The sequence below is a fragment of the Salmo salar genome, chromosome ssa23 (genome assembly GCF_905237065.1).
Source record: "Salmo salar chromosome ssa23, Ssal_v3.1, whole genome shotgun sequence".
NCBI lineage: Eukaryota > Metazoa > Chordata > Actinopteri > Salmoniformes > Salmonidae > Salmo > Salmo salar.
The window spans coordinates 11,381,850-11,451,419 of NC_059464.1; the positions used below are offsets into that span (position 1 = coordinate 11,381,850).

General features: G+C 42.9%; 4 protein-coding genes and 1 non-coding gene across 9 annotated transcripts in view; 2 read left to right on the top strand and 3 right to left on the bottom strand.

The window, feature by feature from the left end:
• The first annotated feature begins 366 nt into the window (after nt 1–366).
• Nucleotides 367–14,316, top strand: LOC106584052 (fibronectin type III domain-containing protein 7). Its single transcript, XM_014168868.2, has 14 exons — nt 367–530; nt 894–909; nt 1,143–1,400; nt 1,736–1,996; nt 2,689–2,946; nt 3,214–3,468; nt 3,797–4,051; nt 4,401–4,658; nt 4,837–5,094; nt 5,284–5,538; nt 5,844–6,104; nt 6,424–6,453; nt 6,616–6,653; nt 13,779–14,316. The coding sequence occupies exons 1-13, from the start codon at nt 477–479 to the stop codon at nt 6,645–6,647; spliced, it is 2,451 nt and encodes an 816-aa protein (XP_014024343.2). The 5' UTR covers nt 367–476; the 3' UTR covers nt 6,648–6,653; nt 13,779–14,316.
• Nucleotides 14,317–29,760: 15,444 nt separating this feature from the next.
• Nucleotides 29,761–42,039, top strand: LOC106583999 (coiled-coil domain-containing protein 17). The gene is made up of 13 exons (XM_014168729.2): nt 29,761–30,138; nt 30,205–30,339; nt 30,467–30,671; nt 31,566–31,710; nt 33,382–33,489; nt 35,338–35,474; nt 35,722–35,844; nt 36,045–36,253; nt 36,349–36,425; nt 36,593–36,808; nt 39,535–39,757; nt 40,010–40,120; nt 41,741–42,039. Exons 1-13 carry the CDS (start codon nt 29,950–29,952, stop codon nt 41,885–41,887), a joined length of 2,025 nt encoding a protein of 674 aa, XP_014024204.1. The 5' UTR covers nt 29,761–29,949; the 3' UTR covers nt 41,888–42,039.
• A 2,195-nt stretch (nt 42,040–44,234) lies between these two features.
• On the bottom strand, nt 44,235–56,954 carry LOC106584054 (histone-binding protein N1/N2). 4 transcript variants are annotated; one of them, XM_014168869.2, is made up of 15 exons: nt 56,744–56,954; nt 55,252–55,296; nt 54,971–55,084; nt 49,847–49,927; nt 49,359–49,477; nt 48,654–49,001; nt 48,258–48,304; nt 48,076–48,143; nt 47,899–47,972; nt 47,492–47,680; nt 46,879–47,048; nt 45,551–45,649; nt 45,343–45,420; nt 44,769–44,888; nt 44,235–44,429 (listed from the first exon to the last, which is right to left on the bottom strand). In XM_014168869.2, exons 1-15 carry the CDS (start codon nt 56,800–56,802, stop codon nt 44,391–44,393), a joined length of 1,650 nt encoding a protein of 549 aa, XP_014024344.2. In that variant the 5' UTR covers nt 56,803–56,954; the 3' UTR covers nt 44,235–44,390. The 4 variants fall into 4 exon arrangements, with proteins under 4 accessions (XP_014024344.2, XP_045561925.1, XP_014024346.2 ...); XM_045705969.1 differs by having other exon boundaries at nt 56,498–56,931; XM_014168871.2 differs by lacking the exon at nt 48,654–49,001.
• LOC123729965 (small nucleolar RNA SNORA16B/SNORA16A family) lies at nt 47,150–47,285 on the bottom strand. The gene has a single exon (XR_006761660.1). It is a non-coding gene; the product is annotated as a small nucleolar RNA SNORA16B/SNORA16A family (small nucleolar RNA).
• Nucleotides 56,955–64,678: 7,724 nt separating the features above from the next.
• Nucleotides 64,679–69,570, bottom strand: part of LOC106584055 (aldo-keto reductase family 1 member A1-B) — an 11,508-nt gene continuing 6,616 nt past the window's right edge. For both annotated transcript variants that reach the window (XM_014168872.2, XM_014168874.2), the window contains exons 4-9: nt 68,753–68,904; nt 68,300–68,495; nt 66,183–66,382; nt 65,587–65,659; nt 65,325–65,411; nt 64,679–65,014 (exon numbers count right to left, since the gene is read on the bottom strand). In XM_014168872.2, the coding sequence (XP_014024347.1) occupies nt 64,949–65,014; nt 65,325–65,411; nt 65,587–65,659; nt 66,183–66,382; nt 68,300–68,495; nt 68,753–68,904 (774 nt within the window). In that variant the 3' untranslated portion in view covers nt 64,679–64,948. The remainder of the gene's footprint in view (nt 65,015–65,324; nt 65,412–65,586; nt 65,660–66,182; nt 66,383–68,299; nt 68,496–68,752; nt 68,905–69,570) is intronic.

The following is a 69,570-nucleotide window of genomic DNA, read 5'->3' on the forward strand; positions in this document are numbered from 1 at the left end:
AAATATTGAAACAATGTTGCAAATGTCAGAGAGACAGACAGCAAAGTTTATACAAATCTCCGCTGTTGAAAACTAAATGTTAGTCTAAAAGAAATGTGAGATAATGTCACACCCATATGGTCACACCCATATTGATCAGGCCACACCTCGCCACACCCACCAAACGGGAGCAAACCGGAAACGTACCCGTGCACCGTTTTGGGGGAAATGTGTCGTTCAATACAAATGTAGCAAACGTTGGAGCGAACTGAACACACCCCTGCCTGCAGGTAGCTGTTCTGGCCCTGCCAATGATTGGCTGCAGTGGGCGGGGTCACATATAGGTATTTCAGTCAACACAGACCAGAAATGTGTTAAAGAAAAGATGAAACATAGAACGTGAAGCAATTCTCAAATAGCTCCTTTCAACTAGTCGAGAGAAACCCCAGAGTGCAAGAAACAACAGAAAAGGATAACATCAAGAAGAAAAAAACAGAATGGGATTTATTAATTGGATGGTGATTTTTGCCTTGATAGGCAGAGGCTCTCAGGTAAGAAGGAGGACTTTTTTTTTTTTTTTACTGTGAAGCTATATACCTGTGCTATTTGTGTAGGACATAGCATATATTTCAAATACATTACTATTGCAATAACATCAGAAGAACATGAATAGTCTGTTGGAGGAAAAGGAATGAGCTATCTAGAGAGAACACTGCCTTATTGACTGGCATACCTGTCATCAGGTGTAAGATTAACCTTGAGTAGGGAACATTCATTCCAGGAAAGTGATTGTTTGAATTTTATAAAACTTCTCATGGTATGGACATTGTGTAATGTAATTTTTTTTTACATTCCCTTAAATTATTATATATATATTTTTCTGTTTTTACTTCCTTTTCTGTTTTTACTCCCAGAGTTCAGCTTCATCAGGTAAAACATTTATATTTTTGTCACATTACATGCACATTCCTAAACAGTCTATATTTTTCAACTGCAGAAAATGATGGTCGGATGAAAGTGGATTAAAATAATCCTGATTATTACACTGGAATGATCATGTAATATGTAGTACATGTATGCAATAGTAGTGCTATAATATGTTCTAATTTGATCCAGACATTAACCCAGTATTTGACAGTGATTCTGTCTCTCACCTCATATAGAAATCACAGTGTCGATATTCACCGTAACATCTAAGAGTATGACAGTGCAGTGGAGCAGATGCTCAGGAGCCAGTTCCTACAAGATCACAGCAACCTCCAAGAACTCCCTGGATGCCTCAGCATTCGCCCAGTTCGGTGCCAACTCTGTGATGGGCTCCATCAACTCTCTAACCCCCAACAACATGTACATCATCAGGGCTGAGGCCATGGATAACAGCCTGAATGTTTTGAGCCAGGCTGAAGTAGAAGAGACCACCGGTAAATCACTGTCTCCTATGTGACCCTAAGGAGATGATGGTGAAACAATAGGCTATACATTATGTTGTGATCTCGTAACATTCTGTTATTAATCTCCGCTCCAGGGCCAGTTCTGTTTTTCTCTCTCATAAGGGAATATAGAAAATCTGTCCTTAGAGCAATGTTAAGGGACAACCTCTCATAAGAAATATAAAGTATATTATTACAGTTGGCTTATAGTGAAAAATAAAACCAGTTATGATTATTGTGGTGTAACTGGTTACAATCCTTACATTTTCATGCGGGTATCTCCTTAAGTGAGTTTCAACAATTCCCTCTTCTTGTTTTTTCTGTAGCTTCTGAGGTGCCCACCATCAACATGGCAACATCAAAACAGAGTGAGAGCATGACCGTGGAGTTCACTCAGGTGTCCGGTGCCACTTCCTACATCCTGCGTGCCGAGACCGCCGACATGTCCTTCTTCTGCGAAACCGAGGTGTCCTCTTCCCCTGGGACCGTGCTCAACCTTCAGGCCTACACCGACTACACTCTCAGTGTCATGTCCGTCAACAGCGGAGGCAGAAGCCAGCCTTCCCTCCCTGTGGTAGCAAAGACAGGTATTGTCCCTTGTACCTCACATTCACATTCACCGTCTGTTGGGGAAAGAAAAAAACACAAGAGTATGAAAGCCTGGTATAAAGAAATTAGTCATTGACAGGGAAAACAGTAACAACCTTTATCTCCAGTGCCCCCACCATAAGTCACTCGATCTCTTTGCTGACGTAAATGAACCAAAGCCAGGAAGAGGATTGTAGCTACATACCTGACCTTAAAAACCTGATTTCAGATGAGGTATTGCAAATCCGGTACTTTCCTCTATTAGTGAGATGCTCTTGCTGCCCTGAGGAGGGAGGTATCCGCTGTAATTATATCTGACCCCTCTCCATACACAAAGAATAAACCTAACTGGGTTGACAACTGAGAACACTGCGTTGGTTACCCTGGGAATAGGACCTGAGTTAGTCAGCCTATCGGATATCTTCATGTACCAAAACAAGCCACCAGCAGTTTCATCCTATTGTGTTGTGGTTTGACCTTCTTTAGAAGGCAGAGGAGAGGGAGAGAATTTTGATCGTCTCAAATCTCAGTCATATAGTACATTGTAAAGTGATCCCACAGAACAGAAAATACAATTTAGAGCTTTCTGAATGATATCACACAATTAAAAGGCAAATCATGAACAGTCCCAACACAGACAAACAAATACACACCCTACATAACATGTCTCATTGCTGTCTCTCTCCTAAAGTGGTTGCTGCGCCCAAGCTCAGCTCCACCTCTCCCAGCAATGACACCATTGTGGTGGGGTGGGAGCCTGTGGACCACGTTCTCCTGTACACCATCAGCATCATCATGGAGGGCTCAGACAGCAGGGTGAAGCTCAACACCACCGACACCAGCGTGACCTTCTCTGGCCTGGAGGCCGGGACAACCTATTGCATCAAGGGCAACGCCTGGGACCCCGAGAAAAGACAGGGAGACGACTTCACCGTCTGCCAGATCACACGTAAGGAAGAGAGGGGGATTTTTGGTTAGCAAGTACACTCTTCAGTGTTACACTGCACTGTTACATTTTCTTCAGAAAATGGACCTTATCTAGCTTTATTTCAATTTCAGTTAATGAGGCTTTTTCAAGACCTGATAGGGATAGGGTGGAGCAAATGGCAAGCGAGAGCACCAATTTGTGCAGTATATTTGTAAGCACATTTAGGATTCATCTAGGTCTGTACCTAATTGTGTGTGTGCTCATGTTGTTTCTCTCTCCTCCCTCCAGGTCCATGCATCCCTGGGCTCACTGAGTTGGAGGTGAGGATGGTGGGCTCTGAAGCTGGTCTGTCTGTGTCCTGGGCTCCATCTCAGGGGGCAGGGGAGTACCTGGCCTTCAGCTCAGAGGGGCTGAACTGTACCTCTACCACCGGCACCTGCACCCTGGCCCCCGTGGGGTGTGGCCAGAGACACACCGTCACCGTGACAGCCATCAACGAGGGAGGACCCAGCATCCCTTCTTCTCCTGAGGAGTTCATCACCTGTGAGTAGACATATCAATCAGTCAGTCAATCAATCAATCAAACAAACAAATCGATTGTTTGTTTTATGGCAGGTTTATGGCAGGTTTGTGTTTGTCTTCTATCTAGTAATAGAAGACACAAACCTGCTATGTAAAGCACAGCATATTGATACACTTGAGATCATTCTACTATTTCATCAACACATGAGATGCATATGTAAGGTACTAACAACACAGGAATTCATTTAAAGTAACATGAATAACTTGACCTTTAGCCACTATTACAAACATCTAATAACCATATAATGAACATCTAATAACTGCACACCTGCCGAGTGTTTCCCTGCAGTCCCCTGCCCACCTGAGCCTCTGCATGTGGAGGAGACCAAGGCAGGTAATTGCTCTGTGTTGTGGGACGCCATACCCTACACCGACACCTACGTGGCCTTCATCAAGAGGGATGATGGTCAGGAGGAGAGGTGCAACACCAGCTCCACCAGCTGTAACTATCACTGCCAGTGTGGATACACCTACCTGATGACCGTGTTCGCCTTCAGCCTGTCCGGATCCAGCCCACCGGGCCCCGTGCTCAACTACACCACCTGTAAGTAGAAGCTTTAGCTCTACGGTCTAGCGGTGTGCCGATTCGAACCCAGTCATTCACATAACCACACACTCTACCCAGAGACCCAGCACACATAATGTGCCTCTGAAATCACGCCATTTAAAAAAAAAACAGCTCACACAAGTCTCATTCAGCTCATTGAATGGGGATCTTAATAAATATGAATGCTGATAGATGTTCTTCAGATATATCATTGTCAATATGAACTGACGTGGGCTAAGTACTGAAATAAATATATTCCATGTCTCTCTCTCTCTCTCTCTCTCTCTCTCTTTCTTTATCTCTTTCTTACTCTCTCCCCTCTCTCTCTCTCTCTGTCCGTCCCCAGTACCCTGTTGTCCCGAGGATGTGTTCATCTCCCTGGCCTCCCCCGGCACCCTGGAGATCATGTGGTCAGCAGTGCGCGGGGCTGAGGTGTACGAGACGCGGGCGGTGGAAGGGTCAGAGGTCATCCTGTGTAACGACACGGCACCAGTGTGCGCTCTCTCCGACCTCACCTGTAACACGCCCTACAGTGTGGTGGTGATCCCCTGTAATGAGATTAGAGGGTGCAACCACACCTGCAGATCACACACCAAGGAGACGGGTAACACAAACATATTTTTTTTAAATTGCCACATAGACAAAGTGTCTGCTAACTAATCATATCATCAGTTTATTTGGATGAATGGGAAAACATGATGTGTGTCATTACACCCACAGGTAAAAGATCACGGTGACGCTAACCCTCCCCATGCCACTTCCTCTCTCCTTCACTTTCTCAGCTCCCTGTATGCCAGAGATCCTGAATGTGACCCAGATCAACACAACCAGTGTCAATGTCAGCTTTAGTGCTCCCAACAGAGCAGGTACCACCTACAAAGTGAGCGTAGTGGCCCAGGACAACAGAAACACCTGCACTTCCAGAGGAACTTCCTGTGAGATACTTGACCTGCCCTGTGGTGAGGTCTATGAGGTCAGCGCCATAGCCACCACCACCGTGGGCGACAGTTTTCCCAGCTACAGTATTCCACTGGAAACAGGTAGGGAACCATGGAAATTATATGGAGAAAGGGAAAGGTTTTGGTTAATTCGTTTGGACTACTGGTATCACTTGTTACTGGTGATGTTGTGGTGAAACTTTTATGAAGTTGTTCGTCCAGCTATCTGCAGATAGATAAAAAAAAATAAGTATACATTTCTCACAATTGTGCTTTCCATTCGTCCCCTAGCACCCTGTTGCCCGGCAACCCTTAACGTTGAACAGGTGACTCAGGCCATGACCAATGTCACCTGGTCGATGGCGAGAGGCACACACACCTACATGACCTCTCTGACCTCACCGAAAGGCAACGCCCGCTGCCACACCCTGGACACCCACTGCCTGATGGGATGCATCACCTGCGGAACAAACTACACCGTCAGCATGGAGGCCATCAGCCGCACTGGACACATGTCTGAGTGCACCTATCATGGCTTCTCATCCAGTAAGTGACAGATAGATTAATATATCCCAGCTTCTCATCCAATGAGTGAAAGACACAAGCACCTATCATAGCAACAATGGGACCACTGAGTCAGTGGAATGGAAAAATGGAAAACGTTCTAGGTGAAATACTGACTCTAGGTGAATTACTGACTCTAGGTGAATTACACACAATTAATTTCTATAGCATTAAGTTACAGAAGAGTGTCAGTTTGATCATAGCCAAGTACATTTTAACATCCACATACCATTGCACCCTGCACAGTTGCCACTCTAGTGCCATACTGAACTATCTTTCCCTCCCAGGTGCTTGTTGTCCATCGGGCGTGAAGCTGTACAGGATGGCCAACAACACACTGCGTGTATACTGGCGTTCCACTGGCGGTCTCCATAACTACACGGCCAAGATGGTTGGTAGCCAGTCCAACTACACCTGCACCCCTCCCCCCGGGGGCAACACCTGTGAAGTGCCGGAGATCATGTGTGGGGACGTCTACAACGTAGTGGTGGCCCCTCTCACCCAGGACGGAGCCATGGTCCAGTTCTGCCCCCAGAGGATGTACTCAGGTAGGCTACTCAATACCACAATACCACTTGAAAGATCTACATAGATAATCTAAAAGGAAATTACATTTCAGTCAAGTTCATTTTTCTTCGTTTGTATAGCATGGTTTTACAAAGTCATTGGCATATACCAGATTATTATGCTCTCTAGGCTTCTTCCTAGGTTTTTCCTAGCCACCGTGCTTCTACACCTGCATTGCTTGCTGTTTGGGGTTTTAGGCTGGGTTTCTGTACAGCACTTCGTGACATCAGCTGATGTAAGAAGGGCTTTGCAAATAAATTTGATTGATTGATTGATTAACATATTCTTGTCTGATTTCAGTTTCCTGCTCGGGAAGCAATGTTGGAATGGGTATGTTTTTGAGTACTTTTTCATAAATTATCTGTAGCCTAGTATTGGTTTTCACAGACTCAAGCCTATGGTATTTTGTGGGATAAAATGGAGGGGAAATTATGCATCAGTGCAAAATGTATTCACTTCTCTAACATTTCTCAAATATATTCTTTCCCATAGTAATCTATCGAGGAAAGAGAAGTCTGGACTAGCAGATGGTATGTATCATGCAATTTCTTATCAGTTTGAATCAGAGCACCTCTAGTACACAATCCAAACATACACTCATAATACTATAACTTCTGCATTTACCATTATCTCCCAAAGTAGCTCCCGTGTCATCCCAGCTGAACACACTCTAGGAATAAATAGCCTTTGAGTGGCGGATCGAATCACAGCAGAGCACAACAGGAAGCATTAAACTGAATTTATGGGTCAATAAAAAACGTCCTCAGCCTGTCAGAGTGAATAGGGTTTTCAGCCATAGACCTTTATATACAGTATTTATATGTTTAATTGTCACATACACATTTCACTGCATCTATCCAGTGTACCAGGTATGAAGGTAAAACCCAGATGCAGACAGCGTTGAATTAACAACGGGTTAATAATCCAACAGGTGCAGGCAATAGACAGGTCAAGGCTGGCAGGGGTCAGTAAACCAGAGGTGGGGCAACGGTACCGGATGGCAGGCAGGCAAAGGTCAATAATCCAGAGGTGGGGCAAAGGTACAGGTCAGCAGGCAAGCTCAGGGGCAGGCAGAATGGTCAGGCAGGCGGGCTCAGAGTCAGGACAGGCAAGGGTCAAAACCAGGAGGGCGAGAAAAAGATAGACTGGGAAAAGCAGGAGCAGAGAACAAAACGCTGGTTGACTTGACAAACAAGATGAACTGGCAACAGACAAACAGAGAACACAGGTATAAATACACTGGGGATAATGGGGAAGATGGGCGACACCTGGAGGGGGTGGAGACAATCACAAAGACAGGTGCAACAGATCAGGGTGTGACAAGGTGTTATTTTACAGGGACAGCCATAATACCGTTGAAGTAACATAATCGATACAGGGGAAATGAAACTGTCTATGAAATAGATAGTTGATATAAAACACTATTATGAGAATTACAAAAACTGACTCAGATAGCCACCTCCCTACTACAAGTCTCCACCTTACAACAGGAGCAGACTGGAAATCTGGCATTTCGTGCAAATGTTTTGCCCAATGGGCCTGTCTAACTTGTTTTTTGGGGGGGTTAAATTATAATTATCTGGCTAATAACACAGGCCTCAAGGGGGAAAAATGGTCCAGTGTGGGTGCCTCAAGGGAAAAATGGGCTGGTATGTTAGAAATGCCATAGCCAATTTCTGGTCCCAGTCTGCTCCTGCCTTACAATTACTAATGTGTGTAGGATGGGGGCCCTGCAAATATACTCATATCTTTAGGGTGTAAATGTGAGTCCTATGGAGTGCATTGCTGTAACGGTTCTCTCGGGATTAAGAGTAGCAGTTTCCCTCTGCTGGTCATACAGACATTGCAAGGAAGGCAACATTTTCACATTACATTTGAGTTCACAGTGAAATTTTCACTTCACTCTTTAAAAGTCAACTGCCCCTTTGAACAGCTCCGTGAAAACAGCGACATCATGCAAAAAGCTTCAAAATAAAATTCCTCCCTCTACTTGAACACAAGTTCACAAATCGTATATTTTGCTTGTGGGACACACTATTCAACAGCCAGTGAAATAGCAGGGCGCCAAATTCAAAACAACAAAAATCTCATAATTCAAATTTCTCACAGATACAAGTATTTTACACCATTTTAAAGATAATCTTCTCGTTAATCCAACCACATTGTCCGATTTCAAAAAGGCTTTACGGTGAAAGCATAGCATTAGATTATGTTAGGACATCACCATGACAAGAAAAACCACACAGCCATTTTTCAAGCAAGGAGAGGCGTCACAAAAACCAGAAATACAGCTAAAATGAACTCAACAATAAGCCTCAATGGCTCTAAAATAGCATGAGAACTAGAGGGTAGGATTAGAGAAACAGAACGCATCTTAAAGCAGCAATCAGCAGTAGAAAGAACAGCAAAGCGGCTTCCCCGGCCCTGGTTCAGTAAAAAGCTTAGGTATGGGGCTGGAGAAATTGTATCACTCAAATTCATAGACAGAGCTATGGACGCAAGGATTGACCATCAATGATATCAATGTTATAGTTTTAACCATGTTTTGAGGCTATATTTTATTTGTTTACATTTTCTTTGTTTACTAACATTGGAGTAAAAAAAGCTTATATTTTGGGTTCTGATGGGGAAAGACATTTGAACTAAACTTATGAGGCATCAATGGGTACATACAATTCATTTATATGTCCAAAAATGGATGTAGCAGCTGCTGATTAGCCCTTTAACTTCTCTAGGGTAGGGGGCAGTATTTTGACGTCCGGATGAAAGGCGTGCCCAAATTAAACTGCCTGCTACACAGGCTCAGAAGGTAGGATATGCATATTATTAGTAGATTTGGATAGAAAACACTCTGAAGTTTCTAAAACTGTTTGAATGATGTCTGTGAGTATAACAGAACTCATATGGCAGGCCAAAACCTGAGAAGATTCCATACAGGAAGTGCCCTGTCTGACAATTTGTTCTCCTTCTGTGGCATCTCTATCAAAAATACAGCATCTCTGCTGTAACGTGACATTTTCTAAGGCTTCCATTGGCTCTCAGAAGGCGCCAGAAAGTGGAATGACGTCTCTGCAGTCTCTGGGCGAAAAACAGTAGGAGTTTTTGTGAGTGGTCAGGCAGGGAACAATGACACTGGAGATGCGCATCCACGAGACGACTCCATGTGTCAGGGATTTCTTCGTCGTCAGACGATATGGCGAAATCATCGTCGGAAAATGAGGACCAATATGCAGCAGAGTTGAGATAGTTCATTTTGAACATATAATAAACTAAAAAATGAACATACAAAAATAACAAAACGAACTCACGATTACTAGACAGTCCTGTTAGGCTCACTCACGCTAAACAAGAAACAATCTCCCACAAATACACAGACAAACACACCCAACTAATATAGGACTTCCAATCAAAGGCAACACCACACAGCTGCCTTCAATTGGAAGTCCACCCCAATTAACCAAACATAGACATACAACCAGCTAGATCAACATAGAAATACGTAAACAAGGAACAGTGCCCAAAAACCCCGGAATACTTAAATCAAATGCCCTTTTAGAAAAAACACCACCCCGAACCACATAAACCAAATACCCTCTGCCACGTCCTGACCAAACTACAATAACAATTAACCCTTATACTGGCCAGGACGTGACACCATGTTTTTCTTTCAGTCTTTCAATGAATACAACGTCGCCCGGTTGGAATAATATCGCTATTTTACGAGAAAAATTGCATAAAAATTGATTTTAAACAGCGTTTGACATGCTTCGACGTACGGTAATGGAATATATTGACATTTTTTGTCACGAAATGCGCTCGCGCGTCACCTTTCGGATACTGACCTGAACGCACGAACAAAACGAAGCTATTTGAATATAACTATGGATTATTTGGAACCAAAACAACATTTGTTGTTGAAGTAGAAGTCCTGGGAGTGCATTCTGACGAAGAACAGCAAAGGTAATCCAATTTTTCTTATAGTAAATCTGAGTTTGGTGAGGGCCAAACTTGGTGGGTGTCAAATTAGCTAGCCGTAATGGCCGGGCTATCTACTCAGATTATTGCAAAATGTGCTTTCGCCGAAAAGCTATTTTAAAATCTGACACCGCGATTGCATAAAGGAGGTCTGTATCTATAACTCTTAAAAGAATTGTTATTTATTTTGTGAACGTCAATCATGAGAAATTTAGTAAATTCACCGGAAGTTTGCGGTGGGTATGCTAGTTCTGAACATCACATGCTAATGTAAAAATCTGGTTTTTGATATAAATATGAACTTGATTGAACAAAACATGCAGGTACTGTATAACATAATGTTCCACCTTGCCCAGGGAGGTTAACCAGGTAGGCTAGTTGAAAACAAGTTCTCATTTGCAACTGCGACCTGGCCAAGATAAAGCATAGCAGTTCGATATATACAACAACACAGAGTTACACATGGAATAAACAAACATACTACAAGCATACTACAATAATACAGTAGAAAAGTCTATATACAGCATGTGCAAATGAGGTAGGATAAGGGAGGTAAGGCAATAAATAGGGCATGGTGGCGAAGTAATTACAATATAGCAATTAAACACTGGAATGGTAGATGTGCAGAAGATGAATGTGCAAGTAGAGATACTGGGGTGCAAAGGAGCAAGATAAATAAATAAATAAAGTATGGGGATGAGGTAATTGTATGGGCTATTTACAGAAAGGCTATGTAGGGGTGCAGTGATCTGTGAGCTGCTCTGACAGCTGGTGCTTAAAGCTAGTGAGGGACATATGAGTCTCCAGCTTCAGTGATTTTTGCAGTTCGTTCCAGTCATTGGCAGCAGAGAACTGTAATGAAAGGCAGCCAAAGGAAGAATTGGCTTTGGGGGTGACCAGTGAGATATACCTGCTGGAGCGCGTGCTACGGATGGGTGCTGCTATGGTGACCAGTGAGCTGAGATAAGGCGGAGCTTTACCTAGCAGAGACTTGTAGATGACCTGGAGCCAGTGGGTTTGGCGACGAGTATGAAGCGAGGGCCAGCCAACGAGAGCGTACAGGTCGCAGTGTTGGGTAGTATATGGGGCTTTGGTGACAAAACGGATGGCACTGTGATAGCAAACTGGATGCAGTCTGAGTAGTGTTGGAGGCTATTTTGTAAATGACATCGCCGAAGTCGAGGATCGGTAGGATGGTCTGTTTTACGAGGGTATGTTTGGCAGCATGAGTGAAAGATGCTTTGTTGCAAAATAGGAAGGCGATTCTAGATTTCATTTTGGATTGGAGATGTTAATGTGAGTCTGGAAGGAGAGTTTACAGTCCAACCAGACACCTAGGTATTTGTAGTTGTCCACATAATCTAAGTAAGAACTGTCCAGAGTAGTGAGTGATGCTGGACGGGCGGGCAGGTGCGGACAGCGACCGATTGAAGAGCAAGCATTTAGTTTTACTTGCATTTAAGAGCAGTTGGAGGCCACGGAAGGAGAGTTGTATGGCATTGAAGCTCGTCTGGAGGTTAGTTAACACAGTGTCCAAAGAAGGGCCAGAGGTATACAGAATGGTGTCGTCTGCGTAGAGGTGGATCAGAGAATCACCAGCAGCAAGAGCGACATCATTGATGTATACAGAGAAGAGAGTCGGCCCGAGAACTGAACCCTGTGGCACCCCCATAGAGACTGCCAGAGGTCCGGACAACAGGCCCTCCGATTTGAACTCTATCAGAGAAGTAGTTGGTGAACCAGGCGAGGCAATCATTTGAGAAACCAAGGCTATTGAGTCTGCCGATAAGAATGTGGTGATTGACAGAGTCGAAAGCCTTGGCCAGGTCGATGAATACGGCTGCACAGTAATGTCTCTTATCGATGGCGGTTATGATGTCGTTTAGGACCTTGAGCGTGGCTGAGCTGCACCCATGACCAGCGCTGAAACCAGATTACATAGCAAAGAAGGTACGGTGGGATTCGAAATGGTTGGTAATCTGTTTGTTAACTTGGCTTTCGAAGACCTTAGAAAGGCAGGGTAGGATAGATATAAGTCTGTAGCAGTTTGGGTCTAGAGTGTCTCCCCCTTTGAAGAGGGGTATGACCGCGGCATCTTTCCAATATATATAGGAATCTCAGAAGATACGAAAGAGAGATTAAATGTAGGAGTTATGTTAAAGGGTTAAGGTTAAGGTTAGGGGAAGGGTTAGCTAAAAGGTTTAAGGTTACGGAAAGGGTTATCTAACATGCAAAGTAGATAAAAAGTAATAAGTAGTTGAAAAGTGAATTAGCTAAAATACTAAAGTTGTCCATGATAAGATTCAATCTTGTAAAGTTTTGGTTGCTAGACGTTGATTTTAAACAACCACCTTCCACCCCGAGCAACCACCCTTCTTTCGTTTTTGCCTTAAGTAACCATCTGTCTTATGTAACCATAGCAAACGCAACATATCAAACTAATTTGAGTCTCCCGGATGTATGTTTACGTCCAGTCTATGAGACCAGACTGCCATTTAAGCTAGCTACGAATAGGCTGCTATAGCCTACATATTTATTTAGTTTGGTGTTCTATCATTTTCATGGCATTTTAGTGGAAATTAGGCCTAAATATAATTTATTTAGAATTTATCAGAATGAATTTTCCATAAATTATTTTACCATGCAGCTCCGTGTATTCTCGAACTGAAAAAAATGACGCCTCTTCCTCCCGCTATGGCAGCACTACATCCCTGCTTATGACAGTATGTGATAACTGGCTATAGCCTACTAGGCTTACTAGTGATTTAACCCACCACTTGCATTAGCCCAGATCCATAGGCTACATTATATTCACATCAATCGACCAGTTGCATTCATAACCGCGGGAAGTAGGGGTGCTGAGGGTAGGGGTGCTGACCCTCACCCTCCCGGCTAGGGGATGAGCATTGACATTCAAGATAGCTTGGAGTGAAATTTCCTATCTTCAAAAGTCAGCAGACCTATAATAGATAGTGTGAAAGTTATAAAAAAACTAAACAGCACTGAAGCACAGTCACCACTCGCCAGTGACTTAATAAGTTGATTGTGGCCTGGCTGCTCAATGTCCCTGCTCGCTACTACTTGCTAGCTTCATTGACAAACAGTTGGAACTTAGCTAGCTATTAAGTGATTTTAGGCACCGATAAACAGTGTGTAGCTTGTGCTTTATTTATGATAGTTTTACAGCTTGCCGATGATGAAGTTGTAGACATGTTATTGTTCTCATAAATCAGTCCTGAGCACGCAACCAGACTTTCCCAACTCGATAGAATGCTAAGCAGTGCACTGACCAGTTTTTCATGCACGTTTTAACTTCAGAAATACTGCACCAAAGACCTTAGCTCGATGTCAAATTGCGCTACTAAGACCTCTAAAATGTCTAAATTAGTTACAGATTTTTTGATTGATGTTAGGTTAATTCTGACTATTTTAAGGAAGTGGCTATGCTGTTGCTATCGTGACTCAGGAGGGACAAACAGAACCTGCCAGGGTACAATATCCAAACATAACACACCCACATCAAACCACACCACCAAACTCTTGTTTGGCTTCAGTCATGGCCTCCATCATTACTTAATGAGCAATCTTCAAAACCGGGCCAAATCAGGAAGTGCAGTCGCCCTTTTAACATGCATAATTCATTTGATTGTTTAAAATGTTATTCTTCTCTGCTTTCACAGTTCCCAGTCCCGTAGATATCAGGAGGAGCAGAGACAAGCTTCTCATCCTCATTCCCCCAACATGTCTACCAATCCCAAAGAGGAAGTGAACCTCTCTACAAAATATCCCAGCCTAAATTATAGCTTCGTTTAAGACCTGTTTTTGGATGTGCAAAACATCTACAGTTACTGATCTGAACAAATATACTGAATTTAACAACAAATTCAACCTGAATAAGTAGCTTTATTTTTATTTTTATCTAACACTTTTTTTATTAAGTGTTTTCATCATTGTTTTTAATAAGAATGACAGATTAAATGCTTTTATTTGGATATATGTCCGCAAATGCAATAAAAAAGTACCTACTATTACTGCTACTTAAAAGATAAGTAGTTACCAGACTAAATGTGGATTAAATGTATTAAAGTAGATGTGTATTCAGAATTAAGGAGGTGAAATGTTCCACATTTAAATCCATGTATTGATTGTACATAAGTTTACAGAATTGTACATCATGCAAAGTAATTGAAATGATTGTTATTAAAACTGAAACTCAAATGGCAACTATCGATCATTAATTGGAAATGTAAAAAACAAAGATGAACAACATTTAATAAATGAAGTAGAGTAGCCTTTCCTGCAGTCAAATGACCAAATCGTCCTCTAATGGCCTCATGGGTGGAATGTTATTAATATTTTTTATAAGAAAAATTTAAGCCGAAAATCCAGTGTTTCTATGTCAAACAGTTTCGTTATAGTTTAGTCTTCTGTGATGTACAGTGCATTCGGAAAGTATTCAGACCCCTTGACTTTTTCCACATTTTGTTACATTACAGTCTTTTTCTAAAGTGGATTAAATAAAATGTTCCTCATCAATCTACACACAATACTCCATAATGACAAAGCTAAAACAGGTTTTTAGAAATGTTTGCAAATGTATTAAAAATAAAAAAGTATTCAGACCCTTTGCTATGAGACTCGAAATTGAGCTCGGGTGCATCCTCTTTCCATTGATCAGCCTTGAGATGTTTCTACAACTTGATTGGAGTCCATCTGTGGTAAATTAAATTGATTGGACATGATTTGGAAAGGCACACACCTGTCTATATAAGGTCACACAGTTGACAGTGCATGTCAGAGCAAAAACCAAGCCATGAGTTTGAAGAAATTGTCCGTAGAGCTTTGAGACAGAATTGTGTAGAGGCACAGATCTGGGGAAGAGTACCAAAACATTTCTGCAGCATTGAATGTCCCCAAGAACACAGTGTTCCCATAATTCTTAAATGGAAGAAGTTTGGAACCACTCTTCCTAGACCTGGCCGCCCAGCAAAACTGATCAATCGGGGGAGAAGAGCCTTGGTCAGGGAGGTGACCAAAAACCTGATGGTCACTGATTTAGCTCCAGAGTTCCTCTGTGGAGATGGGAGAACCTTTCAGAAGGACAACCATCTCTGTAGCACTCCACCAATCAAGCCTTTATGGTAGAGTGGCCAGATGGAAGCCACTCCTCAGTAAAAGGCACATGACAGCCTGCTTGGAGTTTGCCAAAAGGCACCAAAGGACTCTCAGACCATGAGATTGAACTCTTTGGCCTGAATGCCAAGCGTCACATCTGGAGGAAACCTGGCACCATCCCTACGGTGAAGCATGGTGGTGGCAGCAGCATGCTGTGGGACTGTTTTTCAGCGGCAGGGTCTCGGAAGACTAGTCAGGATTGAGGGAAATATGAACGGAGCAAAGTACAGAGAGATCCTCGATGAAACCCTGCTCCAGAGCGCTCATGACCTCAGACTGGGGCTACGGTTCACCTTCCAACAGGACAACGACCCTAAGCACACAGCCAAGACAACGCAGGAGTGGCTTCGGGACAAGTCTCTGAATGTCCTTGAGTGGCTCAGCCGTAGCTCGGACTTAAACCCGATCTAACATCGCTGGAGAGACCTGAAAATAGCTGTGCAGTGACGCTCCCCATCCAATCTGACAGAGCTTGAGAGGATCTGCAAAGAAGAATGGGAGAAACTCCCCAAATACAGGTGTGCCAAGCTTGTAGCATCATACCCATGAAGACTCGAGGCTGTAATCACCGCCAAAGGTGCTTCAAAAAAGTACTGAGTAAAGGGTCTGAATACTTATGTAAATGTGATATTTCAGTTAAAATTGTTGTATACATTTTCAAAAATTTCTAAAAACCTGTTTTTGCTTTGTTGTTATAGGGGATTGTGTGTAGATTGATGAGGGGAAAAAATGATTTAATCAATTTTAGAATAAGGCTGTAACGTAACAAAATGTGGAAAAAGTGAAGCGGTCTGAATACTTTCCGAATGTACTGTTTATAAAATATAATATTGGGACGCAAACTCAAAATTGAATGCATTCCAACTCTTTTTATTATTTTTTTATTGCGTAACCATGTGAGGTGTATACTTTCGTTTCAAAGTAGATTTGTTTAAGACTACCAAGGAACGCTCTGTGACCCTGATTTAGCCCACTGCAGTAAAAGATTACTCCCAAGTATTCTGCCTCCTGGGTGTATGTTATGGGTGTTGAATTGTGCAAATTAGACAAGAGGAGCAACCCAACAAACACACAACCACGACACAATGTTGCCATAACATTGCCTCAATGTTGTGTGGTGGTTGTACATTATTGCATCTTCCACCTGTCTGACTGTAAGCCCTCTCTGAGTTCTGTCATTTATTCCCAGGATGAACCATAAGAATAAAACTGTTTGGAGGATGTATTTTTTGGGTTGTATAAAACTGTTGCATATTCCTTTCAATAAAACACATTCCTTACATTAATTATTTGTTGTTTGGATATTTGTAATATAATTGGAGAGATTGATAAAAAGAGGTTAGGCTGTTATAGAAAAGTACTTTCCAAACCCAACCCCCATCATGCTTCACTTCCAGCACCACACTCCTTGATGGACTTGCAGACAATCCAATCACCACTCATTTCCCTTACACTCCCAATCAACCGTGGCTGGACTTCCTCTCACACTTCCTTCAATAAATGGACACATTTCTGAAGGTCCTATGGGTACTCAACTTTGAAGCTCTCAAAACCACAACCTGGCTGCAATCAATTCCAATATGTTCTTGCTGTGTTGTTCTTCATACAGCTTGAAATCTATTTAATTACATAATCAAATGCAAATTAGCATTTCGTACAAACATTAATGAAATAACTCCTAAAAAAGAAAGCGTATTCTGAAGTGATAAAACCTTTTTAACAAATGAATAATGTAATGTATTCATCATCTCTAGGGCCAGTAACCGGAGGGTTGTCGGTTCAAATCCCAGGGCTGACGGGGAAATTTGGTGGGAGTGAGCTGGCAACCAGTGGGTTTCTGACATCAAAATCTCAGGTGCCACCTGCTGCCGTTAAGCCCTTGACAAGACACTTAACCCTTAAACTGCTGCTCTGCCGCTGATTTTTTGGCTGCCTCCAGGGCCGTTAATTTACAGTCCTGGAGGGCCGAAAACACTGTTTTTTGTTTCTACCTCGTAGTTAATTACACTCACCTGGTGTCCCAGGTCTGAATTAGTCCCTTATTAGAAGGACAGGATGAAAACCCGAAGTGTGTCGGCCCTCCAGGACTGACATTGAACAGCCCTAGAGCCTCTCGTGTGTGCATGTGTGGTGCCTGGGGAATAGTATACATTTCCAATTCACATTGGACAATAAAGTTGTATTCTACATTGAAGTACGCTGGTCACAGAGGAATAGTCCTTTTGTCTTCCATTCCAGGAGAAACATGTGCTGCCTATTATCTTTTCAGGGAGTAAGTTTTGATTGGCATGGGTGGTTCCTGTTATGAACCTCATAACTAGCCTACAGATATTGTTGCACTCGCTTTGTCTAGGGGTCCTAGGCCTAGTGACATGGTCTGTAACCTAAATGAATGTGTGCTTTTACAGTGAAGTGAAAAAGTATTTGCCCCATTTCTGATTTTCTCTATTTTTGCATATTTTTGATACTGAATGTTATCAGATCTTCAAGCAAAACCTAATATTAGATAAAGGGAACATGAGTTTTCAAATAACAAAAACAATGTACACTTATTTTATTTAGTTAATTAACAATGTGATTAAACTGTTGCCCCTTGCTGAAACAAGCAAGGTGTTGAAGCAAAAGATGAATAGAATGGGCTTCCCAGCTAAATGTTTCTTAGAGCTTGGTAAGAGCGTGGTTGTCCTATGGTTATTTTGCATACAATCTTCCAACAACTTTCTGGGAATGGTGCAGGATAGTTGCTTGGCTTTGGAACATTCTCAGCACATTTAAGGAACTTGACAAAAAAACGTTATTTTAACTTTAACAGAAGATTTCCTACAAGTTAAAACATGGTTACGTTTTATACATTTTTTGGTAATGTTCTAGGAACGTTCTCCGACTGGTTTGACCTTGGATAATGTTCTCCAACAGTTCAGAGAAAGTTAACAAACAACGTTCTGCTGTGGGAATTTCAGTATCTCCGCATAACGTTTTCTTCAGGTTTCCTCATGGTTCTATTTAAAGTCATGTTCTCAGAACACGAAGAAAACTTACCATAAAATCTACAAGAAAACATTAGTAACTTTCAAAGAAAGTTCTAGCAATGTTATTGAAAAACATACATTCCATTCTCAACGTCAACAAAACTCTCTCTGTCCTCTATCTTGTTAAGTGTGCTCAGGTGTGTCGGCCGTGCCCACTAATTGGCCACACCTGATCTTAATGTATTTTGGTGTTTGTATTTTATTCTGGATCCCCATAGACCCTTTTCTGTGTGGCAGAGTTGGTGGCAGAACACTGGGAAGTTCTTCTAGAATGTGTAAGGGCTGTCTTCAGGAATGGACCAAAATGCAGCGGAGTTAGTATTCATCTTTCAATTTAATTAGAAAGAACACTATAACAAACAAACAAACAAAACAAGGAAACTGACAGCCAACAGTCCTGTCAGGTGCAAACACACTAAACAAGAAACAATTACCCACAAACCCCAGTGACAAACAACTCCTACATATGTGACTCCCAATCAGGAACAACGATTCCCAGCTGTTCCTGATCAGGAGTCACAAGACACACACCAGACTGCCACGTCCTGACCCCCAAACTACTACACCAGCTCCATCTGCTGGTCAGGACGTGACAGTACCCCCCCCCCCTCAAGGTGCAGACCCCAGAATGCACCTAACCACAACAACAAAAAACCACCAACAAACAAAATCCCCAACAAAACCCTAAAACAGTAACCCTAAACAATAAGGGAGGGTGGCTGCCGTCAACGACGGCACTGTGCTACACCCTCCCTCCCCAACCCACCTATCCTGGAGGCGGCTCAGGCTCGGGCAGTCTGGCAGCTCGGGGCAGTCTGGCAGCTCGGGGCAGTCGGGGCAGTCTGGCAGCTCGGGGCGCTCGGGGAAGTCTGGCAGCTCGGGGCAGTTCAGGGCAGTCTGGCCAGTTCAGGGCAGTCTGGCCGCTCGGGGCAGTTCAGGGCAGTCTGGCCGCTCGGGGCAGTTCAGGGCAGTCTGGCCGCTCGGGGCAGTTCAGGGCAGTCTGGCCGCTCGGGGCAGTTCAGGGCAGTCTGGCCGCTCGGGGCAGTTCAGGGCAGTCTGGCCGCTCCGGCAGTTCAGGGCAGTCTGGCCGCTCCGGCAGTTCAGGGCAGTCTGGCCACTCCGGCAGTTCAGGGCAGTCTGGCCACTCCGGCAGTTCAGCGCAGTCTGGCCACTCCGGCAGTTCAGCGCAGTCTGGCCACTCCGGCAGTTCAGCGCAGTCTGGCCACTCCGGCAGTTCAGCGCAGTCTGGCCACTCCGGCAGTTCAGCGCAGTCTGGCCACTCCGGCAGTTCAGCGCAGTCTGGCCACTCCGGCAGTTCAGCGCAGTCTGACCTCTCTGGCGACTGTTGACTGGCGGGCAGCTCTGGCGACTGTTGACTGGCGGGCAGCTCTGACGACTGTTGACTGGCGGGCAGCTCTGACGACTGTTGACTGGCGGGCAGCTCTGACGACGACTGTTGACTGGCGGGCAGCTCTGACGACGACTGTTGACTGGCGGGCAGCTCTGACGACGACTGTTGACTGGCGGGCAGCTCTGACGACGACTGTTGACTGGCGGGCAGCTCTGACGACGACTGTTGACTGGCGGGCAGCTCTGACGACGACTGTTGACTGGCGGGCAGCTCTGATGACGACTGTTGACTGGCGGGCAGCTCTGATGACGACTGTTGACTGGCGGGCAGCTCTGATGACGACTGTTGACTGGCGGGCAGCTCTGATGACGACTGTTGACTGGCGGGCAGCTCTGATGACGACTGTTGACTGGCGGGCAGCTCTGATGACTGTTGACTGGCGAGGCTGGGTTGACACACTAGACTCCTGATGCGCGGGGCTGGTATAGGACGTGCCAGCCCGGAGACACGCACCTCCATGCTAGTGCGTCTGGCGGGAAACACCGGACCGAAAGGGCGCACTGGCGGTCTTGAGTGCAGGGTTGGCATCACCCCTTCCGGCTCGATGCTCCCCTTGCCCTGGCACCTGCGGGGCGCTGGTACTGGGCGAACTGGGCTGTGCGTCCGTATAGGCGAGATGGTGCGCACCTCAGCGTAACATGTCGCCCTCCACCTCGTACGCACCTCCCTGTAGTCACGGGTAGCTGGCTTACGGCTCTTCCCTGGCCTGGCCAAGCTACCCGTGTGCCCCCCCCAAAAAAAATCTTGGGGCTGCCTCTTGGGTTTCCTAGCCAACCGTGTTCCAGCGTAACTTTCCCGATGGTTCCTCTGTCCAGCTGCCTCCACTCTCCTGAGTGCCTCCACCTGTTCCCATGGGAGGCGATCCCTTCCGGCCAGGATCTCTTCCCAGGTGTAGACTCCCTTGCCGTCCAGGACGTCCTCCAATGTCCATTCCTCCCTTTTTCTCTCCTGTCGCTGCTCCTTCCTCTTCCGCTGCTTGGTCCTTGTTTGGTGGGTAATTCTGTAAGGGCTGTCTTCAGGAATGGACCAAAATGCAGCAGAGTTAGTATTCATCTTTCAATTTAATTAGAAAGAACAAACAAAACAAACAAACAAACAAACAAACAAACAAACAAACAAACAAACAAACAAACAAACAAACAAACAAACAAACAAACAAACAAACAAAACAAAACAAAACAAAACAAAACAAAACAAGGAAACTGACAGCCAACAGTCCTGTCAGGTGCAAACACACTAAACAAGAAACAATTACCCACAAACCCCAGTGACAAACAACTCCTACATATGTGACTCCCAATCAGGAACAACGATTCCCAGCTGTTCCTGATCAGGAGTCACAAGACACACACCAGACTGCCACGTCCTGACCCCCAAACTACTACACCAGCTCCATCTGCTGGTCAGGACGTGACAGAATGCCAGTAAAAAAAAGCCTAAATGTCCATGTTGCTTTTGAGGGCATTTCACACTACTTTTGGATTATAATTGGATTTTAAGGCTGGTATGAATGTCTTGCTTTATATAATGTTTGTGTGATCATCGCAAATCAACTGCATTATACTTAAAAAACACTTCAACTTCATCCAGTAAAATGGCTCTTTGGCTAGCTTTTGCTACAGCCTATATCAATGATTGTTAGCATTCTAGCTAACAACAGCTGTATCAAGACGAGTTATTTTGCAAAGATCACAACCAAATATAATCTTAGTGACTGTTCAAGCAAGAATCAAAACATCATTGTAAGCGTATGAAAAACCCCAAAAGTTATTTGTTTAGAATGAATAAAAACATCAATCTAGGATATGTTGAATGGGCGCAGCTTTCTTACTGCCGCCACGAGTCGCGCCTATCTATACATGATGTCAGTGTGTCATGTACTGGAAAAGTGTCTACTAGCTGCTGCAAAGGTAGCAGCTACTCTTCCTGGGGTCCAATCACAATGACATACAATAAAACAATACATAACAAAACACATTATTACACAGTACTCTACCATAACATATCTACAATACAAAATCAATAATACAGCAAAATAACAATATTAAAATGTACAGTACCAGTCAAAAGTTTGGACACCTACTCATTCCAGGGTTTCTCTTTACTTGTGCTATTATCTACATTGTAGACATCAAAACTAGGAAATATACTTATACAGTAAAAAGTAAGTTTCTGTCATTCCCTTGGTGTATGTCTGATATACCATGGCTTTCAAACAATCAGCATTCAGGGCTCAAACCACCCAGTTTATAATTGTAAATAAATCCTGTTTGCGCATGTGCATAACTATATATAAATCCAACAGGAGAGTTTGAGTGATGAAAGTTGGACAGAGGATCTCAATCTCTGTGCAAGAAACACTTGGACGAACTTGAAAATACGAATGTTAGGATATTTTCTGGCAATTGTGCTGTTATTATGTACCAAATGTTAAGACTAAAAACCGTTATAAATGGCCTATTTGCGAGACTGACTTATTTCAATAGGCATAGGCTACTGACTAAAATCTGGGTTCATATTTGCTATGGGTTGCTGAGCTACCTACAGGTAGCCTATAGCCCCTGATAGGGCAACATGCCAACATCTAATTTCAGAGAAAAGTCAATGAAACTGACATTAAATGTGGAGAATGATACATTTGCGATAGACCTGTGACCATGATCATAATTGATAACTTCCAATTGAATTAACTAAACATGGCCATTAATAATTGCATAATAACACAATGCTACAACAACAAAGTGAGTTATAGGCTATTTATTAAATCTGTTTGCCAACTCCAGGTAGGCTACACATGTAAGGCTTGACGCTGGTAGATGAGAAGCAGGTATGGGGAGAATATTTAATGAGCAACGGACATGGAACAGGACACGACAGCGTCTGGACAGGGGAAAAAAATAACGACATCAATGCTAAGAACAAACGGGAACAAATGGGGAAGCAGACAGTTATAGACGGGCAATCAACAAAGGGAAGGAGTCCAGGTGAGTCCAATGAACGCTGCTGTGCGTAATGATGGTGACAGGTGTGCATAATGAAGGACAGCCTGGCGCCCTCGAGTGCCAGAGAGGGAGAGCGGGAGCAGGCGGGACAGTACCCCTCCCCCCCCTAGGGGCACCACCCGGCGTCCCAACTGAGCGAGCCTGACGGGCCCGGCCGAGGCATGGGCGCTGGACAAGCCGGCTGGGGCGTAGAAGCTCATCGAACCGGCAGAGGCGTGGGAGCCTGGCAAGATGGCTCAGGCATGGGGACCTGACAATTCGGCTGACGCGTGAAAGCCTGACAATCCCGCTGAGGCGTGAGAACCCAACAAACCGGCTGAGGCGTGAGAGCCTGATAGGCCAGCTGAAGCATGAGGTGGGGTGGGTGCCTGCCGAGCCCACTGAGGCAAGAAGACCTCTAGAGGGTCTGGCACCCCAATGGTGGAACAAGCTCCCTCACGACGCCAGGACAGCGGAGTCAATCACCACCTTCCTGAGACACCTGAAACTAGGATAGGATAAAGTAATCCTTCTAACCCCCCCCTTAAAAGATTTAGATGCACTATTGTAAAGTGGTTGTTCCACTGGATATCATAAGGTGAATGCACCATTTTGTAAGTCGCTCTGGATAAGAGCGTCTGCTAAATGACTTAAATGTAATGTAAATGTAGAGCCAGCTAAGGCGTGGAAGCCCAACGAGCTAGCTGGGGCACCCCCGGTTCCCTCGGCAACGGCACCTTGAACCGACGTCACCAACCAAAATAAAAACGTATTTAGTGGTGTCAGCATTCTGTAAGGATCGATGCTGGTAGACGAGAAGCAGGTACAGGGAGAACATTTAATGAGCAACGGACATAGGACAGGACAGCGTCTGGACAGGGGAGAAAATAACAACAAACTGGTTACTACTCTTTCCCAGAAATGAGAATATGCATATTGTTAGTAGATTTGGATAGAAAACACTCTGAAGTTTCTAAAACTGTTTGAATGGTGTCTGTGAGTATAACAGAACTCATATGGCAGGCAAAAACCTGAGAAAATTCCAAGCAGGAAGTGGCCTGTCTGCGATTTTGTAGTTCTCCCTTTGCTTCTCTATCGAAACTACAGTGCCCGTGGGGTTATGTAGCACTTTCTAAGGCTTCCTTTGGCTCTCTAAAGCGTTCAGAAAGTGGATTGACGTGTCTCCTGTCTCCGGACAGAGTACAGGAGCACAGTTTGTCAGTGGACTGCCTGGTGGCTAAGAGATTGGAGATGTGCATTCACGAGACCTCGCCATTTTTTCTCTTCCTTTTTGAATGAATACAGCATTCTCTGGTTGGAATATTATCGCTATTTTACGAGAAAAATACCATAAAAAATGATTTTAAACAGCGTTTGACATGCTTCTAAGTACGGTAAAGGAACATATTGAAAATGTTTGTCTCGAAATGCGCTTGCACGTTACCCTTTGGATAGCGACCTGAACGCACGAACAAAACGGGGGTATTTGCACATAACTATGGATTATTTGGAACAAAAACAACATTTGTGGTGGAAGTAGCAGTCCTGGGAGTGCATTCTGACGAAGAACAGCAAAGGTAATCCAATTTTTCTAATTGTAATTCTGAGTTTAGGTTGCCCCGAACTTGGCGGGTGTCAAATTAGCTAGCCGTGATGGCTGAGCTATGTACTCAGAATATTGCAAAATGTGCTTTCGCCGAAAAGCTATTTTAAAATCTGACATAGCGATTGCATAAAGGAGTTCTGTATCTATAATTCTTAAAATAATTGTTATGTATTTTGTCAACGTTTATCATGAGTAATTTAGTAAATTCACCGGAAGTTTTGGGAATACAATTTCTGAACATCACACGCCAAAGTAAAAAGCTGTTTTTTGATATAAATATGAACTTGATTGAACAAAACATGCATGTATTGTATAACATAATGTCCTAGGAGTGTCATCTGATGAAGATCATCAAAGGTTAGTGCTGCATTTAGCTGTGTTTTGGGTTTTTGTGACATATATGCTTGCTTGAAAAATGGCTGTGTGATTATTTGTGTCTATGTACTCTCCTAACATAATCTAATGTTTTTCTTTCGCTGTAAAGCCTTTTTGAAATCGGACAATGAGGTTAGATTAACGAGAGTCTTATCTTTCAAATGGTGTAAAATAGTTGTATGTTTGAAATATTGAAATTATTGCATTTTTGAGGTATTTGTATTTCGCACCACGCAATCCCACTGGCTGTTGAATAGAGTGGGACGCTAACGTCCCACCTAGCCCATAGAAGTTAAGTATCAAAAGTAAATGTAATTTCTAAAATATACTTAATTATCCAAGGTAAAAGTAAAAGTATAAATCATATAAAATTCCTTATATGAATCAAATAAACTGAAAATGTATTTGTCACATGCACCAAATAAAACAGGTGCAGACCATACCATGAAATGTTTACTTATGAACCCTTAACCAACAATGCAGTTTTAAGAAAAAATAATAATAAATGATTTACTAAATAAACTAAAGTAACTAAAATAAATAAAAATACACAGAGCTGGGCTTTATGTAAGAGTGGCCAGAAAAAAGCCATTGCTTAAAGAAAAATATAAGCAAACACGTTTGGTGTTTGCCAAAAGGCATGTGGGAGACGCTCCAAACATGTGGAAGAAGGTACTCTGGTCAGATGAGACTAAAATTGAGCTTTTTGGCCATCAAGGAAAACACTATGTCTGGCGCAAACCCAACACCTCACATCACCCTGAGAACACCATCCAGCATCATGCTGTGGGGATGTTTTTCCATCGGCAGGGACTAGGAAACTGGTCAGAATTTAAGGAATGATGGATGGAGCTAAATACAGGGAAATTCTTGTGGGAAACCTGTTTCAGTCTTCCAGAGATTTGAGACTGGGATGGAGGTTCACCTTCCAGCAGGACAATGACCCTAAGCATACTGCTAATGCAACACTCGAGTGGTTTAAAGGGAAACATTTAAATGTCTTGGAATGGCCTAGTCAAAGCCCAGACCTCAATCCAATTGAGAATCTATGGTATGACTTAAAGATTGCTGTACACCAGCGGAACCTATCCAACTTGAAGGAGCTGGAGCAGTTTTGCCTTAAAGAATGGGCAAAAATCCCAGTAGCTAGATGTGCCATGCTTATAGAGACATACTCCAAGAGACTTGCAGCTGTAATTGTTGCAAAAGGTGGCTCTACAAAGTATTGACTTTCGGTGGTGAATAGTTATGCACACTCAAGTTTTAAATTTTTTTTTGTCTTATGTTGTTTGTTTCACAATAAAAATTATTTTGCATCTTCAAAGTGGTAGGCATGTTGTGTAAATCAAATGATACAAACCCCCAAAAATGACATTTTAATTACAGTTTGTAAGGCAACAAAATAGGAAAAATGCCAAGGGGGGGAGGTAAATACTTTCGCAAGCCACTGTCAATGAATGGGTGGATTTGGTTATGCTAATCCACGGGGGTCTATGGCCCGTGACATGAACATGTAAAAGCAGTGAGGGAGGGTCGCCATTCTTAAATCAAACAGTAATCTGTGCCACTCAGTCATGTTGTCAACAAGGCAGCATGGTGCATCATCCAGAAACATATCTCTTTTCCATAAAATGGTTTTGAATTTCCAAACTAGTTTTCATTGGGAAGGCAGATTAAGTGTTTATCAAAAGCAATCACTTTTGCATGTGAAAACAACACAGAATCCTACTCACTACTCCATGTGCAACTTCTTCAGGATTGGTGGGTCCCCTGCGGGACGGTTGAGCTAACATAGGCTAATGCGATTAGCATGAGGTTGTAAGTAACAAGAAAATTTCCCAGGACATATGATATTGACAGAAAGCTTAAATTCTTGTTAATCTAACTGCACTGTCCAATTTACAGTAACTACTACAGTGAAAGAATACCATGCTATTGTTTGAGGCGAGTGCAGTTTTGAACATGAAAAGTTATTAATAAACAAATTAGGCACATTTGGGCAGTCTTGACACAACATTTTGAACAGAAATGCAATGGTTCATTGGATCAGTCTAAGACTTTGCACATACACTACTTCAATCTAGTGGCCAAAATCTAAAATGGACCTGGGCTGGAATAATACATTATGGCCTTTCTCTTGCATTTCAAAGAAGATGGTACAAAAAAAGCATGACTCGAACACCATCAAGTGTGCCAATGACACAACAGTGGTAGGCCTGATCACCGACAATGACAAGACAGCCTATAGGGAGGAGGTCAGAGACCTGGCTGTGTGGTGCCAAGACAACAACCTCTCCCCCAACGTGATCAAGACCAAGGAGATGATTGTGGACTTCAGGAAAAAGAGGACCGAGCACGCCCCCATTCCCATCGACACAGCTGCAGTGGAGCAGATTGAGAGCTTCAAGTTCCTTGGTGTCCACAAACTAATATGGTCCAAGCATACCAAGACAGTCGTGAAGAGGGCACGACAAAATCTATTCCCCCTCAGGAGACTGAAAAGATTTGGCTTGGTTCCTCAGATCCTCAAAAGGTTCTACAGCTGCACCATCGAGAGCACCCTGACTGGTTGCATCACTGCCTGGTATGGCAACTGCTCGGCCGCCGACCACAAGACACTACAGAGGGTAGTGCGTACTGCCCAGTACTTCACTGGGGTCAAGCTTCCTGCCATCCAGGACCTCTACACCAGGCGGTGTCAGAAAAAGGCCCTAAAAATTGTCAAAGACCCTAGCCACCCCAGTCATAGACTGTTCTCTCTGTTACCACACGGCAAGCGGTACCGGAGGGCCAAGTCTAGGTCCAAGAGGCTTCTTAACAGCTTCTACCACCAAGCCATAAGACTCCTGAACATCTAATCAAATGGCTACCCAGACTATTTGCATTGCCCCCCCTCCTCTTTTGCACCGCTGCAACTCTCTGTTATCTATGCATAGTCACAGTCACTTTAATAACTCTACCTACATGTACATATTACCTCAACTAACCAGTGCACCCGCATCATTGACTCTGTACCGGTAACCACCTGTGCATAGTCTCGCTATTGCTATTTTACTGCTGCTCTTGAATTACTTGTTACTTTTATTTCTTATTCTCACTCATATTTTTTTTAAACCCCGTTGGTTAGGGGCTCGTAAGTAAGCATTTCACTGTAAAGTCTACACCTGTTGTATTCGGCGCATGTGACTAATAAAATTTGATTTTGATTTGACATTCCTTATATTAAGCAAACCAGACGCCACAATTTTCTTGTTTTTAATTTACGGATAGCCAGGCCAGATCAGTGGCAGAATGGATGACCAGGGATTTTCTCTTGATAAGTGTGTGAATTTGACCATTTTCCTGTCCTGCTAAGCATTTGAAATGTAACCAGTTTTTTTGGTGTCAGGGAAAATGTATGGAGTAAAAAGTTGTCAAATACAAATTACAGATACACAAAAAAACTACTTAAGTAGTACTTCAAAGTATTTTTACTTAAGTACTTTACATCACTGCGCCCAGGAGGCAGCCCTGTTCCAAAACTAATGCAATCAACATTCACCCTGTGCAAAACTGTCTGTGTTTTCTAGTTGAAGAGGAACAGGTTTAGCCAGAACGGTGTTCACCTAAAGCCTCTTCTCAAGGGCCTGCCCCTGCTGTTGTCCTTGAGAAACCCTTTAGAGCCTGAATTAGAAGAGGTCACAGAGACCGAGAGCACCAGTAGCAGCCAGACATCAGATGACGACGCAGACACCTAACGTGGCTTTACACCCCTCCTCACGTCACGGTGCCTTGCTCAACTGCACTCTTCTTGCTCATTCACAAGAGACTGGTCATACAGACACTGGTGTGACAGAGGGTTCAGAGGTGACACCTTCCTGAGGGCTTTTCTTTCTTTCTGCTTTTTCTTTTCTTTCTTTCGATACGTTTTTGTCTTTTCCCAGGAGCTAAAATGTCAATTGAACACAAAACACATCAGAATTGTTATTTTGTTTTGGCAAATCAACAACGACGATTTTACTGTCAAATTACTTCATCAATCAATAGTTTATTTCGAAAAGTGGCTTTGACACCTGCTCTTGCTGAAACAATTTGTAGCATTTGTGTTGAGGAAACTATCATTGTGAGCAGTTGATATTGATTTTGCTTCCAGTCCCCTAAATAACCCTTCTATAAGGATTTAGGTTTGTTTTGGTTAATTTTTAAAGTCGACAAATGTTAATGCCTCTGTCTTATTTGAACAGTGTAAGGCATGCATTTGCTTATCATTATATTTCTCGTAAGCGGTAGAAAAACTGTAATTTGCAGTAATGGACCAGCATTTTATTTTAATACCATACTGATTTGAATGTAGCCAGTTAGGGCATAAACAATAAAACAAAGTTCAGAAGTAATGTCAGTTCCATGGTTAAGTCACACTTAATGTTGGTTCTCATCGTAGCTGTTGTCTTTTTAATTTTCAGACATGCAAAATTAAAGTTCTTTGGTTGCTATACTGTAAACTTAGTCCCCCAAATCCTCTTACTGCTTGTATTAAGATACAACTTGTTTGCTTTCTTAAATGAGGTACTGCTGTTGTAAAATGTATGCATTTACAGTACAAGATTTTGAAATTGAAACACTTTTCCTGGCTGGTATAATGTTCAGACCACAAACGTAATGCTCTTTGTTTTTTGTTCGAATTTAGTACCGTTGTGTAAAACGTTAATTTATTTTGTTTACATATTGTTCTTGCAGCCTTTATTCAAGGTGGATTGTAAAAAATATAAAATGTGAGTTTTGAAAGATTTCAGATTATTTTGATAACGTTATTTACAGATTTGGCGTCATGTACTGTACGAGAAAGAAACTACTGCATCTTGGAAAAAGAAAATCGCAATAAATATTTTGCATCAGATTGCCAAACAGTTGTCTGCTTCTCTGTATAAAATAATCAATCATACAGAAGTGATATGTTTAGTACTAGACTTATCCAGTGACACCTGTAAAAGCAATTTGCGTAGTCAAAGATTATAGAGTCGATTTGAGAATTCCATGTTGTGGCCCTCCGTCCTCCACAACACAGTCGTCGACATGGTGACAGTAACCAACAAACAGGGAAATCACCAGAAGCATATCCAGTCCTGTCACACACATGAGAAAAGTAACCGCATACCTATGTTTACTTGGGGGCGGTAAATAGTCTAATGATTATCGTTTAGCTCATTTAGGAGTACATTTAATTTTTCACTCTTGGGACATGTGGTGTTTGCCTTTTGTTGTTACCCTGCGAACTTGACTAAAACGGACGCAGTGATGGAGCCATTGGGAGAGTTCCGTTGTCGGGAGTGTAGTATGGCATTCCGCACCCTTGGACTTCTGGAGAAACATAAAGCATTATTCTGTATCGGGAGCAGCATTGGAGACCCTATGGTGCTGAGACAAGAGCAGCCTGAGCGAAAGGGACTCTATCCAAAGCCGGCACGCACCCCTGATCTTATAAGGGTAAGTGTGTTAGCTGTTATAGTGGCTCTTGTAGTGCGTCTGTCTAACATTGATTGTTCCTGGTAGCTGAGAGAGCAGCGGGGTATGCACCTGCAGAATATGCAGGGGAGGACCAATGACACAGAACGGAGAGCTGGGAAAGAAGATAACCTACGGGGCAGTGTGTCAGAGAGCCTAGCCTTGAGGAACCTTACTAATGAGGTGCCTACCAACACTTAATCTGAACCATCTAGACATGCAATATAACCTATTGCCACCTTTGTAGTCCCTTTAATATGACATAATATAAATTAACAGACTCAGACAAATGTCCTGCTTGAAATTATAGTTTCACAAGCTGAGGATGTCGATTGAGGGGAGTATGCCCAACCTGCCGAAATGGCCCACTGAGACCGAGGGTCTGGAGGACCAGGTCCAGGTGTTGGGGAGAAAGTGTGCCCACAGGGAGAGGATGAGAGAGATGGCAGAGCAGCACGAACAGCAGCTGGCAGAGATACAAACCCACAACCACCTCCTGGAGCAACAGAGAGAGGGTAAGGGGCCATAGAGATCCTCCAACACAAAGCGATATGGAGGAATGAATCTCTTACAGTTTTTCATGTAGAAAGGTTCAATTGGCTAATGTAATCAGTTACATGTAATCTGATTACAGATACAATAAAAAAACTAGATTACTGCCTCCCGAGTGGTGTAGCCAGTCTAAGGCACTGCATCGCAGTGCTAGAGGCGTCCCTACAGACCTAGGTATGATCCAACTGGCTGTGATTGGGAGTCTCATAGGGCGGCGCACAATTGTCTGGGTTAAGGGAGGGTTTGGCCGGGGGGCTTTACTTGGCTTATCACGGTCTAGTGACTCCTTGTGCTGGGCCAAGCGCCTGCAGGCTGACCTCGGTCGTCAGGTGAACGGTGTTCCACACATTGGTGCAGCTGGCTTCTGGGTTAAGCGGGTGGGTGTTAAAAAGCACAGTTTGGCCGGTCATGTTTCGGAGGTCGCATGACACGACCTTTGCCTCTCGAGCCCGTTGGGGAGTTGCAGTGATGAGACAAGATCGAAATTGGGGAGACAAAAGGGGTAAAAAAATAAAATAAAAAAGAGATTAATTCTTGTATCACTTTTTTATTCAGAAAGGATATTTGCAACAACAAAAAAATACATGATGATACTTTTCTGTTTTCTCAATGACAATCAAGTTAAATTCATTCCACCTGAGAGAGTCTGACCACAAGTCAGAGACCACTATCATGACACACCAAACGTGCTTGATGGTTAATTTTTGTGTTTTTCTTAAGGGGAAAGTAATCCAAAAGTAACAAAGTTTTCAGATTAAGTAACTGAGTTTGGGTAATCCCAAAATTAAGTTACTGATTAGAAATCTGGACAGGTAACTAGTAACTGTAATGGATTACATTTAGTATGTGTATGTCAGACATTGCATGGCAGCTTGGGGCCCTGGCAGGGCAGGGCAGCACGGCCCACCTGGAGACTTTGCTGCTGGAGCTGAGGGATCGGGAGGAGAGAAACGAAGAGGCTCTACAGCAGCTCAAAGACCACATCACTACCCTGCAGCCTGGGTGAGTCCACTAGACGGCAGCAAATGACCATCTCACACACTCACAGTACATACTGTACAGTTGAAGTCAGAAGTTTACATACACTTTAGCCAAATACATTTTAACTCCGTTTTTCACAATTCCTGTCTTTTAATCCTAGTAAAAATGACTTGTCTTAGGTCAGTTAGGATCACCACTTTATTTTAAGAATTTGAAATGTCAGAATAATAGTAGAGAGAATGATTTATTTCAGCTTTTATTTCTTTCATCACATTCCCAGTGGGTCAGAAGTTTACATACACTCAATTAGTATTTGGTAGCATTGCCTTTAAATTCTTTAACTTGGGTCAAACGTTTTGGGTAGCCTTCCACAATCTTCCCACAATAAATTGGGTGAATTTTTGGCCTCCTTGCTCGCACACGCTTTTTCAGTTCTGCCCACAAATTTTCTATAGGATTGAGGTCAGGGCTTTATGATGGCCACTCCAATACCTTGACTTTGTTGTCCTTAAGTCGTTTTGCCATAACTTTGGAAGTATCCTTGGGGTCATTGTCCATTTGGAAGACCCATTTGCGACCAAGCTTTAACTTCCTGACTGATGTCTTGAGATGTTGCTTCAATAAATGCTCATAATTTTCCATGCTCATGATGCCATCTAGTTTGTGAAGTGCACCAGTCCCTCCTGCAGTAAAGCACCCCCACAACATGATGCTGCCACCCCTGTGCTTCACGGTTGGGATGGTGTTCTTCAGCTTGCAAGCTTTCCCCTTTTTCCTCCAAACATAATGATGGTCATTATGGCCAAACAGTTCTATTTTTGTTTCATCAGACCACAGGACATTTCTCCAAAAAGTACGATCTTTGTCCCCATGTGCAGTTGCAAACCGTAGTCTGGCTTTTTTATGGTGGCTTTGGAGCAGTGGCTTCTTCCTTGCTGAGCGGCCTTTCATGTTATGTCGATATAGAACTCGTTTTACTGTGGATATAGATACTTTTGTACCTGTTTCCTTCAGCATCTTCACAAGGTCCTTTGCTGTTGTTCTGGGATTGATTTGTACTTTTCGCACCAAAGTACGTTCATCTCTAGGAGACAGAACGTGTTTCCTTCCTGAGTGGTATGACGGCTGCGTGGTCCCATGGTGTTTATACTTGCGTACTATTGTTTGTACAGATGAACGTGCTACCTTCAGGCGTTTGGTAATTGCTCCCAAGGATGAACCAGACTTGTGGAGGTCTACAATTTTTTTTCTTGGCTGATTTCTTTTCATTTTCCCATGATGTCAAGCAAAGGGCACTGAGTTTGAAGGTAGGCCTTGAAATACATCCACAGGTACTCTATCAGAAGATTCTAAAGCCATGACATCATTTTCTGGAACTTTCCAAGCTGTTTAAAGGCACAGTAAACTTCTGACCCACTGGAATTGTGATACAGTGAATTATAAGTGAAATAATCTGTCTGTAAATAATAGTTGGAAAAAGTACTTGTGTCATGCACAAAGTAGATGTCCTTACCGACTTGCCAAAATGAGTTTATTAACAAGAAATTTGTGGAGTGGCTGAAAAACGGGTATGTAAACTTCCAACTTCAACTGTAAGTGATGAGTTATAACAAGTTATAAATAGACATGGTTATAAACTAGAAGAAAAAAAAGTAACATACAAACAAAGATGTTCTTCTGTGCTTTTCATAGGGTCAAAGAGGTCACGTTTGACTCACCCAACCCTGACCACAGGAAGGGACATAATGTCAACTTTGACCTAATATCCTCTGTGGATGGACCCCTCTCCACCCAAATAAGGTAAGTCATATTTGTATGTCTTAGTGTAGCTACACCTCATAGAACAAAAAGTACACATTATTATTAGCACCATTGTTGGTGATATTAGAAGCTGTAATCATAGAGCAAGTAAGTAGCTGTCAGGTCATTATTCAAAAAGAAAATGTGCTCTCAATGACTTACCTGGTTAAATATACTGCTCAAAAAAATAAAGGGAACACTTAAACAACACATCCTAGATCTGAATGAAAGAAATAATTGTATTAAATACTTTTTTCTTTACATAGTTGAATGTGCTGACAACAAAATCACACAAAAATAATCAATGGAAATCCAATTTATCAACCCATGGAGGTCTGGATTTGGAGTCACACTCAAAATTAAAGTGGAAAACCACACTACAGGCTGATCCAACTTCAATGTAATGTCCTTAAAACAAGTAAAAATGAGGCTCAGTAGTGTGTGTGGCCTCCACGTGCCTATATGACCTCCCTACAACGCCTGGGCATGCTCCTGATGAGGTGGCGGATGGTCTCCTGAGGGATCTCCTCCCAGACCTTGACTAAAGCATCCGCCAACTCCTGGACAGTCTGTGGTGCAACGTGGCGTTGGTGGATGGAGCGAGACATGATGTCCCAGATGTGCTCAATTGGATTCAGGTCTGGGGAATGGGCTTGCCAGTCCATAGCATCAATGCCTTCCTCTTGCAGGAACTGCTGACACACTCCAGCCACATCAGGTCTAGCATTGTCTTGCATTAGGAGGAACCCAGGGCCAACCGCACCAGCATATGGTCTCACAAGGGGTCTAAGGATCTCATCTCTGTACCTAATGGCAGTCAGGCTACCTCTGGCGAGCACATGGAGGGCTGTGCGGCCCCCCAAAGAATTGCCACCCCACACCATGACTGACCCACCGCCAAACCGGTCATGCTGGAGGATGTTGCAGGCAGCAGAAGGTTCTCCACGGCGTCTCCAGACTGTCACGTCTGTCACGTGCTCAGTGTGAACCTGCTTTCATCTGTGAAGAGCACAGGGCGCCAGTGGCGAATTTGCCAATCTTGGTGTTCTCTGGCAAATGCCAAACGTCCTGCACGGTGTTGGGCTGTAAGCACAACCCCCACCTGTGGATGTCGGGCCCTCATACCACCCTCATGAAGTCTGTTTCTGACCGTTTGAGCAGACACATACACATTTGTGGCCTGCTGGAGGTCATTTTGCAGGGCTCTGGCAGTGCTTCTCCTGCTCCTCCTTGCACAAAGGCGGAGGTAGTGGTCCTGCTGCTGGGTTGTTGCCCTCCTACGCCCTCCTCCATGTCTCCTGATGTACTGGCCTGTCTCCTGGTAGCGCCTCCATGCTCTGGACACTACGCTGACAGACACAGCAAACCTTCTTGCCACAGCTCGCATTGATGTGCCATCCTGGATGAGCTGCACTACCTGAGCCACTTGTGTGGGTTGTACACTCCGTCTCATGCTACCACTAGAGTGAAAGCACCGCCAGCATTCAAAAGTGACCAAAACATCAGCCAGGAAGCATAGGAACTGAGAAGTGGTCTGTGGTCCCCACCTGCAGAACCACTCCTTTATTGGGGGAGTCTTGCTAATTGCCTATAATTTCCACCTGTTGTCTATTCCATTTGCACAACAGCATGTGAAATGTATTGTCAATCAGTGTTGCTTCCTAAGTGGACAGTTTGATTTCACAGAAGTGTGATTGAATTGGAGTTACATTGTGTTGTTTAAGTGTTCCCTTTATTTTTTTGAGCAGTGTAGTTGCTGTAGTGTTAGTAGTAGCAATGTACGTTATTACTATCCTGCAACATATCTGTATCTATGTCTGTGTTTGACTGTGTCTGTTGGTGTGACAGAGCTCTGAGGCTGGACTACATGCAGTCAGGTGGTTCTGATCCGGCTGTCCTGGCCCAGATGCATGACATGCAGGCAGAGGCCCACACTCTGGAGCAACAGGCCCAATCTGGGGCTGACAACAAAGGCAGGAGGAAGAGTGAGTGTCAATCCTGCATGGTCCTTCATTGGGGTATGGAGGATGTCACATTTGGTGCTTTGGTGCCACCTTGAATGATTTGTTTCTATTGTGCATGTTTATGTCTGTGCCTGCACCTATTTGTCTTTCTGTTGTCTTTAAGAGACAAAGAACTGTATACTGTTTGTTTTTTTAAGAAAAAAGTACTGTATCCTCTTAACTTTGATGCCTCTCTAACCACCCCTTCTATCCCACTCTCTCTGCCCAGGGATGAAGCCTCCTCAGCAGGCTGGGAACTCAGAGGTCCTGGCTGTGGAGCAAGAGAACCAGAGACTGGAGGAAGAGATCTTCAGAATCCAGTTGGCCAGAGACAAACACCGTCGGGAAGACGGTGGGTTGTCATCTCCATCTCATCTCTGTGATTAACATGCACATAATTATATACATAGACAAGCAACATTGCTGATAAACAATGGCAGTCAGGAGTAACCACATTCACAGTGACTACTATGGGATGTGTAGAATTAGAATCCATTCCAATGCTTCTAGAATCATTCTAATTCGATGGGATTCTATATTCCTCTGATCCAGTTGCAGTGGGGTCTGAGCTCCATCAGATCCAGAGAGAACACACCCACTACATGGCCAGCATTCAGGCTGAGCTCAAGAGCCTTCACAGGGAAGTAGAGCGAGCCAGAGAGGGCCCTAGGGACAGGAGGCTGCCCCCACCCCCTCCACCTCTGTTCCCTGCCCCGCCAGCCATGCATCCCCTTGCCCAGATATATTCCCCTCCAGCCCTGGTAAAGCTATGATGTTAATATTACTGTTTATATATCTGGTTTTCTCTGACGACATTAGGCCCATATAGTATATCCCCCATATGTTCTTGTTGCAGACCCAGCCCGGGCCCCATTCCTCGCTCAAGGAAAGGCATGTACTCGACTCCCTTGGGCCTGCGCCCTATGACCCTGCGTGAGTCCATTATGACTAGCACATCTATGTTGGCTATTTCAGTTTTCTATATGATTAAAATTAAACATTACCTTCACATACATTATTAGAGACACATTTATGTAACTAACTCAGATGTGCAGGTATGAAGTACCTCTAAACTACTCTAAACCCTTTTTGATTTGCAGGGCTGGTTTTGCTGTCTTTTATGACTTGATGCTTGGGGTAGATGCCACGCTGGGGGTTCTGCGTCCGGTGGCTGGTCTCTACTCTGGAGGCCAGGAGGTGGGGCGGCCTACCCCATTGCCCCCTACACAGTGCCAGCCTGGAGGGGGTCAGCCCTACAGCCAAACTGTGCCCCCTGGGAACTATGCCCTCCTGGCAGTCAAACAGCCTATGCCCAGGTAAGCAATGCACCCGGAGAAGAAAAAGTACCTGTGAAACTCGTCCATAGCATGTTGGCTGGAGTCTATCGGTGACAGCCCACCTTCCCTGAGATAAAAAGGCAATTGTTGCTCACTGAGTGACAGACTTGTCTCGTGCTCTGTTAGCTAAGGTTTCCTTTGAGTTGTGTGTGGTGTTCAGAAGGTTGCATGTTCACTACAACTTGGGGTGGAATGAAAATGCACTCTTTTACATTTGTCTAAGACAAAACTCTGCCTCCCGAGTGGCGCAGAGATCTAAGGCAGTGCATCGCAGTGCTAGAGGCGTCACTACAGACCCGGGTTTGATCCCGGGTCTGTAGCCAGCCGCAACCCGGGAGACCCATGAGGCGGTCTACAATTGGCCCAGCGTCGTCCGGGTTAGGGGAGGGTTTGGTCTGCCGGGATGGCCATGTCCCATCGCGCTCTAGTGACTCCTTGTGGCAAGGCCAGGCACATGCACGCTGACTTTGGACACCAGCTGGATGGTGTTTCCTCCGACACATTGGTGCAGCTGGCTTCTGGGTTAAGTGAGCAGTGTGTCAAGAAGCAGTGCGGCTTGGCAGGGTCATGTTTTAGAATACGCATGGCTCTCGACCTTCACCTTCCTGAGTCCGTACGGGAGTTGGAGCGATGGGAGAAGACTAACTACCAATTAGATATCACGAAATTGGGAAGGAAAAGGGGTAAAATAAATAAATAAATATATATACATATATATAGTGGCAAGATAATTGGTCCTAAAATTAGATCCGATCTTCATCTAAGTCACAACAACGGACAAACACAGTCTGCTTAAACTAATAACACACAAATTATTGTATTTTTCTTGTCTATATTGAATACATCATTTAAACACTCACAGTGTAGGTTGGAAAAAGTATGTGAACCCTTAGGCTAATGACTTCTCCAAAAGCTAATTGGAGTCAGGAGTCAGCTAACCTGGAGTACAATCATTGAGACGAGATTGGAGATGTTGGTTAGAGCTGCCCTGCCCTATAAAAGACACTCACAAAACTTGAGTTTGCTATTCACAAGAAGCATTGCCCGCCTCGAACTTTAGAGATCGAAGACCCAATATTAAGAATTGTGGACTTGCATAAAGCTGGAAAGGGTTACAAAAGTATCTCTAAAAGCCTTGATGTTCATCAGTGACCTCAAGAGAGCGGTTCCCACCAGACATCCCAAGAATATTGCTGAACTGAAACAGTTTTGTAAAGAGGAATGGTCCAAAATTCCTCCTCCTGACCTACAGAAAACATTTGGTTGAGGTTATTGCTGCCAAAGGAGGGTAAACCAGTTACTGAATGAATGTTTCCACTGTGTGTTCAATAAAGACATGAAAACTTATAATTGTTTGTGTGTTATTAGTTTAAGCAGACTGTGTTTGTCTATTGTTGTGACTCAGATGAAGATCAGATAAAATTTGATGACCAAATTTATGCAGAAGTCCAGGTAATTCCAAAGGGTTAACATACTTTTTCTTGCCACTATATGTACACACACTACCGTTCAAAAGTTTGGGGTCATTTAGAAATGTCCTTGTTTTGAAAGAAAAGCAACAACAACAAACAATTGTCCATTAAAATAACATCAAATTGATCAGAAACAGTGTAGACATTGTTAATGTTGTAAATGACTATTTTAGCTGGAAACGGCAGATTTTTTATGGAATATCTACATATTCATATGTCTAGTTTGAGAAACAGATGCCTCAAGTCCTCAACTGGCAGCTTCATTAAATAGTACCTGCAAAACACCAGTCTCAACATCAACAGTGAAGAGGCAACTCTGGGATGCTGGCCTTCAAGGCAGAGTTGCAAAGAAAAAGCCACATCTCAGACTGGCCAATAAAAATACAAGATTAAGATGGGCAAAAGAACACAGACACTGGACAGAGGAACTCTGTCTAGAAGGCCAGCATCCCGGAGTCGCCTCCTCACTGTTGACGTTGAGACTGGTGTTTTGCGGGTACTATTTAACGAAGCTGCCAGTTGAGAACATGTGAGGTGTCGTTTTTTCTCAAACTAGACACTAATGTACTTGTCCTCTTGCTCAGTTGTGCACCGGGGCCTCCCACTCTTTCTATTCTGGTTAGGGCCAGCTTGCGCTGTTCTGTGAAGGGAGTAGTACACAGCGTTGTACCAGATCTTCAGTTTCTTGGCAATTTCTCACATGGAATAGCCTTCATTTCTCAGAACAAGAATAGACTGACGAGTTTCAGAAGACAGGTCTATGTTTCTGCCCATTTTGAGCCTGTAATCGAACCCACAAATGCTGATGCTTCAGATACTCAACTAGTGTAAAGGCCAGTTTTATTTCTTCTTTAAGCAGAAAAACAGTTTTCAGCTGTGCTAACATAATTGCAAAAGGGTTTTCTAATGATCAATTAGCATTTTAAAATGATAAACTTGGATTAGCTAACACAACGTGCCATTGGAACACAGGAGAGATTGTTGCTGATAATGGGCCTCTGTACACCTATGTAGATATTCCATAAAGAAATCATCCGTTTCCAGCTACAATAGTCATTTACAACATTAACTATGTCTACACTGTATTTCTGATCAATTTGATGTTATTTTAAATGGAGAAAAAAAAAAATGCTTTTCTTTCAAAACAAGGACATTTCTAAGTGACCCCAAACTTTTGAACGGTAGTTATATATATATATAATAATAATAAAAGACGAAACACTCTACCTTCAGGATGCAGCCGTCTCCCTCCCTGTCTCTGGTGGTTGAGCTTCAAGCTGCCGGAGCTCTGGACACCTACGGTCAGGAGGTCCAGAGGCTGGTGTCCCGGGGCTGGGCACGGCTGGAGCTCTTCGACCAGCACAACCAGGTCCAGAGCGGATACTGGAGAGTGCCAGTACGTGCCCTCCCAGTCCGACCATCCCTCAGTCCAGTCCAGCTCAACTCAGTCCCCCAGGTGAGGGTAGACACCAGTCTGGCTGACTGCTAGTGGTTAGAATGAAGCTGGATTGCATATCCATTATACATAATGTCTTAAAAATGACAATATCAGTTGAGGATGACATACATATACAATTTTTTCCAACAAATAAAATACTGTTATGTGTTAGGAAGTCATGAGGTGTGAAAGCCACGTGAGATGACATGACACATGATGAAACACACACTAAGGGGTCAGACGTCTAAGTCGTGTGTCTGTGTTCTCTAGGTGGGCAACATGGAGCTGTGTTTACGGGTGGTCAATGCTCGGGACTGGGACGTGCAATCCCTCGCTAAGATTGACCCAAGCAACACCAGCCACTATAAGTACCCCTCCATGGTACATTTCATAATGTTCTCCAAAAATCACCCTTCTCTGACCACATCATTGTACTGTTTCAATATGACTCTGTTTGCCAGTTGTGTGGTAACTTACAGTGCCTTCGGAAAGTATTCAGACCCCCTGACTTTTTACACATTTTGTTAGGTTACAGCCATATTCTAAAATGTCTAAAAATAATTTTTTCCCCCTCTCAATCTACACACAATACCCCATAATGACAAAGCGAAAACAGGTTTGTAAAAATAAAAAAACGGAAATATCACATTTACATAAGTATTCAGACCCTTTACTCAGTACTTTGTTGAAGCACCTTTGGCAGCGATTACAGCCTAGAGTCTTCGTGGGTATCACGCTACAAGCTTGGCACACCTGTATTTGGTGAGTTTCTCCCATTCTTCTCTGCAGATCCTCTCAAGCTCTGTCAGATTGGATGAGGGAGCATTGCTGCACAGCTATTTTCAGGTTTCTCCAGAGATGTTAGATGGGGTTCAAGTCCAGGCTTTGGCTGGGCCACTCAAGGACATTCAGAGACTTGTCCTGTAGCCACTCCTGCGTTGTCTTGGCTGTGTGCTTAGGGTCGCTGTCCTGTTGGAAGGTGAACCGTCGCCCCAGTCTGAGGTCCGGAGCAGGTTTTCGTCAAGGAACTCTCTGTACTTTGCTCTGTTCATCTTTGCCTCGATCCTGACTAGTCTCCCAGTCACTGCTGCCACCACGCTTCACCGTAGGGATGATGCCAGGTTTCCTCCAGAAGTGATCCTCCAGAAGTGACGCTCAGCATTTAGGCCAAAGAGTTCTATCTTGGTTTCATCACACCAGAGAATCTTGTTTCTCATGGTCTGAGAGTCCTTTAGGTGCCAAGCGGGCTGTCATGTGCCTTTTACTGAGGAGTGGCTTCCATCTGGCCACTATACCATACAGGCCTGATTGGTGAAGTGCTGCAGAGATGATTGTCCTTCTGGAAGGTTCTCCCATCTCCACAGAGGGGAGAGTCTTGGTGGTTCCAAACCATTTAAGAATGATGGAGGCCACTGTATTCTTGGGGACCTTCAATGCAGACATTTGTTGGTACCCTTCCCCAGATCGGTGCCTCGACACAATCCTGTCTCGGAGCTCTACAGACAATTCCTTCAACCTCATGGCTTGGTTTTTGCTCTGTCATGCACTGTCAACTGTGTGACCTTATATAGACAGGTGTGTGCCTTTCCAAATCATGTCCAATAAATTGAATTCACCACAGGTGGACTCCAATCAAGATGTAGAAACATCTCAAGGATGATCAATGGAAACAGAATGCACCTGATCTCAATTTCAGGTCTCGTAGCAAAGGGTCTAAATACTTACGTGAATAAGGTTTTTATTTGCAAACATTTCTAAAAACCTGTTTTTGCTGTCATTTTGGGGTATTGTGCGTAGATTGCTGAGGATAATTTTTTGTGTAATACATTTTAGAATAAGGCTGTAACGTAACAAAATGTGGAACAAGTCAAGGGGTCTAAATACTTTCCGAAGGCACTGTATGCCTTAAAAAAAATGCTGTAGATCCTGACCTGGTGTGTTCAGAAAGCTTCAGAGTTTATTATATTGATAGTGGTTATTTTGTGTACTCTGTCATTACAGGTGTCCAATATCCCTGCAACTCTTCAAGGAAATAGACCCGTTTCCATGTCAACATTACAGCCCTCCGCAGCCAATCACTTTCTCTCTCTCCTTCCCTACACTGATCACGAAGACCCTCCCCCCATGGAGGAACCCAATCAGAGGTGATTGATGATTTTAGTGCATGGAAATCAGTAAAATAATCAATGTGATTATTTAGGAGAGAGAGTGGTGTACATGTTACTTCATTTGACCTTTTCCATTGATGGTTGTAAGTTGTCTGGATGTGTTGTTCATTTACAATGTGCAAATAAAGACAAATCCACTACTTTTTTTTCATTGTTTTCAATGATGGTATTTTGACAAAGACCGTTAACATACACTACACAAAAGTATGCGGATTTGGCCATTTCAGCCACACCCGTTGCTGACAGGTGTATAAAATCATGCACACAGCCATGCAATCTCCATAGAAAACATTTGCTTTAGAATGGCCTTACTGAAGAGCTCAATGACTTTCAACGTGGCACCGGCGTAGGATGCCACCTTGCCAAGTCAGTTTGTCAAATTTCTGCCCCAGTCAATTGTAAGTGCTGTTATTGTGAAGTGGAAACGTCTAGGCTGTGAAGTGGTAGACCACACAAGCTCACAGAACAAGACCGCCAAGTGCTGAAGCGCGTAAAAAAAAAATCTGTCCTCGGTTTTAATACTCACTACTGAGTTCCAAAGTGCCTCTGGGAGCAACGTCAGCACAAGAACTGTTCATCGGGAGCTTCATTAAATGGGTTTCCATGGCCGAGCAGCCACACACAAGCCTAAGATCAACATGCACAAAGCCAAGCTTTGGCTGGAGTGGTGTAAAGCTCGCCGCCATTGGTCTCTGGAGTGATGAATCACCATCTGGCAGTCTGACGGACGAAAGTTTGGTGGAGAAGGAATAATGGTCTGGGGCTATTTTTCATGGTTCAGGCAAGGCCCCTTAGTTCCAGTGAAGGGAAATTTTAATGCTGCAGCATACAATGACATTCCTGGTGGACATTCCTGCAGTCAGCATGCCAATTGCACGCTCCCTCAAAACTTGATACAGTGGGGGAAGAAAGTATTTGATCCCCTGCTGATTTTCTACATTTGCCCACTTACAAATAAATGATCAGTCTATCATTTTAATAGTAGGTTTATTTGAACAGTGATACAAAACGTTTATTCTTTCAGTGAAATATGGAACCGTTCCGTATTTTTCTAATGGTTGGCATCTATAAGTCTAAATATTGCTGTTACATTGCACAACCTTCAAAGGTATGTCTTAATTATGTAAAATTCTGGCAAATTAATTACAGTCGTTGTTGGGAAGAAATAGTCTTCACAGTTCGCAACGAGCCAGGCGGCCCAAACTGCTGCATATACCCTGACTCTGCTTGCACAGAACGCAAGAAAGTGACAATTTCCCTAGTTAAAAGAAATTCATATTAACAGGCAATATTAACTAAATATGCAGGTTTAAAAATATATACTTGTGTATTGATTTTAAGAAAGGCATTGATGTTTATGGTTAGGTACACATTGGTGCAACGACAGTTTTCACAAATGCGCTTGTTAAATCACCCGTTTGGCGAAGTAGGCTGTGACTCAATGAGAAATTAACAGGCACCGCATCGATTATATGCAACGCAGGACAAGCTAGATAAACTAGTAATATCAACCATGTGCAGTTAACTAGTGATTATGTTAACATTTATAAAAACCAGATAAGTTTAATGCTAGCTAGCACCTTACCTTGGCTCCTTGCTGCACTCGCATAACAGGTAGTCAGCCTGCCACGCTGTCTCCTCGTGGAGTGCAATGTAATCCAAAAATGACGATTATTGATTGTTATGAAAACTTGAAATTGGCCATGCCGTTTAAAAAAAAATAATAAAATAACAAAATATATATAAAATCGGTCAACCTCTAGTTAATATGAATAATTGGTTAACCTTTTCTTATCTACCTTACTGGAACGCAGACCAATTCTTGTTACCCGTTGACTATCTGGACTGCTACAGCCCCAAGCTAGCTCGTGACAGCCCGGCTATCGGCTCGGCTAATACACACCACCACCTCAATGCAGTCTTTCAACCGGTCTCCTCACAGTACATACAGGAGTGTTTCATTTACAGCAAGTTCTGAATAAAAACTAAATGGATGTGAGTTGAGCTAAAATAAATAAAATCACAAAAGCTCTGACAAAGGCCAATACGTAAGCTAGTGATACTGGCAAGAGCAGTGCACGAGTTTGTCTTGTGCTTTTTTAAATTAAGATCAGCAAGAGCATGACTCTCGCCCCCCTATAGGTAGTGTATCAGACCCTGGGAGAAACAGACTTCAACTGATGGGTCCATCTACACCCCAAATAAGTAGGCATTGGCACCTTTGTCACTTTAAAACTACCCAGACAAATGAGTAACCACTTTGTACCTATACGGGTTCAAATTATACTATAAGCGAAATAAGTGGTATTAATTCCAAAGACAAGTGATTCACATTTGCAAATACTCTAATGAAATTTTATTACAACAAGTATACAAAAACTGACAAACAAATGTGAAAAATTGTCATATTTACAGAAACAAAAGTGTAAATGGGCATAAGGGGCTGCTCTGCTGGCTGGAAGATCAGGAAGAGGAAGCTTACATCACACCGAGGATTCCAAAGAGGCGGACAGCTTGCCGGGCTATACAAATAACGAGGGGAGGGAATAAAAAGTCATCCAATCTGACAGCAGAAGTAGATCAGAATGTTAAAATGCCTGGACTCTGCTTTAATCCACAGATACAAACCTGCCATTCTTATCAGGGGTCCATTAACACGGTAGAGATTAATCAGTTTAATCTTATGCCCCCTGTATGAGTCTTGGTCAAATATGTCATAGCACTCCAGTCTGTGCAAATCTTTCAAAAAAAAAAAGGACACTAGCCAAGGGGGGGGGTCCCTTTCACATGATGCCACCAATACCAACTTCCTCTGCTGCACCTAACCCTTCTGAGAATGAGTTATAAACCTATCAACTCGCCTCCTGTGCCCCTTTCTCCTGGACTCCATTGCTGCCAGAATCGCCGCTGCCATTAACTGTAGTTTCCTGCTTGGTCTTTTTAGCATCAGTGTCCTTTACGGGGCTCTCCTCAGTTTTCCTCTGTTCAGGAATACAAACCAAAGTCACTTCTCAACATGACCTCCCTGACCTCTACTGCAATCTACTCTATTACCACACAAATCACAAAAGCCACCGCTACACAATCACAACTATACACACACAGCCATCGGAATTCAAGCTCGATCAAAACACCTACTAAACATGCATAACGCTCAACCACAAAAGGGGAGCTTGGAATGGAAAGCAAAGTAGTCAAACACCATTAAAAAGAGGAGTGATCCTCGCAACCAAGAGCAAGCAAGAAATTCATGCAACATGAGCATACTAGGAATGGGGGGCATGGACCGATTTGACAAAGGAGGGGTCTAGTACAAGCAGAGCACAGTAATGTACAGCATGATGTATAGACCAGGGTATGAGGAGCCTCGCCACCTGTTGCCCCAGGCTGGGATTGGGTGTAGTAGCACGCAGCGGTGGTGGGGAGGGATCTCACCTTTTTCCTGACCAGGTGGGAAATGTCTGATGCAGATTTGGAGGAGGATGCGCCATCGGCTGCCGATCTGACAGGGATCTAAAACACAGAACAAGGGAATTGGTCATGAGAGCCGCTGCTTACTGAAGTTAATGACATCCAAGTCATTTGTTTGAATTAGCACAAGGTTTCATTCCAGGTGCAAGGAAAATGTACAGACTGTAGTTACCTGACTGGTTCCGAATGCTGATGAACAGGAAGATCCACCATTTTCTGCAAACGCTGATGAGGAAGAGGATGGGAATGCTGGCAAAGTAGAAGCTCCAGCCTGGAAGAGATCAGACATGATCAGTAGAAGAAAGACAGTACATCCACAGATCAATGGCATAAACAAGCTGGCTAAATCCTCATGTCAACTTTCCTTCTCATTAGCAATTGAGAAGTGGACTGAACTTGTTCCTTGCTTGGTGATACACATTTAGTAGACCTGCTATACTAAGTCATTCATTAGAACACGTATCAAAACACTTTACAACAGTAAATTAAGCCTCCTGCTGCGTTCCGGTCAAATTGGACCGATTCACAAGTTCTCTGAAAAATGTAGTTAATTTAATCTGATTGTCATAAGTTTCAATGACTTTGTCCACACAGGGGCATCTGAACACAAAATAGAGTTTGATGATTTTCATTACATTTTGGGTGTTTTATTTAACTTTAGTACACCTGTGGTGTTCCCGGTGTGAAGTGACTGGTCATTAGAAATGAATGGGTGAGACTACAATTAGAGTATAACATTGAGTTCAGGCACATTCCCATTCATCAGATGGACACACTTCCTCTTCCAGACTCCTACATGCATGTGTGTTTGAGCACACAGGCACTCCTCTTCTTGGCTTCCATGGCAACCCCCATGGGAACCTGTCCCCAATAGAATCTTTCCCACACAGGAACCATAACTGTTGGCAATCGCACAAACAATCGCAACATTATTGAAACAATATATAGAACTTTTCTCACAGCTCTGGTATATAAAGCTTTTGAGGCCTTGTTCACAATTCATTCTGTGGCAGCACAATGACCAAACAATATACTGTACGTGAGGCGCTTGATCATGACACTGGTGAGGAGAGAGTCCTTGTCAAACTTTGACACAAAGCAGCCTGTGATAAATAGCAAAGGTTCATCTGAGTATTTGTTACAGTGAAAATAATCCATACACCATGCTTTTTTTTACTCAAAAACAAGTTGTATGAGCTCAGGTCAATGAGGCCTACAGGCTATAAAATAGCAAATAGAAGTTCAAAACTCAATGTTCACAAGAACTTAAGTTGATAAAAATATCTAACAACATTAGGTGATAACATGTATTATTATGGATTTAGAATCAGCTATAATTGGGTGGTCATTTGGACCGGGAACACAGAATTAATCAACATCAAACGAACACAACAGGAGGGTTAAAAGGAACATTTAATGGACAAGTTCCTCCCAGTTTCAGTCTGTTTGGTGACTAATGAACACAACCCTGAGACGAGCCAGTATCCCACAGGGACTCACCAGGGTCTGCTGTATGGCCACAGAGGCTGATCCTGCCATACTCTGGCTCTCCTTGGCATCCTCTACCTTCTCAGCGACGTCAGGCAGCAGCTGCTTCAGCTCCTCCAGCTCGGTCTTCTCTTTGGCGCCGTCTTCACCTTCCGCCTTGTCTATCACCTCCTGGAGCATGGCTAGAAATCAGAAACAAGGTCTGTAAGTGACAGGTCAGAGGTTGACAAGTCATACCTAGTGCAGTAGTGACTGCGCAGGTAGCTTCGAATCAAGTGCAAAAAGTTGTTATTTCCCAAATTGTTGCTGAAAAGCTACAAGAGATCTGAACAGCGGCTGTCGGTAAAACATGTTTTTGGCTCCTTTGTTGACCGACTCCGCTGAGCGAGTATGCTAAATCGGCGTTGATGAGGGCCGGTCAGTTCCTTAGAACCTCAATTGCATACTTGTCACGTCCTCTCCTCCTTAAAGCCCATTGGAGAAGGTCAGAGGGGAGTCCCCTAGACCCCGCTATCCATCCTGTATGGCCAAATTGGTAACATGGCGCTAGCAACGGCTAGGTTGGAGGTTCAAATAATAAAATGCATAGACATGTGGCATGTATTATTATATTTATCCACCTTACCCAGGCGGCTCTCGATGACTTTGACAGAGCTGCTGTAGTGCTGGATGGCCTGGCTGTATTGGCCTGTGATGCAGTAGGTCATGCCCAGCTGGTAGTGGGTCTCGGCCACCAGGCGGCTGTGGGGGGGCAAGTGCTTCAGCTGCAGGGACAGGCAGTCCTGGAAGTCCTCCACAGCTGCAGGGTAGTTACCTAGAAGAGGGAAGGCCACGTGAATATGAAACAAACATCTGTAGTGTGTGGTGCAAGGGTCTAACACCTGAGGGAGGGGGAAGGGCAAGGTGATCAGAAATGGGATGGAGTATAAAGTCAACATAACTACGTGTATGTTCAGTAGGGCAAGCCGTAGCGAAACATTTTGCATTGAGCAAAAATAAATAAGTGCAAGAAACAGCACATGGAGATCATACCAGATTCTGCTCCAACTTCTCCCAGCTTCAGATAGGCCTGAGCAGCCATCAACTGGTCCTCCTTGTTCTCCTTTCTGTTTGTATAAGGAGAGAGGGAAACAGGTGAAAGGTATCCTATTGGAATAATGTATACCAAAACAAAGTTTGTGATGGTAGCTTTCTACAGGGAGCGTTTACCTTTTGTAGATGACCTTGGCGACCTCCAGCATTTCCCAAGCCAGCTGCAGGTTACCCACTTCCTCCTCCTACAAGAGATGGGAAGAAGCAAAAAAAAAAAAAAAAAGTTTGAAGTTTGTGTAATATTTTCATACGAAATAAGTACATTGTGACAAAGGGGCATTGTTTAAAGGACAACTTACCTTGTCTTCAGCAGTGCCTTCCCCGTCATCATCGTCATCGTCGTCATCTAAGAGTGGAGGCCAAGAGAATACAGTAAGCCTAAGCTGCAGCAGTTCTACACTTCAGGAAAACCAATGACCAACTGTACGAAACCAGAGTTTGATAGTTCACTAGGAAAGACAAGTGGAAGAGGAAGAGCTTGTGATTCCAGTAATAATGTGACAGCGGCCCTTCCCAACAGTGCAGCTTAAACTTCCATTAGCAAGAGAAGTGAGATTTCAGTTACAATCCCTTTACAGCCCCACTGCAGGTTCAACAACCATTTGTGTAAGAGCCATTCTTATGGTTCTTTAGTCCCAATCCACTTGGTGCACCCAAACAGATGATTCCTACACAGGACATAAGTTTAACTTCACCCTCTTCCTCCATCTTCTCCTCCACATTCTGCTCTTCAGAAGCCTTCACACCAATCTCCTTCACAGCTTCCTCTTCTTTTCTAGATTCATCTTCAGGAGCAAAAAGAGTCTCCTCCACCCCATCCACAGGAGGCTTAGACTTCTCATCACGCCCGTTCTTGGCAGGAGACTTGGCAGCGTCCTCTTCCTTTGCTTCCGTTTCCATGGTTTCTTTCTTCCCCTCTGCCACTGCCTCAGAGTCACCCTTCCCTTCCTCCTTTGGCTCAGCTTTGCCGTCCTCCCCATTAGTTGTTTTTTTCTCTGCCATTGCATCATAAACCTGCATTCGAAGCTCGTCCCTTGTTTTGTCTACACCAGAGATACATGGGGCATGAAAACTTAAGTTACATTGTTCTCCCCAAAAAGAGTGCATGTCAAAATAAATTCTCAATCTGTGACCATAGCATGAACCAGCCTTTTTCCTCACTGAACAGAGCTGACTGGGATGAATGTGTCATTCCCTCTTCCCCTGTCAGATAAGCCCATTGACAGGGGGCATGCCATTTCTTGATACCATGTTGAAGACACCTACTACTAATGCCAATGAAAAAAATAAACAATTGTTAGTTTTTGCTCCAGCACAAGTCCATTGTCCTAGCTAGCTAGTAGTTAAGTGACATGCAGCCATAAACAGTGATGGTCCGGTTAAGACGGGTTACTACTCACCTTCCAAGTTGTCAGCACTCTCAAACTTTGAGGTGTCCGGCTTCTCTCCCTCTCCTTCCTCCTCAGAGGACTCCTCGGGGACTCCCTCAAGAGCATTACCAAGGACAGTGTTCTCCACCCTGAAACATCCCACAGCCATTTAATTCAAATATTCATAACTCAGAGCTTGGTACTGGCAACAGCAGGCTTGTGAGTTTGAATCCCACATGGGCCACAATAATTATGTTTTTAAATAACCTTTATTTAACTAGGCAAGTCAGTTAAGAACAAATTCTTATTTACAATGACGGCCTACACCAGCCAAACCCCTTGTATACTGAATACACAAGTGACTCATTCGCAACAGTTCTTCCAGTCACTTTGGATAAAAGTCTGCTAAATGACCATACCATTATAAAAGCAATTATTCTAAAATGTAACTGCAAACTAAACACAGGTACAGAATGTGTCAAAGACCCATACAGTAACAGTATCATACTTCCACTTACCTGGCAAGCTCCAGTAGAGACTTCCCACACAGGAAGAAGGCCTCTCCACACTCATCTGCAGTGTCCCCATACCGCGCAGCCCTGAAGGACAAGAGATGTCAGATTAGCAGGACTGGTTGAGGTCAGGTAAAGAATAAATTAAAGTGCTCCTTGTAACATCAGAAATCAATACATGACCCTCATAGCATTACAAATCCACAGTCAATCCAAGCATGGACGTCACCATGACCTGGCTTTCGAGGGCTTTAGGCCCGAATAATTTTGGGTCAGGCCCAAATCTTTAGCGCTGCTGCAATGGTGTAAATAAATTGTAGTGTACTGAATGTGCCACTTAGCTCATAGAGCTCTGGCTACGTGAAACTCCCGAAGTCATCCAACCGTTATAATCAGGGGTGTAGTGCTGCCGGTGCACAGCGGAGCAATGCTCCGCCACATCTCAGAATGGAGCCGTGTCTTGCAAGATCACTTCATGATGAATTAGTATCCTACGTAACAAACCGAATACAATAGCGTGATCGTGTCAGGCTACTGTTCTACCAAAAACACCATGTAATTTATTATGACAATTTAGGATGATTGTGCTGAAATGTTGCATTTCCCCCCCCCATCATGATGTGTCTGATTAACTCCATCTGCTCTAAAAAGTGGATTAGTTCAGCTGGTTAGCCACCCGTACATCATTCAAGAAGATCAAAATGCATATGCCCATTGTTGGAGTCGGGGTAAACTTTGAACATTGAGATATTAAAGACCTGATAGATCAGAAGCATAGAATATAAGGAGTGAAAGAGACTGGGTTTTATGTCAGAAGGTAATGGGTCTCTGTAGAAAGACAGATGGCTTTGGAATGTGTTGGGTGGACAGGAGTAGGTCACAGGATTGCTATAGGGGAAGCGGATGGACATCTGTGGATTAGGCGAAGTAGGGGTTGAGGTCAGATCCCCTGAAAGGAGAAATAATGGTTTATTATCCCGTTACCCTCTTCCTGTCGATTCATAAGATGTAAGGATTGGAGAGGAGGAGTGTCCAAAGTGGGGTGGGTGGGATTATATATATATATATATATACACACACACACACACTTGTGATGGTGAGAACATGTCTTTGTCTGAATTACAGCTGTAACGGCCCTTTGGGAAGAATTAAACTTGGTTAAGTTTCTCTAGTGTCCGTGAGTTATTTACTCTGAAAAATTAGAACCTAACACCATGAAACTGATTGTGATCAAATAGTTGGCATGTATGCAGCATGGACATTTCATCTGTACAACATAAAGAGTTCGACTGACAGTGAAGGCCTGATTTATAATAAGGTAGGCCTAATTTGGTGTTTTAGGATTAGTCACAGTATGTGTAGGCAATCATGCAATTTGGATGATGCATTGTATGTACCCTATATTCTAAAACGATTTTATAGAAGTTGGTACCAACTTTCAGAATGATGGCTTAATAATAATGCTCTGGTAGGCTACCTACTAAAAGAATACCCCTGGTTATAATAAATGTAACGCAACTGCCATGTGTGGTCAACTAATAATTCCAGCACTGCTTTGATTGGGACAGCATCATTGCGCTGCTTTGAGACCAGCGTCAATGTCCGATTTTTTACCCCACTGAATGTTTCAATATTTGGTTATACAGTGGGGCAAAAAAGTATTTAGTCAGCCACCAATTCTGCAAGTTCTCCCACTTAAAAAGATGAGAGGCCTGTAATTTATCATAGGTACACTTCAACTATGACAGACAAAATGAGAAGAAAAAAAATCCAGAAAATCACATTGTAGGATTTTTTATGAATTTATTTGCAAATTATGGTGGAAAATAAGTATTTGGTCAATAACAAAAGTTTCTCAATACTTTGTTATATACCCTTTGTTGGCAAAGACACAGGTCAAACGTTTTCTGTAAGTCTTCACAAGGTTCACACACTGTTGCTGGTATTTTGTCCCATTCCTCCATGCAGATCTCCTCTAGAGCAGTGATGTTTTGGGGCTGTCGCTGGGCAACACGGACTTTCAACTCCCTCCAAAGATTTTCTATGGGGTTGAGATCTGGAGACTGGCTAGGCCACTCCAGGACCTTGAAATGCTTCTTACGAAGCCACTCCTTCGTTGCCCGGGCGGTGTGTTTGGGATCATTGTCATGCTGAAAGACCCAGCCACGTTTCATCTTCAATGCCCTTGCTGATGGAAGGAGGTTTTCACTCAAAATCTCACAATACATGGCCCCATTCATTATTTCCTTTACACGGATCAGTCGTCCTGGTCCATTTGCAGAAAAACAGCCCCAAAGCATGATGTTTCCACCCCCATGCTTCACAGTAGGTATGGTGTTCTTTGGATGCAACTCTGCATTCTTTGTCCTCCAAACACGACGAGTTGAGTTTTTACCAAAAAGTTCTATTTTGGTTTCATCTGACCATATGACATTCTCCCAATCCTCTTCTGGATCATCCAAATGCTCTCTAGCAAACTTCAGACGGGCCTGGACATGTACTGGCTTAAGCAGGGGGACACGTCCGGCACTGCAGGATTTGAGTCCCTGGCGGCGTAGTGTGTTACTGATGGTAGGCTTTGTTACTTTGGTCCCAGCTCTCTGCAGGTCATTCACTAGGTCCCTCCGTGTGCTTCTGGGATTTTTGCTCACCGTTCTTGTGATCATTTTGACCCCACGGGGTGAGATCTTGCATGGAGCCCCAGATCGAGGGAGATTATCAGTGGTCTTGTATGTCTTCCATTTCCTAATAATTGCTCCCACAGTTGATTTCTTCAAACCAAGCTGCTTACCTATTGCAGATTCAGTCTTCCCAGCCTGGTGCAGGTCTACAATTTTGTTTCTGGTGTCCTTTGACAGCTCTTTGGTCTTGGCCATAGTGGAGTTTGGAGTGTGACTGTTTGAGGTTGTGGACAGGTGTCTTTTATACTGATAACAAGTTCAAACAGGTGCCATTAATACAGGTAACGAGTGGAGGACAGAGGAGCCTCTTAAAGAAGAAGTTACAGGTCTGTGAGAGCCAGAAATCTTGCTTGTTTGTAGGTGACCAAATACTTATTTTCCACCATAATTTGCAAATAAATTCATTAAAAATCCTACAATGTGATTTTCTGGATTTTTTTTCTCATTTTGTCTGTCATAGTTCACGTGTACCTATGATGAAAATTACAGGCCTCTCATCTTTTTAAGTGGGAGAACTTGCACAATTGGTGGCTGACTAAATACTTTTTTGCCCCACTGTAATTAGGCTGGAAAACGTTAGATAAATTGAGGTGAGTGCTCATGATCATTATTCTGATGATTCATTATACCCCTCCTGTGTCAGCCTCCATTACTTATGCTGCAGTAGTTTATGTGTCGGGGGGCTAGGGTCAGTCTGTTATATCTGGAGTATTTCTCTGGTCTTATCCAGTGTGAATTTAAGTATGCTCTCTCTAATTCTATCTTTCTTTCGTTCTCTCGGAGGACCTGAGCCCTAGGACCATGCCTCAGGACTACCTGGCACAATGACTCCTTGCTGTCCCCAGTCCACCTGGCCGTGCTGCCGCTCCAGTTTTAACTGTTCTGCCTGCGGCTATGGAACCCTGACCTGTTCACCGGACGTGCTACCTGTCCAAGACCTGCTGTTTTCAACTTTCTAGAGACAACAGGAGCGTTAGCGATACTCTCAATGATCAGCTATGAAAAGCCAACTGACATTTACTCCTGAGGTGCTGACTTGTTGCACCCTCGACAACTACTGTGATTATTATTATTTGACCATGCTGGTCATTTATGAACATTTGAACATCTTGGCCATGTTCTGTTATAATTTCCACCCGGCACAGCCAGAAGAGGACTGGCCACCCCTCATAGCCTGGTTCCTCTAGGTTTCTTCCTAGGTTTTGGCCTTTCTAGGGAGTTTCCTAGCCACCGTGCTTCTACACCTGCCATGCTTGCTGTTTGGGGTTTTAGTCTGGGTTTCTGTACAGCACTTTGAGATATCAGCTGATGTAAGAAGGGCTATATAAATACATTTGATTCTAGCAATTGAAAGCAATGCATATCTTCTCCACACAAACACTAGGTCTATAGCCTACCTGATGAGCTTTCCTGAACTTTGATACATTTCAGTCAGTTAGCCTACTGATGCAAATACACATTTGTACACTTACCATAAGCTATTCAAGTCATTTGATATGTTTGCATTGTTCAAAAATGCCTACATCGTTTCAGTAACAAAATAACTGAAACCACTATTGGCTTCATTGACTTAGAATTAATTCTCATAATTGTGGGCTAGGCTACTTGTTGATTATTTTAACAGTAGGCCTACCTACATAACCTCATATGGGGTTACTGACCACAATCGATTGAATTAATAAGTGTTGATTAATAACTTATTTGGCCTTAATTCAAAACATGGGGAAAAAAACTGTTGCAGAAAGGGGTGCTGGAAGTGCTGGAGATAAATTGAAATACATTTGTAAAATTATATAATTAGGCTACTCCTGTCTATTAATTAAATCATTGAAAATACTACACCAGCATAAGAGACACTAAGGATCAATAGCTTATTTAAAAAAAATTGCTGTAGATTGTGTTTTGTCACATTATGAGCACATAGGCCTAGTCTACAGTCAGGAATCCCGCAATTAGGCAGCCTGCGTGGGAAATATAAAACAGCTGATTGACAACCACAACTCAATGAACAGCAGGCAGCAGCTAGAAGCTGTTTGGCAATATTTCAAAATACAATTGCAGGAAAAATCTGTTTGAACAGGTGAGTGCCACTGGAAAGTTGGTGGACTATAATTTCCTCCTCATACTTTAGGCCTAACATCAGTGTATCCACTCTTTTTATTGGCCCATGCTATTGGCTACATTTAAGGCATGGGTCATTTGTTTTATTGATCTCAGTATGCAAATGTCAGGAAGAGCTTGTCATTTTGATCATTTGTGTGGTATAAAAAAGTATATATTGTAATGTCTGCAGTCATAAAATGACAGATTTCTAAGATAATTTCCTGCAAAGGCCATTTTTTCCTCAGACCCACAAACCCCTCCACCCCTGGTCTTCAGGACTGGGCTACGAATGTTATGAAACTCGGGTGACTGCCCTCGATCCAAGCCATTTGTTCTGAGTACTCACAGCATGCCACAAGCCTCCTGGAACACATGGACTGCAGAAACGACATCTCCCATCACCATGTGCCTGTTCCCAGCGCCGATCAGCTTCTTTGCTTCCGCCATCACATTGACAGAGCTGTGGTACAGACATGACAGCTACAATACATATTTTGTACTTCACTCAAACAAACCTACTGCATGATACATCACTGTGGAGTTGTGACTAAAAAAGGTACAAGAGGAACCCAGTCATAAAATATGTAAAAATTCAAACCAACAAAATCAAAAAGTGCAGTCCCTCACCTGTCTGCTGCCATAGCACTTGATGACCCAGGCTTTTCATCCATGCTGAAACAGTGACAAGTGCAGTCAAATATGGACTCAAGACTACAAAATATTGTCTAGTCAAGTAAGTTTAGGTACATTTACATTAGTGTGAACGCTAAATAGTTTAGCAGAGGTCATGAGGCTAGGGTTAAACATTTCCCGATGCAGGAGGGGTTAAAATGTCCTTCGAGCAACGTAGCCGTATTATTTTACAGTCAACAGACACCCCGCCCCCCGGTAATCTCAGTATGCCAGTGACTATCATTCTACCCTGTTTCGAACGGAAGTGTTGCTTCTAGGAGATAGGAGCCATCCAGGTAACGTTAGTGTTCGTAGAAAGAACAAAAAACACGTTTTGCACGTTGACACTGGCATATCTTGACTTGAGACAATAACGTTGAATTGAACTGGTGAACTGGATAGCTAAAAAAAAAAAAAATTTAAGTGGCGTTCCTTGCTCAGCTATAGAAAACTTTGGAAAATGTTCCTCGTTAGCATTATAGCCATGTCACGCCAGCAAGCACGTACATTTCTTGAGTACCAGGCAGTAGGCGAATTGCTTCATGCTTTGCTAGCTAGTTCACTAGCCAATTAGCAACGCAGCCAATTAGCTAACAATTTCGGGCTAACTAGTTACCTCTAGCTAACTTGGCGAAGAAAATTAACATTAGCTAGCAAGTGCAACAGATCGTCACGTCCAATTCGAGGTAGCTAGCTAATAATAGTTACCGTTAGCTAGAGGATAGTGTAACGCAGTTAACTAGCTAAGGTTAACCACCCACGAATAGCATCAATTGGGCTAACTAAGGGTGTGTTCGTAAATTCAATCTGGAGTGCGCTGTGGGCGTTCGTAAATTCAGAGCATTGTCAGATTGTCAGTTCGTAAAATTCACCGCGTTTCGCTATTGGAGCGCACACTGGACGCTCTAGCCGAGGAATAGGGGTTGATCCGAGCGTTCTGAGCTCAACGGCAGTCAAGCTAACGTTGGCTCACTGACCATCTTACTCACCCTAGCAGAGCTGGTTCCATGTTATCCTGAGTGTTGGCGACTAACTGTGTTTCTGGCAGCAATTTAATTACGCTTTGACGACGTTTACTGACACCGGCTATATTCAACGGGTGTTGAGCGTTCGTAAATTCATCAGTTATTCTGCGCTCTGTCTGGCACAAACGAGACTGTTCCGAAATTGGAGTATAGTTAGAGCGAATTTACATACTCACCTTAATGAGTAGCTGGTTGGGTGTTGGAGCGGAACTTGTTAGCTTGTTATTGCATTGTTTATAGAATGGGGACATGAACAAGTTTCGGCTAACTAGCTAGTACACAACGACTTAAAGACACTGGTGATTTGCTAGATAATGTAAGTAGTTATCAAAACAAGTGAGCTAGCTTCTAGCTAACACACAAGAGGGATAGGCGAGACCTAGACGAACGCACACAAACAAATGTCCTACAAAATGTCTCACCTTCCTGAGCTTGAACCAACTGCTGTTTCCTCCGACATGTTACGTGACTGACTCAGCATACAACGTAGTGTAAACTGTGTAACTAGCTAAATTAACAGATTTCCCAGGAAAATGTCAGGTTCTTTATTTCACTGACACTACTCTTTGTTGGCGCGTTTGCTGACACTGTGCACACTTCCGCTGAACTTTCAACTTGATTAAACGCGGGAGAAAATATTAAAGGGAAAGCAACATTTTTTTTATTTAACCAGGCAAGTTAGTTAAGAACAAATTCTTATTTACAATGACTTCCTATGAACAATGGGTTAACTGCCTTGTTCAGGGGCGTAAAGACAGATTTTTACCTTGTAAACTCGGGCATTCGATCTAGCAACCTTTCGGTTTACTGGCCCAACGCTCTAACCACTAAGCTACCTGCGAATGTAACGTTCTTAAATGATGTGAAAGAATGCTGTTCAAAGGGTCATTTTTTAAAAATATAAATCAATCCATTGCATGTAGAGGACTTTGTTTAAAAAAGGTGAATTTCTTCCTCTGTATGGGACTTTTACAGGGCTAAATGTGAAGGATATGTCATACATTGTAAATTATTATAATCCATCCGCGATCTCATGTTGCACAGACGATGAGCATTAAGGATACGTAAATATTCCTGAGGCCTCTAACCGTTTCCCCTGGAGAGGCATGCAAAAGGTAGAGGGTTGGTGTAGGTTATGGGGTCAGACTTTGTAACAGTATTGCTTCTGTCCCTCTCCTCGCTTGAACCAGGGACCCTCTAAACACATCGAAAAGACACCCTCGAAGCATCGTTACCCATCGCTCCAAAAAAGACGCGGCCCTTGCAGAGTAGGGAAACACCATTTTTTTTTATTATTATTAAAAACTATTTTTTTAACCACAAATCAATACAGGAAGTACATGTGGGAACACAAGTATATATTAATAATATACAATGGACAATTGGGCTAGGGGGTACAATTACACAAGGACCTTAAAACCTCTTACATCTAGACGTGGCGCGAAATACAAACTCCTCGAAAATCCGAAAACTTCAATTTTTCAAACATATGACTATTTTACAGCATTTTAAAGACAAGACTCTCCTTTATCTAACCACACTGTCCGATATCAAAAAGGCTTTACAACGAAAGCAAAACATTAGATTAAGTCAGGAGAGTACCCAGACAGAAATAATCAGACACCCATTTTTCAAGCTAGCATATAATGTCACAAAAAAAAACACAGCTAAATGCAGCACTAACCTTTGATGATCTTCATCAGATGACACTCCTAGGACATTATGTTATACAATACATGCATGTTTTCTTCAATCAAGTTCATATTTATATCAAAAACCAGCTTTTTACACTTCCGGTGAATTTACTAAATTACTCACGATAAACGTTCACAAAAAACATAACAATTATTTTAAGAATTATAGATACAGAACTCCTTTATGCAATCGCGGTGTCCGATTTTAAAATAGCTTTTCGGTGAAAGCACATTTTGCAATATTCTGAGTAGATAGCTCGCCATCACGGGCTAGCTATTTTGACACCCACCAAGTTTGGTACTCACCAAACTCAGATTTACTATAAGAAAAATTGGATTACCTTTGCTGTTCTTCGTCAGAATGCACTCCCAGGACTTCTACTTCAATAACAAATGTTGGTTTGGTTCCAAATAATCCATAGTTATATCCAAATAGCGGCGTTTTGTTCGTGTGTTCAAGACACTATCCGAAGGGTGACGCGCGGACGCGTATCGTGACCAAAAAATTCAAAATATTGCATTACCGTACTTCAAAGCATGTCAAACGCTGTTTAAAATCAATTTTTATGCGATTTTTCTCGTAAAATAGCGATAATATTCTGACCGGGAGTCGTTTTCGTTCAAAGACTGATAATCTAAAATGGACTCTTCACGTGCATGCGCACGCCCGTCTCATTGTTCTCAGATCGACCACTTACCAAATGCGCTACTGTTTTTCAGTCATGGGCTGCAAAGTCATCATTCAACGTTCTGGCGCCTTCTGAGAGCCTATGGGAGCCTTAGGAAGTGTCACGTTACAGCAGAGATCCTTTGTTTTGGATAGAGATGACAAAGAAGGCCAAGAAATGCTCAGACAGGGTACTACCTGTACAGAATCTTCTCAGGTTTTGGCCTGCAATTTGAGTTCTGTTATAGTCACAGACACCATTCAAACAGTTTTAGAAACTTTGGAGTGTTTTCTATCCAAAGCTACTAATTATATGCATATTCTAGTTTCTGGGCAGGAGTAATAACCAGATTAAATCGGGTACGTTTTTTATCCGGACGTGAAAATACTGCCCCCTATCCATAACAAGGGACATACATACACTTATAATTTTAACAGCTTTTTTTTGTTAGTAGAGTATTTAATTGTCTTAAAATATAGTTCAATTTATTTTTGTAAGGTAAGAAAATGTGTTTTTTTTTGTTTGTAAATTTACATTTGTGAATATGAAATTTGGCCAAAAGAATAATGAAATTAATTACATCAAAATGTTTCATTGTATTTCTATCGTAGGTCAAGAATCCAAACAGTACATCTCTCCACAATAGTGTAAGATCTTCATAAATGTGTTCAATTATATATCTAAGACGCAACACTGTTTCTGGGTGGTCATTACAAAAGGAGCAATTTGAGTTGATGTTTTCCTTCAACTTCTTCATATAGTGGTTGGCAGGATAATATTTATGAATAATTTTAAAGGAAACTTCCTTCATTTGGTTAACAAGTAGGTATGTGTGTGGCAACATCCAAACTTTTTTCCAACAGATATTATCAATAAATCCATTCCAATAAGGCATGACATAAGGATAGATTCAACATCCTACTGAAACAAGGTTTGTATCGCTCTGTTGTTGAATGGACCAAAAGAGAAACAAATCTTTCCTACTGATGAGTCAACAGGGTCTATGGAAGGTAAGCTCTGCGGGTCAGGTCTTGACACGTTCCTGAATAATAAAGCAACACTTGAGGGAATGGCATCTAAAACAATTGCAAAATCTTTAGGTGTTACAGGGACCTTGTAAAGTGATAAGAATTCCTTATAACTGAGTAAAAAACCCTCTGCATTTACCAGTTGGCTCACCAATAGGATATTATTTCGGAACCAATATTCTAAAAACAAAGAGGAATTTTTATACAATATATCCCGATTATTCTATATATAATATCTGTGTCGAGAAAAATTATGCTTATAAATTAAGGACCATGACAAGAAAACCTGCCGATGAAACGCAGAAAGTTTTACCGGAACTTTGTCAATATTATAATTGCAAACCAACATGAAGTTAAGGCCACCAAAAGTAGAGAAGACATGATGAGTAATAGAATTCCACATAGAAGTGGGTCTTCTTAGGAATTGTTTTATCCAATTGATCTTAAAAGTAATTTTTAAGGTAGTAAAGTCCAGAAAATTCAGACCACCATTCTCATAAGTGTTCATTACAACAGTTTTCCTAATGTAATGGGTACAGTTTCTCCAAAGAAAGTTGAAAAGCATCTGGTCTATCACCTTGCTTATTTTACTGTCAAGATATAAAGATAGAGCGCCATATGTTAGTCTAGAGATACCTTCGGCCTTGGTTATTAGGACTCTTTGTTTTAAAGATAAGTCCCTCTGTAGCCATTGATTTAGCTTCTTCTGGCTTTTTTTAATAAGAGGATTCAAATTTAGTAAGCCTCTAGACTTCTGATCCTTTGTAATGGTTATGTCTAAATATGTAAGTTCTTCTTTTACTGGAACACCATAATATGAAGGAGTCACACAATCTTTGACAGCCATGAGTTCACATTTATTAATGTTAAGATATAGACCAGACGCTTTGGAAATGGATTCTGAAATTGATCGATATGGGAATTTGGTTAGCATCTTTCAGAAAAAGTGTAGTATCATCAGCAAGCTGGTTTATAATAATTTCTTTACCAGCTATGGAAATACCTTGTACAGGACTATTATTTAAAGAATTTGTAAGAAGTTGGGTGATTAATAAAAACAGGTATGGAGAGATAGGACAACCTTGCCTAATTCCTCTCTTTAACTCAAATCTAGGTGAGGTGCCATATTTCAATTTGATAGAGCTGTTACCATTTGCATAGAGAGTCTTAATAGCGTTACAGAAGAAATCCCCAAAGCCAAGTCTCTCAAGGGAGTGGAAGAGGAACTGATGCTCTATTGTGTCAAATGCTTTATAAAAATCTAAAAATAATATGAAGCTATCCTCAGTTATTAGGTCTGAGTAGTCAAGTATGTCTAATACTAGTCTGACATCGTTAGAAATACACTGCTCAAAAAAATAAAGGGAACACTTAAACAACACAATGTAACTCCAAGTCAATCACACTTATGTGAAATCAAACTGTCCACTTAGGAAGCAACACTGATTGACAATACATTTCACATGCTGTTGTGCAAATGGAATAGACAACAGGTGGAAATTATAGGCAATTAGCAAGACACCCCCAATAAAGGAGTGGTTCTGCAGGTGGGGACCACAAACCACTTCTCAGTTCCTATGCTTCCTGGCTGATGTTTTGGTCACTTTTGAATGCTGGCGGTGCTTTCACTCTAGTGGTAGCATGAGACGGAGTCTACAACCCACACAAGTGGCTCAGGTAGTGCAGCTCATCCAGGATGGCACATCAATGCAAGCTGTGGCAAGAAGGTTTGCTGTGTCTGTCAGTGTAGTGTCCAGAGCATGGAGGCGCTACCAGGAGACAGGCCAGTACATCAGGAGACGTGGAGGAGGCCGTAGGAGGGCAACAACCCAGCAGCAGGACCGCTACCTCCGCCTTTGCGCAAGGAGGAGCAGGAGAAGCACTGCCAGAGCCCTGCAAAACGACCTCCAGCAGGCCACAAATGTGCATGTGTCTGCTCAAACGGTCAGAAACAGACTCCATGAGGGTGGTATGAGGGCCCGACGTCCACAGGTGGGGGTTGTGCTTACAGCCCAACACCGTGCAGGACTTTTGGCATTTGCCAGAGAACACCAAGATTGGCAAATTCGCCACTGGCGCCCTGTGCTCTTCACAGATGAAAGCAGGTTCACACTGAGCACGTGACAGACGTGACAGAGTCTGGAGATGCCGTGGAGAACGTTCTGCTACCTGCAACATCCTCCAGCATGACCGGTTTGGCGGTGGGTCAGTCATGGTGTGGGGTGGCATTTCTTTGGGGGGCCGCACAGCCCTCCATGTGCTCGCCAGAGGTAGCCTGACTGCCATTAGGTACCGAGATGAGATCCTCAGACCCCTTGTGAGACCATATGCTTGTGCGGTTGGCCCTGGGTTCCTCCTAATGCAAGACAATGCTAGACCTCATGTGGCTGGAGTGTGTCAGCAGTTCCTGCAAGAGGAAGGCATTGATGCTATGGACTGGCCCGCCCGTTCCCCAGACCTGAATCCAATTGAGCACATCTGGGACATCATGTCTCGCTCCATCCACCAACATCACGTTGAACCACAGACTGTCCAGGAGTTGGCGGATGCTTTAGTCCAGGTCTGGGAGGAGATCCCTCAGGAGACCATCCGCCACCTCATCAGGAGCATGCCCAGGCGTTGTAGGGAGGTCATACAGGCACGTGGAGGCCACACACACTGCTGAGCCTCATTTTGACTTGTTTAAAGGACATTACATCAAAGTTGGATCAGCCTGTAGTGTGGTTTTCCACTTTCATTTTGAGTGTGACTCCAAATCCAGACCTCCATGGGTTGATCAATTGGATTTCCATTGATTATTTTTGTGTGATTTTGTTGTAAGCACATTCAACTATGTAAAGAAAAAAGTATTTAATAAGATTATTTCTTTCATTCAGATCTAGGATGTGTTGTTTTTTTGAGCAGTATGTCTGTTCCTCATAAAGCCAGACTGTTTCATCAATGATTGCATCCAGGACTTCTTAAATTCTTTTTGCAAGTAGTAAGGCTAATATCTTATAGTCATTATTAAGAAGACACATTGTACGCCAGTTATCGATGAGCAGCACTTCTTTTTTAGGCTTAGGTATCAGTGTTATTAACCCCTGACACATTGTAGGAGGGAGAACATTGTTTTTAATACTCTCTAAAAAGACTTCAAATAGGAAGGGAGCAACTTGTTCAGAAAATAATTTGTAAAATTCTGATGTAATTCCATCAACACCTGGTGATTTGTTCTTTAGACGTTTGATACTCTATAATCTCTTCAACTTTGATGGGTTCATCACACTGTTTAGATTCTATATCACTGATAGGGTGAACATTATTCAGTATTCAAAAAACATCTGTGGATTCCTGACAGTACGTAGAATTTGCTACAGTATTTAACAATACATTTTTGGTCATCTGTAATAACAGCATCAATGTTTTTACATTTTACCATGAATGTTTAACTTATGGATAGTGTTATTTTTAGAGTGAAATTTCTGAAGTCTAAAGAAATAGGATGAATTCTGTTCTCCCTCAATCCATTTTTTCCTAGATCTAATAAAGGCTCCTTCTGCTTTTAATCTATATTTATTATCCAGTTTATTTTATAACTCAATTAGTTCCATCTTCTCCTCCTCCGAGAGGCCGCTTGGGGACCTCTGAGAAAGGGAAGTTATCTTAATGATCACCTTTTCCTCCTCAGCTCTTCAGGTCTTAGCAAGATTACTACCATATTTTCTAAGGTATTTGGACACCTCAAATTTAAAGAGCTCCCAGTTCTTACAATAAGATTTTTCTTCACAAGCCCTTTCCCAAAAGTGTGAAAGCAGATCTTTAACCTCAAACTTAACTATATCATTATTTAATAGTAGGGAAACGCCTACTTCCAAGGTCTTAGAGCGAGTGACGTCACCGATTGAAACGCTATTGGCGCGCACAGCCAAGTACCCCTGACCGCAGCGTGCTCCGGTCAGGGGCATCTCCGCACCGCTAACTAGCTAGCTATTTCACACCGGTTACACTCACCCCCTTCTTTCCGCAGCAACCAGTGATCCGGGTCAACAGCAAAGGGATCAACTTTTTTTATTTTTTTTTTTATTAATACGACTACGCGTGAGAACCATTTTTTAAACTACAAATCGCTTTCTACCGTGATAATTTTCTGTGTGTGAGAACTTCGTCTAGGCGTTGTCTTTTTCTTGTCAAATTCCTGCCAAAAGTTAGGTGAGCGCTAAGCGCTTCCAAATATGGAGTTGCAGGTTTGCCATGTCATGTTCGCACCCATCTCTCCTATGCAAATCTTTATGGCATTAATTTTACTGAAGGCCCTCGATTTACAAATCAAAAGGTGTTTGTGGATAGTGAATTGCATGTGGATAGCGATTTAACATTTGGCATGATATTGATACCATATTGGCGCCCCCTGACAATGTAATTTTACACGGCTGACTACGGATCATTAGATTGTAGGTTCGACTCCTGGCTTTCTCATACATTTTTCACTTTCCAACTGGTCTTTACGTAGATGGGAATAATCAAAATGTACATTTGAACGTGCAACATTTATATAAAAAGCTCCTCACCTAGCACGATTTATAAAATAAACCAAAACAACTCTTCAGAATCCTTCTTTCCATCCAGGTGACCGGGTTTGTGGTGTGCAACATGAAGTCCCCAACAGAATATCTGTCTGTCTAGCTGGGATATCTTCTGTCTGGGTCAAGAGGATAAAACTGCTGCAGCTGTGTACTAGTCTCTACATATACATATGTTGAGTTGGTGGGATGTAGGTACTGGGCTTGGTGAAAGATTGGATAAATACATTACAAAACACAGCTGTAAAATGTTTTATAACACTGCATTTCCATAACATTTCACGTCAGAGCTTTTGTGCAGCCTGAGTAAGAAAGCAGATTAGTTTAGTGTTTACACTATTGTTTAGACTAGTTTTCCCTCCAAGTAAAGATGCATTTTAATTACCAATCAGTCAAAGCAAATAATTCAAGGGCAGTAACAAAACATTTTTATTACGAAGAACACAGATGCTATGTCCTAATACACTCTAGCTCCACCACCCCACCACCATGACAACTGATCTGACAGGAGCTGGACTTTCTACCAACCTTTCCCCTAAAAAAAAAAAAAAAAAAAAACACTTCTCAGGAGGATTATGACAAAAGAAAGCCATTTAATTGGGACACAGCCTAGGATGGGGTTGAGGAAGGGGAGGGGGTTCCCAAGGCACAAGTGGGCAGCAGTTCGGGATTTACTCAGTAGGGGTCAATGAAGGGGTAGTGTGGATGTCCTGCATCCCTGGGGACGGGCTTCCCATCAACCTGCAACAACAATTGGAAAAAAGTCACGAGCTAGCCAGGAGTCGGCCATAGAATCTTCTGATCGGTAGTCGGACGCGTAATCCATTGCCCCACTAGCCCACTGACAACTGCTATGGTAGAATATCAACAGAGACACTACATTTTGGTTGCTTAATTCAACCAACTGATTACATATATAGTATTAGCCCTCTATGAAACATTTAACCATTGTGAGCTGGCTATCACATAACCCATAGAACTTCAATCACATTCTCTGGTCTCACAGCCATTGTACACATATACCAGTAGAGGGAGCTCTAAAGTCACTCACTGTGATGGTTGGTACAATATAGCGCCATCCTTTGTTCAATGCCGTTATACACTTCATCTCTTCTGCTGCAAGGGTAAAGTCAAACACCTGAGGATACACACGCATTTTAGATTACGAGTCCACTCAGTAGTCAAATAATTACATGGGACTTATGAAAACAGTTTTGATGGGTAGAAATAGTAATAGAGCTTTGGTTTCTTGCTGTAGTAGACTGAATTGTGCAGCAATTTACAATTATAGATCGTCAAACAGAACAACCCACCTGGATATTCTCTTTGATCCGAGTCTCTGTCACACTTTTAGGGATCGTCACCACTCCTCGCTGCGTCTGCCATCTAGCAAAGAGAAGATGTACATGGTTTGGTTTGAGACCAAATAGGTTACATGAAAAGCAAGATCTGATCACTAGACCATATGTGTTTATTAATTTATTTTATGAATTATTGTGCTAAAAATCAGGAGGTCTTGATATATCGTACTGATACATTTATCCTGCCTACCTAAAGAGAAATTGGGATATTGAAAAAAAGTCACGATTTAAACAGGAGTCAAATCTAGAAACTTCTGATCTGTAATCAGACACATTGTTATCCATTGGGTCAAGGCAAGGTGTGTGTTTTTGTTTGTTTGTTGTGTATTTATTTTACACCTGTTTCACTGTACAGACGCAAGAGGATGGGTTCATCACCTTTAAGTTGTGGAAAACATGGCATCACTATCCTGCTGATAGGCTCATGGCATAATATCAGTTTATATTCCAAACATAATCAATGTGTTACTGGTGTCTTTATTTCTGGAATTTGATATGACATGGGGATGCTGGGTTATCATTGAGTGCTAGGCTAGAACATTACTCACCTAATGATAATTTGTGCTGGGGACTTGTTGTACTTCTTGGCCAGGGTGCCGATGGCTGGTTCATCCAGGAGGACGGGCTCGTCAGGATGCTTCCATGCCCGATCCGGTGACCCCAGTGGGCTGTACGCTGTCATCACCAGGCCCCTGTCCCGGCAGTGTTGCAGCAACTCCACCTGAGCCAGATACGGATGGCTTTCCACCTGAATAACAGAAACCACAACTGTCAGCGGGCTAGCAATGGATGACTACGGATCAGAATATTCTAGGTTTGACTCCTGTCTAGCTCTTAAACTTTACCAACTGATCTTTAGGTAAGGAGGAATAATGTACACACAGCACATGCCACATGTCAAGACATCCCTATCTAGCAAAATTCAAATCAAACAAAAACAAACTCATGTTCTAATATTTAACTGTCAACAAACAAACACTTGCTGTATTTCTGACAGGGACACGAAGAGACAGTAGGGGGAGGGTTGTATGCAAGGATATTGGAGGAGCGATGGACTGTGAGAAGACTGGTTGTGGTAGTGACAAACATACAAACACCACCCCTTTCACCGGGCTAGTGGCGCAATGGATAACGCGCCTGACTACGGATCAGAACATTCTAGGTTTGAATCTTTGCTCCCGAGTGGCACAGCAGTCTAAGGCACTGCATCGCAGTGCTAGAGGTGTCACTACAGACCCTGGTTGGATCCCGGGCTGTATCACAACCGGCCGTGATCGTGAGTCCCAAAGGTCGGCCACAATTGGCCCAGCGTCATCCGGGTTAGGGGAGGGTTTAGCCAGGTTAGGCCGTCATAGTAAATAAGAATTTGTTCTTAATTGAAATTCTGAACAGACTTGCCTAGTTAAATAAACGTAAAAATAGTTTCTAAACTGATCTTCAGGTAGGTAGCTAGCAGGGTTTCCGTTAGCTGATAACAGCCGGCTTGTAGCCGTTTAATGCTTTTAGCCTTTCATTGATTGGAACACATTTGACCGGTCATGCTTATCAGTCTATGGGTTAATTTGCATAATTCTGTGGAATGTTTATTCGTTATGCATCTTATTTATCTCATGCACAGCATACAGATACAGAGCCTTCAAGCAGAAAATCTGTCAGACATTGTTTTAAGCACAACAATTCTAATTGCAATTGTGTGTTAAAAATAGTTTGGGGCGCGATTAAAAATAGCTAATATTTGTATTGCTCAACTGGTAATTGAGGCATTCTTCCCATTCGCCACTCAAATGCATAGTCAACGGAAGGCAGGCTTCATCAGCGCATCACACCTCTTTGGATGAGCTGGTGGCAGTATGCATTTTTAAAACATATAGCTACTTAAATTGTTTGAAACCTGAACGTTTTACAAAATATTATGAGGCATGTTTTACCTTGCTTCAAAGTAGCCTAGGCAAAATCTTACCATATCCGTGGAGGCAATTTTATATAGACTTCCATATGCCATTGAAACCAGTAGCCTATTTCTCTCATGTTCTTTTGTTTTTAATTTCTATTTCATTGTCCGGTAGCCAGACATTTGGAACGTAAATGGCTATTGCTGTAAAGAGGAGACAATGAAAAGACATGTCTTTTCGTAATAAAAATTCTCAACTTAATTGAGCGAACAACAGTAGGCCTATAGCCCATCTTGACACCAACTGAGAGCATCGGCTACATCCCCGGTGAGTGTGCACTGCGCACACTCACTATCATTGTTGGGTCAGTGCCACTTAAACGTTTTTGGACAATAATTTCCTCCTCCAGTTAACAAAAACGAAAAATTGCTTCCCCAAACTTGAAAGTCGTGCGCCGCCTATGCATACAGTAGGCTACTGATTTTTCTGTTTGTTACTCCTCTTGTTGGCTGAGGAAAAGTAAATATGGACAGTTATACTATCTTCAAAATGTGCAGTAAAGACATCTCATTGCATCCTCGACTTGCATGTTCTGTTAAGATGAATTACCATAATATAAAATGTGATTTCTATCATTCTGAGCATCGTGGGTGGAAACCCTAATTAGGGTCTGGTACATTTCTCAACTGTCCGGTAAATTAAAATGCATTTTCATAACAGAAATCCTGGTAGCTAGGTATAATGTACGCACAGTCAACACATCTTCTCCTTACCTGAAGCACAGTGGGTTTGATGTTGGCTACAGACAGCACGTCGTCTATCTGTCTGCTGTTGAAGTTGGACAGGCCGATAGCCCTGATCATGCCCTTCCCCACCAGCTTCTCCATGGCAGCCCATGTCAGCTTGTAGTCGATGTCGTCATACAGCAGGGTGCCGTCCTCTGACTTAGGGAAAGGAGCGTCACCTTGTCTGTGGGAAAGGTAAGGGGAAGTACGGGCACAATGTTACCACTGAACAGTACAGGATGTCCATACAGTTTGTGTAGTTACCCAACCCCTGTAATGTGAATTGATCATTGTAGAAATTATTAAAGCAAGTTTAATACCCAGATTGAAATTAATTTAAAAAGGAAATTCTGCTAGTGTCTGGCAATCCTATAAATGTTTTGCTGTATCATGTTCAGTGAGGCTAGTGCCTCTCCAGAACCCATGATGGAGGCTACTCACTGGAAAGCGTAGGGCCAGTGGATGAGGTAGAGATCCAGGTACTCCAGCCTCAGCTCTTTCAGTGTCTTAAGCAGAGCGGGCTCAACATCCTCTGGGTGATGCTGTGTGTTCCACAGCTTAGAGGTAATAAACACATCCTCTCGCCTCAGGGCCTGTATACAGAGACAGGTGTAAACAGAGAAACACATACCCCTTTACGTGACACCATCATCGAGCTAGTGGCACAAAGGATAACTTGTGTGACAAGTCCCAAAAAATAAATATATAATAAATATACATACTGTTGAAGTCAATTGTACATACACTTACGTTGGAGTCATTAAAACATATTTTTCAACCACTCCAAAAATGTCTTGTTAACAAACTGTAGTTTTGGCAAGTCGGTTAGGACATCTACTTTGAGCATGACACAAGTACTTTTTCCAACAATTGTTTACAGACAGATTATTTCACTGTATCGCAATTCCAGTGGGTCAGAAGTTTACATACACTAAGTTGACTGACTTTAAACAGCTTGGAAAATTTCAGAAAATGTCATGGCTTTAGAAAATTCTGATATGCTAATTGACATAATTTGAGTCCATTGGATGTATACCGGTGGATGTATTTCAAGGCCTACCTTCCAACTCAGTGCCTCTTTGCTTGACATCATGGGAAAAATCAAAAGAAATCAGCCAAGACCTCAGAAAATAATTGTAGACCTCCACAAGTCTGGTTCATCCTTGTAAGCAATTTCCAAACGCCTGTTCATCTGTACAAACAATAGCACGCAAGTATAAACACCATAGGGCCACGCAGCCGTCATACCACTCAGGAAG

What these genes read in the sequence shown, in the direction of transcription:
- LOC106584052 (XM_014168868.2), top strand. Translation starts at nt 477, where the DNA reads ATGGGATTTATTAATTGGATGGTGATTTTTGCCTTGATAGGCAGAGGC. An exon ending in TGAAGTAGAAGAGACCACCG is followed by an intron (nt 1,401 to 1,735) that starts GTAAATCACTGT and finishes TTTTTTCTGTAG; the next exon opens with CTTCTGAGGTGCCCACCATC. An exon ending in CCCTGTGGTAGCAAAGACAG is followed by an intron (nt 1,997 to 2,688) that starts GTATTGTCCCTT and finishes TCTCTCCTAAAG; the next exon opens with TGGTTGCTGCGCCCAAGCTC.
- LOC106583999 (XM_014168729.2), top strand. Translation starts at nt 29,950, where the DNA reads ATGGAGCCATTGGGAGAGTTCCGTTGTCGGGAGTGTAGTATGGCATTC. An exon ending in GCACCCCTGATCTTATAAGG is followed by an intron (nt 30,139 to 30,204) that starts GTAAGTGTGTTA and finishes TGTTCCTGGTAG; the next exon opens with CTGAGAGAGCAGCGGGGTAT. An exon ending in CCTGGAGCAACAGAGAGAGG is followed by an intron (nt 30,672 to 31,565) that starts GTAAGGGGCCAT and finishes TGTGTATGTCAG; the next exon opens with ACATTGCATGGCAGCTTGGG.
- LOC106584054 (XM_014168869.2), bottom strand. Translation starts at nt 56,802, where the DNA reads ATGCTGAGTCAGTCACGTAACATGTCGGAGGAAACAGCAGTTGGTTCA. An exon ending in AAGGCACTGCTGAAGACAAG is followed by an intron (nt 48,144 to 48,257) that starts GTAAGTTGTCCT and finishes CATCTCTTGTAG; the next exon opens with GAGGAGGAAGTGGGTAACCT. An exon ending in TGGCCATACAGCAGACCCTG is followed by an intron (nt 45,650 to 46,878) that starts GTGAGTCCCTGT and finishes GATCTCTTCCAG; the next exon opens with GCTGGAGCTTCTACTTTGCC.